The sequence below is a fragment of the Lampetra planeri genome, chromosome 36, assembly GCF_965212315.1.
Source record: "Lampetra planeri chromosome 36, kcLamPlan1.2.h2, whole genome shotgun sequence".
NCBI classification, from domain to species: domain Eukaryota; kingdom Metazoa; phylum Chordata; class Hyperoartia; order Petromyzontiformes; family Petromyzontidae; genus Lampetra; species Lampetra planeri.
In genome coordinates, this window is record NC_136142.1 from 5,187,898 (window position 1) to 5,253,036 (window position 65,139).

General features: G+C 40.1%; 1 protein-coding gene across 2 annotated transcripts; it reads left to right on the plus strand.

Annotated features, from left to right (window-relative positions):
• The first annotated feature begins 6,443 nt into the window (after positions 1–6,443).
• IFT140 (intraflagellar transport 140) lies at positions 6,444–57,296 on the plus strand. 2 transcript variants are annotated; one of them, XM_078611393.1, is made up of 30 exons: positions 6,444–6,531; positions 8,816–8,979; positions 9,914–10,132; positions 10,469–10,590; positions 11,193–11,338; positions 12,604–12,779; positions 16,074–16,165; positions 17,127–17,233; positions 18,330–18,478; positions 19,188–19,391; positions 21,205–21,277; positions 21,648–21,739; positions 22,961–23,088; positions 27,098–27,215; positions 28,154–28,290; positions 29,672–29,819; positions 30,597–30,728; positions 34,939–35,147; positions 38,498–38,675; positions 39,371–39,561; positions 41,444–41,539; positions 43,954–44,086; positions 44,889–45,032; positions 45,192–45,320; positions 47,848–48,030; positions 50,863–51,069; positions 51,770–51,982; positions 52,719–52,885; positions 55,281–55,422; positions 56,219–57,296. In XM_078611393.1, the coding sequence occupies exons 2-30, from the start codon at positions 8,839–8,841 to the stop codon at positions 56,405–56,407; spliced, it is 4,365 nt and encodes a 1,454-aa protein (XP_078467519.1). In that variant the 5' UTR covers positions 6,444–6,531; positions 8,816–8,838; the 3' UTR covers positions 56,408–57,296. The 2 variants fall into 2 exon arrangements, with proteins under 2 accessions (XP_078467519.1, XP_078467520.1); XM_078611394.1 differs by having other exon boundaries at positions 6,529–6,956.
• The last annotated feature ends 7,843 nt before the right edge of the window (positions 57,297–65,139 follow it).

Consider the following 65,139-nt stretch of genomic DNA (forward strand, 5'->3'; position numbering starts at 1 on the left):
TCTCTGTCTACCCTCTGCCACCATTCTAAGTTGCCGCAGACGTTTCACCCTCTTTGTCAAAACTATCCACAAATGAGCAAATTTGTCTTCATCAAAATAAGAGGTGAAGAACTTGCCATTTTTCACGCTGTACACGCCTTCACGTGCCGTGTTTTTGGTACCTTATTCTGTGGATTTTAAGACGCTCTGGAAAGTAAGACTCGTCCCGAAAGCTGTGGCCGGTGTTAATAAGTTAGACAAATCTGGCCACACACACACGACTGGATTGTAAGACGAACCCAACATTTTAGTTATAAAATACAGTGGGGAAAGTGTCTTATCTGGGAGAGTATGACAAAAGCCCACCAGCTATCAGCCTTCGTCAATCCACTGCTGGATGAAGTTCTCCCCATTGCGTATCAGTCATGGGAGTTGTTAGACCAAGTTTCAGCATGCTGGTCAGTGTCAACAGAGCCGGCCCTAGACCTTTGGGGGCCCTAAGCAAAATTTGGTTGGAGGCCCCTTTGATGTATGATTTTTTTCACCCACGAGCTAGCAGTGACTCAAGGGGGCCCTCTGCTGGCCACGGGGCCCTTTGCAATTGCAAGGGTCGCTTAGTGGCTGGGCCGGCTCTGAGTGTCAAAGTGCATCTTAGAATCCAGATAATAGGGTACCACGTGTTGCCATCTCGAGTAGTAACACTGCACAACCGTCGACTAAAAATACTACTACTAACTACATGTGCAATTCTCGTTATTTTTAGAAGGCGTACATTTGCATCAATGTTGCTTCACACAATAAAGTTAATTGTGGCGAATTGAAGTAACAGGAAATACAATCTTTTAGTTTAAAATCAAATGTTGTTTGCGACAAACCTAACTCTTGTTCTGTACTAATTCTAAACGTCTAAGTGAACGTCAGTCATTTGACGTACAGTATATAAAAGATACTTTATTTATATCCAACGTCACCACATTGTGATTTTTGAAACACTGTGTGAATGTTCCGACGATATGGATCACGACAACGAACATTGCTAAGCAATCTGTGTCAACTTGTACCGTAATAGTTTGAGAATCGATGACACCTTCCTAAAGGTCAAGAAATATAATAACCCTGCCCATTATTTTAAACTTCCGCACCAGGAGTTTCGCATCAAACCAGCGAACTCTTGATTGCAAGTCCACTATGCTAACCATGACACCATATCAGCTCCTTCGTTCTTGAAGGTGGATCGAGATTTTAAAAAACCCGATGAAATAAACAAAGTTGAAAAACAGTCAATTTGGAGTGCTTTTGGACAACAAAATTCCACAATGAAAAGCAATATAACATTTGGTGGCTGATGAAATGTTGCAATGAGTGCATATTGAATGGTATGTGGACAATAGCATCAGTAGCCTGGGGACTGAGAAAGAAATTGGACCCAGAAAAAAAGCTCAAACGTTCACAAAGAAGCGTAGGAAAGACGAATGTTTGGAGTTACATTCAAAATACAGAAAGATGACCTTGTAGATCAGTTTAGAAATTGGCTGGGGACAATGCATTACGAGAACAGATGATGGCCGATGGTCCAGACTGGTTATGGAGAATATGCAATACCGTGCAGGATGGTGACAGCGTGGACAGGCCTTCATCCTGCAGTTGATAGACAATGGCTAGCGATGTAGAAATGCATATGCCGCGATATACGTTGCATATATACACACACACAGCATACTCAAACGGGAAGTTGGTTGCAATTACTGAAAATGTTGGTTCGTATTTAAGGGTCATAGACAGCCACTGTATATACTACATTGGTGTTAGTAAATTGCAAGGACACTTCCAGATATTGTCAGTCAGTAATTACTTTTTAAGGCGATGTTCCTAAATTAATAAATGTTCCATTGTGTCAGATTTTGTGTAAAATACTTGCCATAGTCTACATTGCTCAGAATCGCCGAAACAATGTAGTTCTCGTGTATTTTGGATGTTACTGCGTGTTGTTCAGCACGATGTCCGACGTTTCTGTGCAAGTGCTGGGGAGCTTCTTCAGGGACACAAAAAAACAAGTATCCATGTTATCCAGCACAATTAAAACAATGTTATCGGTGATGACACTTCGTAATTCACGAACTTGCTGGTAATTCGAGCAGATTAGAAAATCTTGTTGACAATTTTTTTAAAAAGTACTGTAATGTTGTTTTCATGTTTTCTCTCTCTTGTATTTTAAACAGATTTGACCTCCGATCCCTACTTTAGTATCTACTGCTTCCTGTGCCAGTCCTCCGCATGCCAGCCATGTTTCCCTAGCCGAGGAGGTGGGGAGTCCCTGTGAAGGCTCACACGGGCCTAAAACACAACGACTGTATTCCACACGTACTACATTACTCAAAAGGCACACCCTTTTTACTTGATTGTGAATTAGATACCCAATAAAAAAAATTAACAGAGAAACGGCACCTCTTTGTTAAGCAACATCCGTTTTATGCGAGTAAAACGTTTCATGTGCAGCCATGTTTATTACTTGCTCAAAATCACTGCTGGCAGAAGGGTCTCCCAATCACTTGTAGGTGGAATTCTAGAGATGGTATTCGATCTACTCTTCAACATTGGTCAGATATCTTTAAATGAGGTAGGCGTCCCCTACAATTTTTCCCACCACACACACCTGCCCGTTTGTCAACTGCTGTGCTGGGAGAATGAACCAGCGACCCATGGATTGCAAGTCCAGTGTACCATTATTGCACCACAGCAAGTGGAATTACATTGTTCAAAAAGCGAAACCATACAGCTTTGAGGGCAATGTACTCATTACTCTTTGGTTCTTTCGGTAAAGTCACGTAGGTATGAAATAAAATGCATTTATTTACTTTACCGAAAGAACCAAAGAGTATGGATCCCTGCGGTCACGAAAACTTCAAATCTAGAATGTACTCATTGTTGCCCTTGTTGGTCTTAGTCTGTGCACATTTGTAGTGCTATATCTGCAGTCCTTCAGATGCGATCATTTGAAACTCTTAGCTGCAAAAGAAAACGTTGCAGTGACATAAGTAATCAGACCTCCCATTGCTAGAGCGTGGGAGATAAGCCACCTGTGGAAGTGTGTCTGCAATGCGTGATCGTGTTTTCTCACACCAAAAAAAACATGCAATGCTACGTTTGTTATCCACGACTCATGAGCAATATATACAGTACAACCAAATAATTATCACATTTGATTAAAAAAAACTTTTTTTCACACCTCACGAGGCCGTCCTGTCAGATTTAAGAATGCAAACTCAATATTACTAAGTACCATAATAGTTGAATATCATACAAATTATTATTACTTCATCAGGTTGTACCAAGCCAGCAGCACCTGGAGGCTGAGAACAGGAAATTATCTCTAAATTTCTGGCAAGTTACTGAGACACATAAATGTGGTAACAGAAAGTGGCTCATAGGTCAGAGTAATCGAAGCAGTTTTAGTTATACGTAATTCGCGTAAGGAGCCGTTAAACATCATCTTCTCCCAATGCACCATCCAACATGGCCGGAATAACATCACAGGGTGGGTATAAGCCAGTCGATGATATAAGTGATGTTGACAACATTCTTAACAAATGTACCTTTTTTGTTATCAGTTATGGTCAACTCCACAGTAGTCATGTCCACACGCAATATTCCCCTTATTTAGTTGCCATTTCAAGGCATTTTATCATGAACAGAAGGTACATCATTGCTACAATGGTTGGAATACATTCTGCACTCTGATTACCTGGTCTTTTTCTCAGACAGGTGTTATGCATAGTCGATCCCTTTTTACCATCTCCTTGCTCATGTTTTACTCCATTTAGCAAAGTTTGCCTATTGAATTCAACTTCAGCTCATTGTCCTCCATAGCCATGATGCTAAATGGATGACACATGCTGATGGACGGACCAAGAGCGGATTACGCATAAAATTAAACGAGGTAGAGAAACGCAGATTGGTAAGGGCTTTGCCGACCGGTCATTTAGCAAAACTCCAAAATGTCTACAATGTAAAAATGAAACTCTGCAAAGATATCAAATGTAAAATAAATTTAACGCTATCATTTGTAAACACCACATGGCTTCAATATTGATATCCCTCCATTGGCTCCAAGCTATTTACCCTCACAATTTTCGATCCTCCACGGATTCTTCCGTGCCTCCATCTCTCCTCCAATCTCACCCATGCATGTGCCCTCCAACATTAGTGGCGTGTGACATGTGAATCGATTCTGGGCACCCCTGCAGCCTCAACAATCCACACCGAACAGCACGGTGAATTTATAGTCAAACAACTTCGGTGACCGATACGATCTGGGGAGGACTTACTCAGTGGATGTTGACAAATGACTGAACTTTAATTGACAAAAACACCTGGCTCTTAGTCACTCATTTTTGCTATGGCTCAATGTGGTTGAGTCGCAATTGTATCGATTAAACTTTGAATGTATTGCTCCCTGCAATGACCACCTGAATATTATGTCTTATGGAAGCCTTTATACTGGTAGGAACCTCCTGGTTCCACCAGCCCACAGGGGATTATTGTGTCCGTCTGTCGTGCAGGGAGGGGCTGGGTGGGGAGGGAGGGGCTGGGTGGGGCTGGGTGGGGAGGGGAGGGTGGGGTGGGGCTGGGTGGGGAGGGTAGGGTGGGGCTGGGTGGAAAGGGGCTGGGTAGGGAGGGGCGGGTCACCCCGTGGTGCCCTGATAAAACTCAACGTTTAACCTACTCATGCCGGCTTGTGCCCGCCCTCACAGTCGGGCATATTTGCGAAATACACCACGCCGCTGTTGACCCTGGCCATTGACCGAGCAACCCAACGTTCCTACCAGCTCCCTCCGCAGGAATGTGTTCCAATGTCTAATTATGATGATTTACACGCTGGTGCGTTGCCTGGTGGTTTAGAACTGGCATTGCACATACTGTAATGAGTTGTGGCCCCCTCTGGCGGACAAACTCTAGAAATGACAATACATCTGTTGCCATTGACGTTACCGGTACCTTTCGAGTGATTAACACCTCACCTTGCGGCAAGTGATCCACTCAATTGAACTTGAATTGTTGCACATATGACGGTGTAAAGTAGTATAGTTTTACATTTACACGGAGGCTGATATATAAACCTCCCAGAGACAGGAGACGTCCAGATTTTGTTTTAACCGGGCCCTACAAACATTTTTCTATGTATTTTGTCCGGTAAATATAAATAAAATACCAACATTCAGGATCTAAACGGGGGGGGGGGGGTGGGGGAGATTAATCGCCCCCACCCCCTCTCCTCTTGGATCTACCACTAAATGTGAAGCAATTGAAATGTGCTATCTGTACATTTAGGGGTTGCCAGCTGTCTGAAGGGCCAGAAAGGATGAACAAATAAATGAGGAATAATAATCATGCATACGCATGGGTTCTGTAGCGCATTCAAAACATGTTTGGCCAGCAAAGTGTGTTTTTCTTTAAATACGTACATACAGCCTGCCATAGACAAATGGATCACAAACACGGACGTTATCTTTCGCCAGGTTTTGGCCAATTATTTGATAAATGTGGTGGGATTTGTACAGGGTATATCTCTGTATATAACAGCAGACACGTTAAATTTTGATTTAAAGCTTTCGTGACTGCAGGGATTCATATTCTTGGTTCTTTCGGTAAAGTCACGAAGAAGGAAAATAAAAAAATTAAAAAAAAATTATTTTATGATTTTAAATATTTTATTTTATTATTATTTCCCTTCTACGTGACTTTAGCGAAAGAACCAAGAATATAGCAAACACGTTAACAATACGCGTGCAATTATACTGGATCATCTCTCTATGACAGTCTTCGTGATGCCGATCTCTGTATATAAACCGAAAAAACTCGTTTGGAGACGTTTATAAAAATGAAAAAGGAACTGAAAAGTTCGCATTTAAAGAATGTATTCGAGATACTGCACTTGGAATTCATTGGAGATAGAGGGACACACGGAGTAGATAAAGGTAGGTCAATAACATGATTTAGTTCAAACGTATTCTTGGTTCTTTCGGTAAAGTCACGTAGAAGGGAAATAATAAAATAATAAAAATATAAAACAACACATTTTTTTACGTATTATTTCCCTTCTACGTGACTTTACCGAAAGAACCAGGAATATGAATCCCTGCAGTCACGAAAGTTTTAAATCAAAATTTAGTTCAAACGGTGAAGAAACCTCGCGAACAGAGTCCTTTCGGCAATTTCCGTAACCATCATCGAAACCTCCCTCGCCGAGGCCGTTCGGCAATTTCCGTAACCATCATCGAAACCTCCCTAGCCGAGGCCGTTCGGAAATTTCCGTAACCATCATCGAAACCTTCCTAGCCGAGGCCGTTCGGCAATTTCCGTAACCATCGAAACCTCCCTAGCCGAGGCCGTTCGGCAATTTCCGTAACCATCATCGAAACCTCCCTCGCCGAGGCCGTTCGGCAAATTCCGTAACCATCATCGAAACCTCCTGAGCCGAAGCCGTTCGGCAATTTACGTAAAACGCTCGGGTGCCGTTACCACGGCAACCGCCACCGGCGTACAACGCGCAGAGTGAGTGCGGGACGCTGCCACACAAGTTCCCTTTCTTCATTTAAACACGAATTGTTAAGATGCAAGTGTGTGAAGAAGATGGGGGAGGCTCGGTTGTGCTTATTCTCTTTTATGTATTTGACGTGGCGCGACGTAAGAGATTGAGCTGCATATGAACGCGGTTCGCTGTTTGCGGCCTGCGCTATAGGCTTCAGCGTAGCCTTGAAGCCAAATTAAATGTTACGTAGATTAGACTTAAAACAACACGCATTGTTCTATTTAATGTAGCGTCTAAATAGCAAACCGCGTCTTGAAAATTGTCCGCAACAAATGCATTTGATGGGCTTCACGGTAGTGTATTTGTTGCGTTGTGCAGGGCGCCTGTGTGTATAGAGCTGGCTACAATCACATCGCTCGGAAGCAAAGTAGACATTTAACCTGGATAGGTGAGGCGATCATCTCGCACAATGCATGTTATAGACGGCTACGGGGGGGCTACGTTGTGGGCAAGCAAAGGGCAGTCAAGCAACATTCATTGTTGTACTGTACTGTTGTTAATTGTTTTTTTTACCCTATTATCTGGCAACAAAACTGACACCTTTCTTACAAGGAGACATTTGCATTGACCAGAATACCTGCGGTCGCAATGCAAACAACAGAAGAAAATCTGTCTCGGGTGTGGACCAATCAATATTAAGACCAGTGCATACATTATCAGAGTTGTGTTTTTGCATACATTATCAGAGTTGTGTTTTTTTTGTTTGCATTCCGACCGCAGGTATTGTGGTCAATGCAAACATGACTCCTTGTAAAAAAAGGTGTCAGTTTTGTTGGGAGATAAAAGGGTAAAAAAAAACAATTATCATATTTTGCTACTGGCAAAGGAGGTTCCAATGGTGTACTGTTGTTATCCACGTATTTGCTACACACCCCCATTCACAAACTCACCCTGACCGGCGCGGTCAAAAGTATCTTTAAATAACGCGACCCGCATTGTGTACGTTTGAATGTCCTCATCCACCAGTGGATAAATCGTGGCTAATGATACCTGACGTATGCTCTAGTAGTGTAACTGAAAAATCAAAGAGTATGACTTGAATATTCTTGGTTCTTTCTGTAAAGTCACGTAGAAGGGAAATAATAAAATAATAAATATTGCTTTTTTTAGAAGAGAAATGAAAATATTAATTTATTTCCTTCTGCGTGACTTTACCGAAAGAACCAATAATATGAATCCCTGCAGTCACGAAAGCTTTAAATCAAAAGTATAAGTTTCATTTATCAAGTAAGTTTTAACATTTCAGTATGAGGGTCCAGTGTTGGTATTTAACGTGTGAAAAAATCAATGTAGCTAGAGAAAATACCACCCCGTCTACCATTTGCTGTAGTGGAGTCTCCGAATAGCTACAAATGCCAGTGGATGGAAGCCCCGTGCACAATGTTACGTAACCATGCCTGGCTATATGTATTATTCATCTCGGTGTGTTTTTTTAAGTCATTTATTTTCACTTACAAGCGAGAAACGCATTTTGTGAATAGCCCAGTAGTGTCTACCCAGGTTAAACATTGTATGCACACATTTAAGCAAACCACAAATGGACCTCTGTTCACAACGTCACATGATTGGAGCCTTTCACTGGGAAAAGTGAACTTGCCATGGGAGAGAAAAAAACTGTGGGTACTGGCAGGAGAGAAAGGTAGACTTTTTGAAATGTTTTAAGAAACTTGGTAAGATTACTCCAGTATAATGCCCTGCATGGAGTTAATAGACCAATTCCTGCAGGCAACTTCTGTTGAAAATTTGCACAGCATTGCTCTGCAATTTTAACTTGATGGCAAGGCCCTTATGATATAATTCAGTAATCCACGTTTGTTTCCAAATCCCAAATAAAACCAAAAATAATCATTCCAAGCTTGTTAATTCTTGTTTTGTGGCCTACGTTTGCTACACAATGGTTTTATTTAAATGTGCACGCATCCCTGTTAAAATTTAAGAGAGCAATATTAATCATGGTGGGCCCTCTTGCCAGACAAGTTATAATTCACGCAACAACCCTCAATGTTGTAAATCATTAAATCTGATATAGCCCCAGACCATCAAAAACCACATGCTTAATTGGAAGTAACGTAATTGCACCCTGAAATCTAAGTAAATGTACAGATTGAAGGAAGGTTGAACAAAAAGCGGAGCGAAAAATAAGACTTGCGTACGCGAGTGTGTGTGCAGGTTTTGTGGGCGACTTGTTTTGCTATGGAGTTGAGAGTTGTAATGAGCCGAAAGTAATTGTTCTCATTTTATTCGCAGCATACGAATGATAGTTTTTCTCCATGGCGGTATATTTTGATCAAAAGATCAAGCTTCATGATGAGACACAAACGCCATCTCAGATATCTTGGCACAACATCAATCCGCTGCTAGCTGTTACGTCTGTTGGCAATGGAGGAAGCGTAGCGGTTTTTACCCAAGAGGTATGTTTATTTCGCATACTATAAATGTAATGCATTGCTCTTTTGCAAATACGTTTGTTAAGTTTATAAAATATTATCAAGGGCACGTTTCTATTAAGCCAAACAGGATAAGAATGTTCTTCTTGGTTCTTTTGGTAAAGTCACGTAGAAGGGAAGTAATAAAATAATAAAAATAAAACACAAATACTTCCCTTCTACGTGAATTTACCGAAAGAACCAAGAAGATGAATCCCTGCAGTCACGAAAGCTTTAAATCGAAAGATAAGAATGTTCTTTGGTTATTTCGGTAAAGTCACGTAGATAGAAAAAATAAAAACTGACGTTACGATCACAACACAAGCGATTGATACGTAGTTTTTATTTTATTTACTTTTATTTTTTCTATCTACGTGACTTTACCGAAAGAACCAAAGAATATGAATTCCTGCAGTCATGAAAGTTTGAATTCAAAAAGGATAAGAATGCTGTCAAATGAGTACATCTGATTTTTAAATGTCTCTAATGTGCGATAACGTGAATAGAGTGGTTTTATTTGCCTACTAATAAGAGTTATGACAAAAGCATGAGGAATATAAATGTAACAGTCTGCATTCCGTGATGTACAAAATTATGGATCCGAATGCAGGTGTTAAAATAATCGCAGATACATTTACAGCTTGCATTTCTCTTCTGCATTTGCTTTTTCATTTAGTGTTGCTCACATTTAGTGTTGTTGCTCACGTCATTGACTCGAGTACCACTACAATGTCTCGTTCTTTTGTTCTAATTACATTGCTCAGACTTTAATGAAGTCAAGACAGATACAAACTATCTTATAAAGCGATATGTTGTGAGACTTTGCGAGTACCTTCCTTATAATGTTTAAAGTGCAAGCCTGTTGTTTCCACTACCACTAAACAATCGTGCTGTTTGACCGATTTCCTTTCACGTTCAGGGAGAGTGCTCAGGAGATGTTATTTCACGAGCCTTTTTGCCGACGGCTTTGGCCTGGCACCCAAGTCGACCGCTGCTTGCTGTGGGTTGGGAGACTGGAGAGGTCTTTGTGTATCACGAGCTCGACAAAGAAACGCAAAAGGCTCAAGCACTGCACAGTGCCGACATCGCCCTGCTGCAATGGAGCAGCAATGGAACTCGCCTGATTTCTGCAGACAGGGTAATGTGGCAACACCTTTTCGGGTTAAAAATGAAGTACATTCACACGGTTGTAATTACTGTATTGCTTTGACTTATAGTTGTCCTTACATTGGCTTCATTACTAGAGTTTGGTGATGTGTACTTGAAATAGATCATGAATATGGATGCATTTAACCCAAAAAAAGGTGACTACTAGATCTATATACCAAATATATAGATTTTTTATATTGGATAATACTGTTTGAAATAACATCTACACATTTGGCTTATGGCTATCAATTTACAATGAAAAAGATACCGTCTTGTAATGTGTAGTTACAGCAACAGTAACATCGTTTTACTTATTTTTTAACAGGATGGACTTGTCATTTGTTGGAGAGTCGACCAGCGAGGGAAATTTCATGGAAATATTTTTTTCAAGCTCGAGTTGGAAAAGGCTCTCTCGCATTGTGTTTTCAGGCCAGGGAAATCTGAAGAGTAAGTATTATGGTGCATGTTTCACCACATTGTTTGATTGAATTAAACGGGGTTCTTTTCACAGGGGGGGAGGATTAAAAATTTAATTTATTCAGACAAGATAGCACAATGTATATTTTGTAAAATGGAGAGTTACTTATGTCAACTGCGACAAACGTTTTCCGATTGTGAAGCTGAAAATAAACATTCGAAATTTGCAAAACATACGCAAAAGTTGTTTTAACTTTTAAAAATGTCCTGGTAAAAGTTACCACCAATCTGAAATGCACTCTGAGAAGCGGTTGTGTATTTCACATTTTAAATGTTTTCGTACAGTATTAGCAACTGAAATGAGGCAAGTTAATTATTTGGGAAACTATATCACAAGATAATCAATCACGACAGATAACAAAATGTCTGAGTATTTGACTTAATAAATTGGCTCAGTCATCTATTTGTGGTTATGTAGTGGTTATCCTGTGCTAAAACTGCCCCCAGATCCACAAAAACGAATGTGGAATTTTTTGTCCCCACATCGGGGGCGACAAGCAGAGATAATCACCGCCTCATGTCTATTCGAGAAGGATGACAGACCTGTTTGACTGATGTGCCCGTTTTGCCAGTGACTTGGCTCGGTTTGCTCGAGCAGCTGTAAACGGCGATGAAAGTGCCTTGGACATGTTCAACTGGAATAAGTCAAACAAGCCTGGATCAGCCGCGTCGATCAACTCTCAAGAAGGAATTGCGTTTTTTCTCAGTTCAGCTGATGGTAATATAAAACACTATGTAAAACCCAATCCCTCTCCGCCACCAGGGGGCAGTTCTGTCTTACATATGTTGTAGCGCAATTCACGACTCCGAGGCAGGTTGCTGTTAGGGGCTCACGCCACGTTTTTTAAGGGCTTACGCCAGGTTTGTTAAGAGCTTACGCCGAACCAAAAACCCCCCTAGCCGATAACTCCCCAGGGGACAGGGGACTGGGATCCCTACACCCCGGCTAGCTCGGCTCTCCTCCCTACCCTGGCCTGGGACCACCCCCAACCTCGGCTGGTCGGGAGGAGTAGCCTCCCCTAGCCTCGTGTGAGGATCAACTACCTGAGTCCCCACTCCTACACCCCTGACGACCCCCGGTTACATCCCGGGTCCCCCTTTAAATACCCCCCTAGGGGCATGACGTCACCATCCCCCACGGCCCGCCTGACGTCACGTTCTGCGACGCCACTCTCTCCGAGGGCGAGCGTGACGTGATGTCACCCACTACACCTCTACACACATACACGTGGAATTTGGGAATCTCCATGTTTTTCTGTTCCAGACTCCTGTTTTTCTGTTAAACATCTGCTTAATACTCCAACTTACATTACAGCAATGTACTCATGTAGTTTGTGACATAAGAGCTATTGAAGAGATTTGCAATATATTCAAGCTAAAGTTTCCCTTAAAAAAGGAGACTGCTAGATGAAAACTACACTTCTCAACAAAAATTTGAAACATTTAAAAATCTTAACAGTACAGATTAGGTAAAAAAAATTGGCAACTTTAAACTATGTCAGCATTATAAACAGGCATCAAGTATAAAGAGGTCATCATGAACATTGCTGATCTCCCCACACCAACTTCTGCCAGATCAGGCATCAGCTATTGCACCGTTTAAGGGTAATGATACTATCTCTGTAGTCTGCGAATACAAGCCACCCAACCATCTCCAAAAAGTAACTTTCAGGACCACTACTAATACAGCATTATGCAAAAAGCAGCTCACACTATATGGTTTCAAGAGCCTTAACCATACTCTCAAGGTGTACAGTTATTAACTTGTGGTTGATTGGTTGATGATTAGCACAATGTATTTCAGCAACAGATATTACATTTACTACAATTGAAATTCGTATATGGAGCAAGTGCCTTTCATGTATTCCTGGGATGTTTAAATTTAAGTGAATAATTTGGGGTGGGGGGGGTTCACACTCGTTTTTAAACACATGCTTAATTTAATTTGAGATGACTGCTATGCGTTCGTGTCACTGTGTACAGGTTTGGTGTATTACATCGATGACAGTGGAAATCACTCCCAAGTGTTATCATGCGATGGCCCGATAAGAAAAATGATGTTTGCAGAGGGAAAGGATGTACTGGTTATTATTACAGAATCACTTGTTCTTTCCCAGTACTGCGTGAACTCTGATGGTTCTGTCCAAGAAATAATGAAGGTAAGACTTTGAAAAATTGAACAGGGCATATGTACACGTGCAAGTTTATCATACCTCCGATCAGCACGGTGGGCTTCGTATGGTGCGAAAGAAGTTAAACACGTGACATTCGTATGGAACAATTTTCCTGCCAATTTATAAGTTGTCTGTAGCTTACCTTAGATTGGCTTGTTGAGTCTGAGGCTTCCACAGCAAGCAGAATATTGCGAACGTTTGGGTTTTAAAGTGCCTTAGAGTTCTCTATCACAAGTTACTGAATAAACACAGCAGTCACTTTGTTTATTGGCCTGACCAAACTTTGTATTAACTTCCAATATCTCCTTACATACACACTATGGACTTTACACAAGTATATTGGGCAGCTTGCATCAGCTTCAGCAATCTTTTTCAGCTCGTTCCACCTCCGCAAACTCAAAACAGTTTAATCAAACTACCATTGTACTTTCAATGGAGCTTCTGGGTGTCATGCAATTGATAGCTGTGGAATGGGGCTGGCATGTGCACAAACATCCAATTAAGAGCAAGCACGTCAAACGTCAATAATGTTATACATCTGGAAACCAAGTTGTTAATACGAGTTAATCCAGCGGAAGCATTGTTCACCTGCCAGTTAGGTCATCCTCGTTTGGCAATCATAGGGTATCTCATCTGTATTAAAGTTGGTGACCCCATGCCACTGTAATGGTGACGAGTTGGAAGGTTTCCCCTAACCCTCAGGGGTCTGAGGAATATCCACTGAAATGGGAATTCTATCAACTTTGAGAGTGTCATTTTTATCTTTAAACTGAATAAATAACATTTGTTTGCCTTATTCTTTCACAATGACAATTTAAATTTGAGCAATCGAAGTATGCCCCCACTTGTCTGTATGGATGTATTTTGTACCATACCTAGCCAACCATGCTAATCGGAGGTGCGGAACATGGATTAGGAGTTATGAGCCATAATTAAAATTAGCATGCGGTGAATGATGAGATAAACTGTCACGTATCCAAACTGCAAGGCTTTGCTCATTGTTCCTGAGATTTCCATGGGGTGGTTATTATTCATCGTGTTTCCACAGCTCAACTGGTACAGTCAAGATACAGGGTGGTCCAGATGTGTTGTTGCCCCCAATTAATTTGCCGCTAACATATTTATCCTGTGCATATTCATTAGTGTTTTAAATACACCTTGTAAAAATATAAAGTTTTAGAGAATTAAATGTGGGTCACAAGACATCTGGACCACCACTGTTGAGTGATGCTAAATTATCTCTTAGAAAATGCTTTAACAATCCAACTTACATTTATACTGGTAGGAACCTCCTGGTTACACCAGCCCACAGGGGATTTTTATGTCCGTCCGTCCATCGTGCAGGGAGGGGCTGGGTGGGGAGGGAGGGGCTGGGTGGGGAGGGAGGGGCTGGGTGGGGAGGGTGGGGAGGGGTTGGGTGGGGAGGGTGGGAAGGGGCTGGGTGGGGAGGGTGGGGCTGGGTGGGGCTGGGTAGGGAGGGGCTGGGTAGGGAGGGGCTGGTCACCCCGTGGTGCCCTGATAAAACTCAACGTTTAACCTACTCACGCCGGCTTGTGCCCGCCCTCACAGTCGAGCATATTTGCGGAATACACCACGCCGCCGTAGACCCTGGCCATTGACCGAGCAACCCAACGTTCCTACCAGCTCCCTCCGCAGGAATGTGTTAATGTAACAAACGTGTCGGAGCCAAACAATTATATTGGAAAAGCAGGAGGTAACAGAAGGAACAAGAAAAGAGAGAAAGGAAATAATGGAGTACGAAGAACACGAATAGCAATGTATTGAAGAGAGACTGGAAATCAGAGAGGGCACCAGATGGAGCTACCTTGGGAGGGAGATACAGAGGGGTGGGGGCGTAGTGGCTAAAAGAGCAGCGTATATCCGTGACTCTTGTGCTATTTCGCAGTACAATCCAAGGTCTTGTGGGACTGTTGTACCTTGTCTCCGGTATTAATTTGGATGGAAAATATTGCTCAGCCATCCTTCATTGCAGAGATATGAGGCTGACAGTTATATGTTTTTGGTTCTGAAGGAAACACTAGCGCACTGAGGTTTGTGACCTGAAACTCATGTAAGTCAACAGCAATTGTGTGTGGCATTCAGAAGTTACCACAATAAAGACAATTAGAGACGTCAAATTAGAGACGACATTGTAGAGTTCTAATTACTTTTTATACTGACCCGAATGTTGAAAATAAACACGTTTTGTCTTGGATATTCCACTAAACCCTAATAATCCTAGCTATAATGTTGTGCAAGTGCTTGTTACCATCGGAATATAATTATCATTTAATGAATAATGTGTGCATTAATATATATTTTGTATACAAGTGAAGCAGAAATTGTAATAAATACACCTCGGGAATACTGTTTATACAAAGAACTGTGTTTGGACATTCCATTAATTATTTTATTTACACGTGGTTTAAATCATTTTAATTAGCTTGTGGCAGGCATCTCCCATTCACTGGCCCAGCTCGCATATATCACCATTTCATGTTGCCATCTGATTTGATTTAGGCATGATGTGCAGGTTGTGTGCTCTTCAATAATTAACGAGGAGGCAAATCTATGAATTGTTCATGATAGGGCCACTTGGAATTGTTTTTGGGTCACTTGACGTACAATTTGGAAGGTCTGGTAAAAGGGAATACCTTTAATTTACAGTGAAACTACAAATATAATCGAAGACAACGATACACCTGTGGGAGACTAATAATACCCCGATTCACGTCCCTCCCTTTTACGTCGTTTGGCAAATACATCGTCACTTTATTAACACCACTACCTGATTTGCGCCACCACAGCCCTCACTTAAGTCACTGAGAGCATCATCCGTCCTTTCTTGTATCCGTCGCCTCAACCTTCGCCTCCGCCTACCGTGAAAATTGTTTTTCTTCACGTCGTTTTGATACTTGTCATCGTACCTTTCAGGAACGCATCCCCCAACGTAAGCTGGGCTATTACAGTATTATTGAAGATAAAAAATGGAGCAAGTGTCTTGAGGTGTTGTGATTGTTTATGCGTTTTAGGGTGATAAGCTTCATTTGGCTCCGTTTGCTCATAAAAAATAGAACAAGTCTCTATTGTATCTCTACAACAATCACTTTCACATGCCAGAAAGTTAAACCACTAGCATAATGGAAAGTTTATTTTCTCTCAAATAGCCTATTAATATTTTACAGCTGTCTCTGTCTAAATATTTAAAGAAAATGTATTTTGTGTGAATAAATGATGCGAATGCTTTTATTCATTAAAACATTTATTTGTTTTTTGTAGGTGAAGTTAAGTGGGAAAGCTGGGCATTCAGCTGACATAGTTTGGGCAGACCATGGATTGCTCGTTACAGCAACTGGAGAAATTGTCATAAGGTATACTCAATATACTACACATGTTGGATTTTTCACATGAATATTGCATCATACATGTACACATGCATTACATATATAATATTAAACACATGCAGGTAATACATATTCATGCAACTTAAAATACAAACATAAGGGAGCATCCGTGTAACAAAGAAACTCAAATAAATACACAAACGTCTGGTAATTGGCAGCCAAAGTAACATTGACCTTGTAAACTGGTGTGCTATCCTGGAGAAACAACATACCATGTCTCAGCTTTTCTCATCTTTAATGTAATTTCATTGTACGAGTTTGCAAAAAGGTCGGTATGGTTCCATATGCATCGCAGATGTCTGAAGCTATCCCTTTGTGAGCAGTCATTGTAAAAGCGTAAATTAAAGCCTAATGAAAGGTTCCATAAGTGCTTTCATTATTGCTCAAGTTCTTATTTTTTTGTATTTAGGGCACTGCATTGTATATGATCTGTGTCCTCATCGTTTAGCAGATTTGGTTGTAGAAACACAATAGATATATTTAATTGGAAATAATTGTAGATTGAAATTGATCATGTTATAGTATTTGCATCATCATAATTACATGATGTGTACTCTTTGGTTATTTCGGTAAAGTCACGTAGGTATAAAATAAAATAAATCACGACGTTTCGGGCGCAAAACACAAGCTTTCCCACCTGATGACGGACGCTTGTATTGCGCCCGAAACGCCGTGATTTATTTGGTTTTATTTCTACCTACGTGACTACCGAAAGAACCAAAGAGTATGGATTCCTGCAGTCATAAAAGCTTCAAATCTTTTTGATGTGTATTTAACCATATCGTGTTTTAACAGTGCCTTATATATATCTCATGATGATTGTTTATCGAGGTATTCCTTTATATTTTCATATTGATGGAGATAGCAATAATATGGTAGCTAATTGTTACTTAAAATCAAGTACTGTTTTGTCATTTAAATTTGGCAGGTTGTGGGACCTCGAGAGAGATGAGAACTACGTGTTGGCACTTGATGAGGCAGTGGGATTTGAGCCAGGGGAAACAATCAACTGTGTATCTTACTGTCCTTCGAAAGGTAATGCTGCATATATGTGCATATCTGGAAATGTATATTTGTGGTTAAATGTGCATATATGAATCACGTATACACAGGATATAGTGCCTAATAAAAGCCTCGTTAAAGAATATAAGAAATAGCCAATGATAAAAATGCTTGGGAAGTGGCCAGGTGGCTCGAAGGTTAGACCACAGAGATGGGACAGATAAACAAAAAAAATGTATTTTAACAGGTAAGGCACGCTGAGCTATATACGTCTCTGTCAGAAGCAACCTGTTCACAAATGATATCTCAACGAAGTGTTATATCACGTGGAAATTTATAGTAGCCAAATACTCCAAACGCATGTTTCTAATTGTGGAGGGAAAACACCGGAGTGCCTGGATAAAAATCCACGCGACCACAGGGAGAACATGCAAACTCGATACAGGTCGTCGAGGTTGGGATTGAACCCATGACCTTCTCGCCACCGTGGCATACTAAGCTATTTGTGATTATTCCAAGTTCTCAAATGTAGTAAGTTTGTGGTAGTAACAGAAAAAGCCATGAGCTACGTTTTTCACATTTTTACTTAATTACGGCTCTTAAGAATGAACAAATATCTGTTTTGTAATGCAGTAAAGTATGTTTGGCTGTAACAGCGTAGGGAGTCCTCTATCAAATTGCACCCTCGAACGTGTTGAGAAAAATGTCACTTCAATGGATGTCAAGTAGTTCTGTGAAAATCCCATTCCATGCAGCATTCTCTAACACACTGGGTTGCACTGTTCTGCACGCCCTCCAAATGGATACTTCATCTCATGAAATTACGTCGATAATGATATTGGAATAAAATTGGAAAAAAATACAAAAACAATTTTAATAACCCGAGGTCGGGACTAAATCTGGAGTGGGTTCTCAGGCATGAGGATGGGGGATGTTTACAAAAAATCCATATGAATAGGCTCAGTTGGTACCATATTTTGTGAAGGTGTATTTACTTTCTAATTTAATGCCTTTGTACTTGTAGAAGAAGCTTTTGAGTATCTAAAGCTGTGTATTATATAGCATGCATATTGTGAGTTTCTCATTTTGTTGTAAAGCTTCTTTTTAACTGCGCTCAATTTAACGTCAGGCATGCTTGCTGGTGGAACAAACAAAGGCCGAATATCTATGTGGAAGAAAATACAACCGGGATCCCGTTTTTCAGAAAATGTTGAGAGTTCAGACAAATGGAAACTGCAAACCCCTACAGAACTGACAGGAAACCTCATCCAGATTAAGGTAATATAGGGTCCGGGCATATTAAGTAAATCAACTTTATAATATTATGTGAGATGAAACATAGAACCAAGTAAGTTTGCCTTCATAATTAAATTCAAGTTACTTTTGGCTTTGAAAAAAATGCTCAAATATTTTATGTGAATCTAAAATTAGGCTTGTTTTTTAAATCCGCAGAAACGTGTATGATAATTTTTATTTGGTGCATTTTATCAGGGTGCCTCTTATCAAGTATGTGGAAGGAGGAGCAGGACATATATAAATCAAGGAAAGCTCATCAGACCATACATATTTTATATGTGTTTACCTTAATTCTGGCTTGCATGGTTGAGACATACTTTGTGGTAATTCGTTTTAGTGATGCCCCTAATTCTTAATGTTCACCTCTGTCCACATAGCAGTATAAATGAGTACATCAGAGACAATCAGTAGGTTGTGTATGGTGGGATAAAGTGTGGGTATCCCACCTCTCCCAAGATATCTGGTCAGCATGGAAAAATAGGCCAAATACCCTCTAGATGGGCTTTTGAGAGCTTCCTCTAGTGGAGGCCAGCAGTGGCATGAACAAGTCATTTCAGGGCTGCACCTTTACCTTATTTACCAATGTATGTACGTACGTATGTATGTTGAACTTCTTTCGCACTGTACGTAGCCAACTGTGCTAATCGGTGGTGCATCCATCGTATGCGTGTCACCCTTTGTGCCTTCACAGTGGGGCTCAAGAAAAAACCTGTTGGCTGTGAATGCTGTGCAGTATGTGGCTATCCTCAGTGAACAAGTTATGTCCTCACACTTCAACCAACAAGTAGCAGCTGTGCAGGTGGCCCCGACCCACCTCTCCATCTACTTCTACTTGTCGTCAACCCCGCATAGCCTGAAGACCGACTTTCACATCCGGGGCATTTACGTCACACAGGTGACTTCATATCCAAAGCCGAGTCCAGTCAGACGCATGATCAAACTGTTCTCGAAATCACACAACTTAACCGCCTGCAACTGCTTTGTCCACATCTGAGCAAGCGGTTGTGCAACAAATACATATCTGGCGTGGATAAAGTGTGTCTTGTCACTCCCTTTACAGCATAGCCCCCTCCATTTTCCTTTTTAGCTCCACCCCCCCAATGCAAGTCAGGATTGATTCGGGGGGTAACACAGTTGAATAAAGTAATGGAGACAACGTTGAGTGAAGGAGATACAAAATGGAGAGAAAAAAAGCAAGAGAGATGGGGCTATAGAGAGATAGGGCCTACACGAAGCAACACGCAGCTACAAAATGTGGCCTCCTCATGTCCACGTGCATGCACTGCTAGACACGTGCTTTAGGTGGCGCTATAATGTTTAGCAAAATCATTCATATTTTAGACTTTGACAATGTTAAGCAATGACTTAAATCTTCGTGACTGCAGGAATTCATAATCTGCAAGATTTCATATTCTTGGACCCAAGAATATAATGTTAAGCAATTAACACCCCTACTTTTTGGGTCTTTCGGTAAAGTCACGTAGATAGGAAAATAAATAAAAATCACGACGTTTGGATCGCAACACGAGCAATCGTCTTCAGGTGAAAAAATACAGCAGGCGGACTGCTGAGGCAGGAAGAAATATAGCCAGAGAGCTACTGCAGCCAAAGGTTATGAAGGTTTGAGATGGGTACAACCCAAGGGTAAGTGGGTGGGGCTAGAGATGGAATTTGCAAGTAAATGTAAGATCGCATAGCTAGGTATACCTCGGCCATTGTATTGCTAGAGATTAGCAATCTGTGGGGTTACCTTACAGATTGACATGCTAATCTCTAGCAATACAATAGTCGAGGTATATTTTATTATCGTGACTGCAGGAATATGAATTCCTGCAGTCACGAAAGCTTTAAGTCAAGAATGAACACCCCTGTTTGAAGCTTACGTGGTTTACATGAGCAAGGTCGAAATTCTGAAAATATTTTAACCTATGAGGAGTTTTAAGCCACTCGACAATTTCCAATGACCCAATATGTAACGGGAGTGCCAGAATCTCGTTTAAAAATTCTACAACGGAAAATCATATGGCTTCTGCTGTTGGGGAGAGGTGCATACCGGGATGGAGTGAGCCATTGCATTTCAATGAGCTACCCACGATATCGTATAGACAGGGGTGAGGGTCAGGTGAATGGTGAATGCCTGAAGAGGTCAGGTGAATATCATGTAAAGTTTCGATTTAAAGCTTTCGTGACTGCAGGGATTCATCTTGGTTCTTTCGGTAAAGTCACGTAGAAGGGAAATAATAAAATAATAAAAATAAATCAATAAAATAATTCTCACGACGTTTCGGCCACAACGCAAGCAGCCGTCCTCAAGTGAAGAACAGGTCTGTCGGGAAGACAGCATCTGAATGAAACACCACCATGCTTGGAGTGTATATTTAAGCTGGGGGACGGCTGCTTGCGTTGTGGCCGGAACGTCGTGAGAATTATTTTATTATGTTTAATTTTTATTATTTTATTATTTCCCTTCTACGTGACTTTACCGAAAGAACCAAGAAGATCATGTAAAGTGTCAACTCATCCCAAGGACGGGCTGCCTTCTAGTGTTTTATAAAACCTGAAAAATATTAAAATAGAATCATTCATAGTCAAAGGTAATTGTCATGTTTGACCAGCACCGTTGGGTTCTCACAATGTCGTACTCGTTGACCCCAAAGGGTTGAGTAAGTCCCGACCAGGATTTTAACTTGTCTACTTTATGTTCCCAGGATCTGATAACTGTTTGGAATGGAAGTCAGATAACTATTTATCAACTTTCTGGAGCAATCCTTCAGAATACTGGTAAGTAAAGTTACCGTAGAGAACTGCATACATCACATACCACTTGGTGTTCAGTACGTAAAATAATTTACTGATGGGGACTACATACAGCTTAATGTTTAAAAAAAAGTAATGATGAACGGTGTAATGTCATCAATGTTCTTAATCCTAGAAACTACAAAAGAGAACTTTTCCAATAAACCATAACGTGTTAAATTAGACTGCGCGTACAAGTCTAAATTAATATTAATAACGGATGATACCTCATGAATGCCCTGTACGTTTATCATCGTATTTACATCGTAATGTTGTGTTATACTTTTAAAGCTCTTTAAATTTGAACATTTTAATTGATTTCAATGGTTTTTAAAGATGTGTTGTCTCACCACAGGATCATTCTTCTCCGAGTCGTCAGTAGTTGCTGTGGTTGAACAAAACGTTTATACGCTGGAACCAAACAGGGTACAGGTTCGAACATTACAGGTAAGCAAGCTAAATTCTGCTGGGTGATGGTCATCATCACCATTCATGATCTGCTGGATGAAGGCCTCCTTAATATCTCCTTCTCTCAAAGTTTTGTGGTGCAAAAATCCATGTAGCTCCTGCACATGAGCTGATTTTATGGCTGAATCGCCACAATTATTCCATCTGGTTCAGGGGCTTTCCCTCTTTTCCTACTCTAAAGTACAGTGTTTACTTCATTAAGTGTGACATCTAGAATTTCCTACTCTTCATCTGAAAATCGTTTTTATTCTTAAGATATATGCACAATGAAATCACGAGGATAGTAATAGACAGTTTTCTGAAAGTAGGGGAAAAAATATCTAAATTCACGATGAAAATGTCAAACCGAACTTATATTAGTATAACTGTTATTTTATTAATAAAATAATGAGAAAATAAATCAGAAGACAACAACTCATAAATATTATGTTTTATATTTGTAAAGCACATTCATCAAGGATCTCAAATCGCTATTGCGGATAAATATGTAACCATAAAACATAACAGAATTTTTACAAATTTCATACAGATCTCTATAAAGTATAATATATCCCAGCTGAATGAAAGGCTGTGTATATTGTGGAATAATTGTTTATATCCTTCCCACTAATTCCTATTGTCCCTGAAGAATATAAAGATGAAAGCTCGACTAGTATCATGGGTGTGGTTTAGGATGCCACTCAGAATTAAAGCTTGTTATTTTCTTGGATATGCCTCCCTGTTTTATGCGTTAGCTTAAAGACAATTACTCAAAATTGACTGGTTACACAAAGGGCTTGTATCATGAATTCTAGTCAATACATATAATCTAGGCATGAATGCAGAGAGGAGGGGATCTTGAGCAACCTGTAAATATTAACAGATGAAAATACATTTTCTGAATTTGACTTTTACACCAAAAGTAATACATTGAGAGGGTGCATTTTCAGTGGCACCCTAGTGTAGATGCATGAACTAGTCCTAATTTTTGCCAGTTATTGTACACATTGTTCTCATTATATTCTTACCTCCAATTAATGAAAAATATATAAATTCTAGAAGTTGTGAGGATGTCAGATGCGCTTAACATAAATGATTATCATTATGATGAAAATATTGTTACCACAGTAGGCTTTCCAAAATATCCATCAATATGAATGTTTCAGATGCCAAAATTTAATATGTTCACATTGGTTGACTTTATGATTTTTGTTCTTCCAGGGTACGGTCAAGCAACTGCTGCAGTTTAGCGAAGTGGAGGGAAACCCTGTATTTTTAGACATATGTGGCAGCTTCCTGGCAGTTGGAACAGACACTGCACACATTAAAGTGTACGACCTTTCTCGAAGGTACTGTGCTCACCACACATTTTAAAGGTTTCTTAACTGACCTCTCTATTTTATTTTGAACATTAGGGTCAGTATAAAAAGTAATGCAGGCTGCTGTATTACAAATGATTTGTCTAACAAACCTACAATTTAAGAACTCCACACGATGTTGTCTACATTTACAGCAATCGCTGATTGCCTGTGCTGTGGTAACTTATGAATGGCACACACAATTGCCCTTGACTGACGTGAGTTTTAGGTCACAAACCCGAGTGTGCCAGTGTTTCTTCAGAACAAAAAACATTAGATAATTGTCAGACTTATATCTGCAATGCAGGATTTCTGAGCAAGAAAATACGATCCAAATTCATACAGTAAACTAGGTACAACATTCCCACAAGAACTTGGATTGTACTGCAAAATAACACAAAAGTCACGGATATACGCTACTCTTTTAGCCAATACGCCCCCATCCTCTGGAACTCCCTCCAAAGACAACTCCATCTGGTACCCTCTCTGACTCCCAGTCTCCCTCCAAAACATTGCTATTCAACCGTGTTCTTCATACTCCATAATTGTTTCCTTTATCTCCTTCCCTTGCTCTGTCTCTCCCGTTACCTCCTGCTCCTCCAGTGTTATTATGTGCTCCTATACGTTTGTTACATTATGGGCACATTACGAATGTAAGTTGGCTGGTTAAAGCATTTTCTGAAAGATCGTTTTGCAGCACTCTATATTGACTGATCCAGTTGAGCTGCGGAAACACAATGAATCATGAACACCCCCATGGAAATCTCAGCAACAATAAGCATAGCCTTGCACTGGGTCTAATCTGAACAACCAATTTAGATATAGATGACAGTTTATTTCATCATTCACTTCATGGTAATTTTAATTCTGACTAATGAGTTACGTAAGTCAAAAAATAAAATTTTTCACACAGAAGGATTTAAGCAGTGCAATCTCCTGCATTATTTGTCTTCACTTGAGCTGTGCATTTTTTTGGGAAAATTTCTGAATGCGTGACTAACATATGACTAATTACCACCTCTTTAGTAATATCACATATACTATGAAGGTCCCCATTCAGTAACGTTTACACTTAGTACATGATTGTATCAGTCGCAACACAAGATAATCACATAGATGAGGAACAAAATGGATAAGAGCAGACAATACGCTTCCTTCTTATACCAGTCTTTCCACCAAGAAAATATAAGTACAGTAAAACCTTGGATTGCGAGTAACTTGGTCTGCGAGTGTTTTGCAAGACGAGCAAATTTTTTAAATAAATATTAATTTGATAAACGAGCGAGGTCTTGCAATACGAGTAGTACGTGTATACGCTTTGTCTGCCGAGCGTCACGTGATCACAACTGATATACGAGTGCTTTGGATTACAAACACGTTTCCGGAACGAATTCTGCTCACAATCCAAGGTATTACTGTAATGTTATATAAAACATCAGTTTCACAGATTTCTGGGAGTATATCGTTTCAGCAGCATTGATTCAAAATAAGCAACCAATATTTTGCTTCGAACTAGGACTGTCACATCTTAAAGAAAGTGACCTTGCCTATAACATCTGGCAGTTCACCAGCGTTGATTCAAGCAAACCTGACTCTTGATGAGACACTGTGTGTCAGACAGGTCCCAAGTTCGCTTGTATTAAATCTATGCTGCTGAAATGATGCACACCCAGAAAGGCCGTGTTGCTGATGGTTGCGTAAAAAAATACTTTTATTTGACGTGGAGAGAAAGATGTATAAAGGAAGACGTATCGTCGGATTATCTATTTTGTCAGTATTTCCTCCACAAGGATGCTAATGATTATGTTGTGCTATGTGTATGGGGCTTGTGCTTAATGACCCCCTGTGGAGTTGTCACTAACACCTCTCCCACGTGTTTCATTCACAATGATGAATGCAACTTACAGTTTTTTCCACCAATGATCAATTTTGACAAATGATCATTGGCGTGTGCAGTGTGCGTCAGACATGGTGCACCTAAAATATGCATTCCTTAATAAAAGAGAATAGCCGTGTTTACAAGACATGTGGTGTAGCTTACGTTAATTATGTATAACCTTTTCAACTCCTCCTTTCATGATTGTATAACATCAATAGCCAGAATTCAAGTGAGCATTGCTTTTTAACTGACTCTCATCCTTCTATAAACCTATCTTTAAATACCTGTGTGTGTGTATTATGAATTCAAAATTCTGTTAAGTAGATTTTTACATACTATACCAATGGCTGAGCCGAAGCTTTTATTCACATATGTTGCACCCATAAGGCATTTTGTTATTGATACAAGCAGAGGCTACCAATACAATTATTTTACGTTACAGAGATTGTCGACTAGCTATTGGTGCAATGAAATAGCGACTAATGATTTCCATAGCACACAATTATTTTAGCAATACACTTGAATTACATTTTCATTTTGCAGACAAAAGCCCAAATGTAGTATTTTTGTAATTTACCTTTACACGACAATTACTGTGTAAAGCATCTTGAGGTTGGATCATATTTAGACGATTTAGTGGGTGACATTTTCTTCGTCTCTAACTTCCACATTACAGCTGAGGGTGCACCTCAATAATTCCCTGTAGAAACGACAAGGCAGATGCCCTCTAGCGAACTGGCTCACAGATGTCCAGCAGCTTTGAGTATGAAAACATTATTTATACATGACTATTCCATGGCAATAAGTTCAGGAGCTAAACGCCAATGTCGACGTCTGATAGCTTGAGAGGGCTTTGGGAGAGAATTTGTGTGGGTTTACTATTCCTCCAAATGAAGACAACTTTCTGGTCCATAGTTTTGGTTCCGTCGCCATAATCGCACTGCGGCTTATTCATGACTGCGGTTTATGTTTAGCCGCCAAGAATATTGAATGACATTGTGATGTGTGAGGCAAATAATGTGAGAGTACACATTTAATATAAAATTGTTGTGGCCCTTTGGTTTATTTCTTATAATTTATTTCCAAAACATTGAAGTAAAATAGGCTTAATTCTCACACTCATCAGCTTTCATCCGTGTGAGGGTTATTACTCTAGGACAGTCAAAGAAAGTAAATGCAGAAAATATGGATGGCCTCTAATTATGGTGACTGCCAGAAAATAATGAAAAAGACATCAAGGAGTGCCTTCTCATCACTTTAACCCAGGAGTTGGTTAAATGCCAAATATAACCTGCTCGACTTGGGAATTCACTCCCATTGTCTCTTTTCTGATGTCCCTATAACCATACTCAATTTAAGAGACAAGATAGTTCATAGCAGCTCTCCAATCATTCATACTATTATTTGCTGGCCACGTTGCACGATCGACCTTCAATCCCATGCTCAGCAGTAACTGCTTAATTGTCCCCTGGTGAATAGTGACCTTTACCACTCAAAAACCTTATAACCACTTGATAATGAAAGCACCTACTTGTGGAGGTCATTAAAGTTGAATTTTATCAGCCACGAATAAAAACCTGGTTGATCTTTATAATGCAAAGGGAGAAATTAAATATTCATAAAAACTGTCAGAAATTTAATCCAGTGCTAATGAAAGGAAAAACGACGTAAGAAATTCTTCTCTTTCAACTTGTATGCAAATTGGTAAAACCAAAAAAAATCTGTATTTCATAAATAACGTTTTATATTATTGAAAAGCTCAACATATTTGGCAATAACACTGGCCTAAAAGGAAAATCTGTAAATATGATATATTTCATGCAGTGGTCCTTCTAAACACCAGAAAAATGTTATGATGTATTTTTTTCCTTTCAGAGCAGTGTTATTAACGAATACTATGTTATGTTGTTTGGGCTTATACACCATTTGCAATGCAGTATCACTAAACAAAGATACGTTATTGAAAATGTACATACATCGCTTCAATTCACGAATATTGTTATGACAGTAGGAACTCCTGTTGCGATGGCGACAATTACAATGCTCGCCTTTGTAATTTCATTGAGTCTGTTTAATGCTTTTGCAATTAAACTATTTCATTTCTGTGTGGTTCTTTTAAAGGGAGGCTAAGCAGCAGTGTGGAGCTAAAAACCTGGCAGATGTGATTCCTGGTCTCACAACCGTCACATCAGTGAAGGTTAATTACACAGGGAGTCATGTCAGCATCATGGTCAACAAGGTAAGCCCAGTTCATTGCACAGAAAAATTACATATGAGAGCATTTAACCACTCCGTACTTATATCAGTAGTCCTGCAAAAAAAATATAATGATTGTCGTACAATTTCTAATATGGCCAGTTGACTGGCAGAGGACACAACTCGCAATCGGTAAGCTGATGGCTCCTTGAGTTAATCCAAAGTGGGATTTGAGACAACCCATCTTTCCTTTGTCACCATGCTGCCTCATGGTGACTAATGCGGAAGAGTACAGCCCAGTACTTTTGTGTGCATTGAGACATTTTCAGTGCTATTAATAGGGTACGCTGATTCATTCCAGAAGAATGTGAAACGTCCACCTCGAGTTCAGGATTGTTAACAGAGATGTGTGCCATGTTTTCAATTAATCGTGGTAGCACTGACTGTGGAGTATAACGGTATTAAATCATGTCATACATGCTGTACACATACAATTCTGTATTATATAAGCGTTTAAAATGACTGAATTTAATCACAAAACAATGCAGGCTTAACATTGTATTTATTTTAAACTCCAGTGTATTATTTTTTCTTTTTAAATGCCAGTTTGAAAGCTCTATTCGTGCAACTGCCTTTGAACTTGATAGGAATATACTAATTCTAGATTTGAAGTTTTCGTGACTGCAAGGATCCATACTCTTTGGTTCTTTTGGTAAAGTCACGTAGGTGAAGATAAAAATAACTAAATTAAATCACGACGTTTCGGAGGCAACACAAGCTTCCCACTACAGTAATTCTGGTATTTGTTGCTGTGGTTGTCCCACCTGATGACGAAAGCTTGTGTTGCCTCCGAAACGTCGTGATTTAATTTAGTTATTTTTTTTTATTTTCACCTACATGACTTTACCGAAAGAACCAAAGAATAAGGAATATACTACATTTATAGATTATAATTGCTGACATTTAAAATGCCTCCACCAGGCTGATGGCTCGTTGGATCCACGGATTTACTTTTACGACGTGGAGATGGACACTTTGCACCACTATGACTTGAGTAATGGTCGGTCTGACACGGAGAATGATGAAATACTTCAGGATGAAGAAGGGAGCCTTAACAGGTAACCTATGGCACCTTTGTGATTAAATATCATATAGATACATTACAATACAGTACTCTATTATTTACTATTACATTTGTACTGCACAACAATATGGCATCAAGGATCTAATCTTACCACGTCACAAAGACTATTTGTTAAAAAAAAGATTGACAATTACAAACTAAGTTTTCACATGCTGCCCATTATATCATGACAACTCTTTAGGTGAGCATTGGTTCTTCATCATAACTATCTTCATATTTTATGGGTTTTTTTGCTTTGGTGCTCCGTCTAGCAAGTGCAGACCGGCCGAGACATTTACCAGACTCAACTTTCATAACTTTCATCTTCTCATGAAAGTATGTTTCATGGTAATGTTGCAGAAGACACGTGTCGTTGCCTAGTCGCCCAAAGTCCAGATGTCTTCACAGCCAATGAAGTCACCACACCATGCCATTAGCTTCTTTCTCTTCGATGCTGCAGTTGTGTTCTCAACATCCTACCTCTAAGGGTCATCTAGTTATCGGTCTTAACCTTACTATCATCTAGTTATGGCTTCTGACCTCTCGACCACTCCAAAGCACATGTTCGCCACGCTTTTAAATCTCCTGTCCTAATTACATCTTCAATGCTTTATTGCTTTGTCTTAAGATAAGATAAGAAAGTGCTTGCTCTAACCCTTTGTGCAATTCCTAGCATTAAAATGCCCCAATACTCAAAACGCCATGAGATTATTTTTTTAAGTTTGTTAAAATACAGCTTTCTGACCCTGCATCAGTGAGTTACCTGTCTTAACAATAAAGGTGAGCTCTTTTCTCTATGAAAGTTGTTTATTTTTTCCATCAGATACCACTCTGTTAACAGGATATGTTCAATGACCTCTTAACCTCTTGTACTATTCACATTACCGCTTAAAAGTACTCCCTCCACATTATTTCAAGCTGATACCTGCAATAAAGGTATAGAAGGCCCATTCTCAAATTCAGATTTGTTTTGGAAAATTCGCTTTAAAACCTCAGTATGTAACCTCAGTATGTACAATGCTAGGATTACCCCGTTAAACACTAGCTATTAATATTCAGACTAATTACTTCACCCATAAGTCATTCATTTCTACCAACAGGAATGTGTTACATTTTTCAAATTAGTTTAACACGTAGGCTTTCGCGACCAATATTATTCATAATCAACGTTTTTGGGTTTAGATCGCGTTATTTATAAATGTGTCGTAACCCTCCACCACCCGACACGGCCAATCAGTAAAAAAGTGTCACGTTGACAAAAGACAAATAGTTCACTGCTTTAGCCCACCGGTGTGTTGAAGCGTGAAACCACAAATTAGTTTGGTCAAATTTCTGCACACATTGCCGAGTAAGTACTTCTGTGTGTCCCGGTGCAGAAAGCGTTGTGAAGAGAAGTACATACTTGGGCGCTACCCAGTCAACCAGTACTGGGATCAGATGGAACCAAGGTTATTTGTGTGTGAGGCTGCATTGCCTGCTGCAGCTTCTGGCCCAAATAATAAAGATGCCAATCTGGAACCATTGGTGAGTAGTAAAGCTTTTTAGTGCTGTATACGAATTGAAACAATGGTCACGATTATTACTATTTTCTCTTTCAGATGTGTTATAGAATGTAGATGTATGGCTAGTTCTGCAGATACATCTGGAGATGGTTTTTGAACCCATAATTTTAAGTAATATCCATTCTCCAAAGAAAGTATAATGTTGATTGCTTACCATTATATTCAACTAGCATTAGTGGTGACTTTGGCACTGTTTTAGCCACTGCAGTCATATACACAGGAAGGCTTTTGTGTAAATAGGGAGCTCATGTCATATTTTTGGTTTTCGAGTTTGAAAATGGAATTACAAGCAAACGTGTTTCAATACACAAGAGGTTGTACGGTAATGAAAACAAAAGCTTTAAGTAAATCAGTAGTGGTGTGATGAATATTTGTAATGAAACCATCAGTCAAGAGGAGTTTCTAGCGAGAGTTCACAACCAACCACCATTAGAAAACGTTGTCCACTCCCAAGGTCAGATCACACCACCTCAAATAAAGCTTACAGTTTTCAATGATTTATGGTGTTTAGCATATATCCCTGTACCTTTTTCGTTGAGTTTTTAGCAGAATGACAAACACCTTGCGAATGAATCAATAGTAGTATGATTTAGTAGTACCTTCATTATGACTGGTTGTAATATATTAAAATTATTTTGGATGTTTGTATCATTAATGGTTTTGAAATTACCAAGTTCACCAGCCCTTCTCGCTGGTCATGTGTGTGTGTGTTTTCATTTGTGCTTGTGAATGTGAGCAGCCAGAGGTAGTGGTAGTGACTCTGTTTTGTAGTCAGGAGCACGGCATTCTCCTGCAAGACAGCTTTGCACGTGCTGAAGCTCACGAAGCTCTACTAGGTATGCAGGTGCCTTACTACTACTTCACTCGTAAGGTGAGATTCGTATTCACAAACATTTTTGGAATGTATAAACGCTAAATCATACTTTATATAAGTGAATATTTTGCTTAAAGGCATTGTTAATCGGGAATGTGGTGAGATATTTTATTTGTGCAAGAGCAAAGGTACACAAACCTCTGCTAATGCAGTCCTTTTATTGTTTCAATGTTAGGTTTACATTATTTCATTTTGTAAAGGTCAACATGAGCAGGTTTCTATATTGCTCAAAATATTCATTAGCTTAATTGTGGCTAATGTCTCCTTAATATTATATGATTTTCTACGTAGAAAAAATAAGCATATTTTAAGCAAGCCTGATTCAGCATACAAAACCTTCAATGTCGAACACGTCCAGATAGTACTGAATTAATGCTGCTGAAAATATTAACTACCAGAAGGCTGTGGGATTGAAGGGGAAACTACTTTTTTATGTGGATGAACAGCTATATGGAGGACACATTGTCCACTTATTTATTTGGTTTCTATAATTGTTTTACAAAAACAATAAGGTTTAACAGGTTAAGACACACACAAATAATAAGCAAAATTACCGATATGATACTCCATTACAAAAACCTACATTTTATGATCCAAAGTACAATCAATGTCTATCTGTCATCCATAAATCCAGAAAACTGTAGGAGTCAAGAGATCTGTGGAGATTCACAGATTAAATTTCGATTTAAATCTTTCGTGACTGCAGGGATTCATCTTCTTGGTTCTTTCGGTAAAGTCACGTAGAAGGGAAGTAATAAAATAATAAAAATAAAACATAATAAAATAATTCAGACTCTGTCTACTTGACAGACCTGTTCTCCACCTGAAGACGGCTGCTTGCGTTGTGGCCGAAACGTCGTGAGAATTATTTTATTATGTTTTATTTGTATTATTTTATTACTTCCCTTCTACGTGACTTTACCGAAAGAACCAAGAAGATTCACAGATTAGCATTGATGCATTGTAAAGTTTGTTATGACTGAAATCACAACCACAGTAATGCTGTGAGTCAAGATCTTGTCCTGCCTAGTTATGTCTGAAGTGTCGCAGTTAATATACCTATAGGCACGTGGGTGTTCGGACTCTATATAATGCGATACAATTTGGATTTATGAACTGTTTGGTTGCATAACATAGTAGAGGTCTGATTCGGACCCGGCAGGAGCTCTCAGTCAATATCTGATGAATTTACAAACCGATTTTCTTCCATTGTCTCTTCAGTCTGCGATATACATTTTTTTTGTTTACAGTGAGCAATTTATATTCCAGGGAACCGATGAGGTTTGAGAATAATGATAAATCCTCGGAGAGGCAAGGTGATTCAGCATGTGAGACAGGGTGGTATTCTAATGCTCAAGAAAGGTTTTTTTTGTCCTGTGAAACAAGGATTTAATAGACAATGTGCAGAAACAGAGATATGAAATATGTTATGTGGCTGGTTAGCGAGAAGGAGAATTTGTACATGGAGAGAGGTTGGTTGGACATTAAAGGAACTGCATGAAGTTGGAGGGAGAAGGCAGATTAAGCTATTTGACCAATTCCATGATTTAGTGTACTGCTTGTGGGCGGTTACCTGGAAAAGCCCTCTCACATGCGAGAGGATAACACTCCACGCAATTGATTTCAAGAAATCATATGTTGTACAGCCAAATCTAGCCGACCTTGTAGCCCTGTGGCTTTTGAGAGTAGCGCAAATATCAGTAATCACAAACCATTGCCTCCAAAGTTCTAAATTGCAGGCGTCCACTACTTCACCCATTGACCTCTAAAATGACCCCCTCACTCTGTCCGGTTCTTTGTGATCAAGGATGAAATGTAAACTCCATTATAAAATGTTAAACCAATTACTGTAAAATATCAAATAAAAAAAGTTTATAGCAATCTTGAGCTTATGTACCCTCTCACGGTTAATGAATATCAAGTAATTAATAATTCATTATTCTAGCAGTCATTTCTGAAAAAAATGTTAGTGGGCAACATGATCGCACAAAACCTTTCGAATAGAATTGCTTTAAAATTTCAGTGTGACCTTTTCGGTAGTCTTGTGAATCAGGTTTTTTTGTAATTTTTGTTTTATTTCAAACAGAAACGGGGAAAAGTTACAAGGTTTTTTTAGACTCAGTAACTTTTAAAAAATCCAAGTACATACTTGCATGGCTATAGTGTATTGCGAACAGTGTCATAATTAATGTGAGTTACTTACTCAGTTGTTAATTGCACTATGCTGTGAGCCCAGCAATCTAAGTTTGACTCCTGGCCAGAATCAGAATATTTATTTAGACTGCTCATCAGGAATCTGATGAGCTATGAAGCTCTTTTTCACAGATGTCCAGTTGGACATGGCCATGGCTAACGTGAGTGGTGAGTGATAACTGAGCCAGTCCTTCTTCCCTTCATCATCCTGCTCTGACCAGTATGGTGAATACTCTTCAAATCTAGATTCAGTATGGTGAAGTTTGGTTATTCTATCCCCATGCCTTACAACACAGTATGGGGGAGGCCTATATCCAGCAGTGGATTGACAAAGAGCTGTACATTATTATACTTACAATCAGCTTTAATATAGATTGGCTTTGTGGACACATTGAAAGATGTGAATTCTATACGAGTGTTTTGATTAATTATGGAGGCGTTCATAAACTAACATTAACTCTTTGCCTCACTCTCTCTTTGCCTCTGCAAAGGTAAGTTTGCATATGCAGATTTATAACTCAGAAAAGAAGGGGACATGCCAACATCTGTAGCGTTAGCTGTATGCTTTTACCTTTTATATATGTAATATTTTGCTCTCGCTCTTTCTTACAATATCTTTATAACACTTTGACCCTGCAGGATTAAATTTATTATGAAAATGTACCAACGCTACATTTATATTTATTAATTTTTTGACACAGTGCCATGTAAAATGAATGTAACATTAAGTTTTGATGTGGTGGTTCAAGGGTCTTGCGGCCAGGCCTTGTGACACAAGTGCAAATGTCACTGACCGATGGCCCACATGCATCATTAGTCACATAGCAATTCTTCCTCCCTCTTCTTACCCCTTCCATGAACGTGACTTAATAACATCAAACGACCACCTTAGCTTACATGACAAGAGCTCTCTGGGGAAATAAACAATTGAGCGCCATCAGCACTGAGCAATAACATGCTGTAGTATATTTTCTCATAACATATTTCGCAAATAGGTGATTTGATTGCATTTTAACTGTTGAGACCACACTGGCATTTACTCACTGTGCCTGTATATTCGTATCAAGGAGCATAAACCATCACGCAAACTCTGGTCATCCTCGCAGCGACGTTTGGCTAACCATCAAAGACGGTCACTGTATCGCGTGCTTTCAGATGTGCTTCTGTGGCCATCTAGAATGCTCTTCCTTCCGATATTAGGATGCCACTGGAGCTATGCACTTTAAAATCTAGATTGAAAACTAATTTCTTTAGAACTGCTATATTTTTGTTGGGTTTGTTGTGTTTCCCCCGCACCTCCAATTAGCACGAGTGGTTACGTACGGTGCGAAAGAAGTTCAACATCGCTATCCACTGTTTAATTTCTCCTCTTACCCTTTCAGTCAATAATCATTTTCCCTTACTTATTTCCTTTAACCATTTCCATGCCTCTAGAGTGTCATTATTTTATTTAACCTTTTCTGTCCTTTTTCATTTGTATGTTCAGTTACTCTTTCGGAGAGGTTTTCTCTTCAAGCCTCTTGTAAGTACTGGTAGTGTTTTGTTTCTGATTTGTTTAAACTTGTTTTTTTATGATATTGTGCACACCTGTGTCACGCACAGACTCATTGTCATGCAAAGTGTTGCCTTAGAGGAGCTATGGCCGACATAGTCTGTATTATAGCATGAGTATCCGGCAGGGAATTTGTACAGGACATTTGGAACATGATGTTTAGTAATAGTGAGTAATTCTCCAAACCCAACATGGTGCGAGTGGCTATTTTGTTGTATTATTAACGTCCACACAGATGAACAAACATACAAGTGAGATCATAAAAACAATGTTTAAAAAAAAATCATTGAATAAAATCAGAGCCCCGAATCATTACAATGTATCGAATCAGTCAGGGTTGTTGCGTTGTTCCATGCCTGCAAACGTAAAAATAGCAAATGAGAAATTGAGAAAATTGGTGCAATATCCCTGTTGCATTGGTTATTGCCGTGAATGGTTACAAAATGTTTGCTTTACTTCTAGGCTGGTAAATCTGAAGATGATGTTGAGGAGGCAGAAGGCAGCCAAGCACCTTCTAATCTGCCCAGAATGGTTGCCTGCAGGCCGATGCGTGACTTTGTGGGGCTGGAAGAATGCGATAAACAAACGCGTGAAGCCATGCTCAACTTCAGCTACTACCTCACCACAGGGAACATGGACGAGGCCTTCAAATCCATCAAACTTATCAAAAGGTATCACGCAATATATAATGAATTAACTATGTCAGCACTCTACACTTGCGGGCATTTACGCAAGGCTGTGTTCATGACCCTTACGCAATAGAGATTATGTTACTGCTCTCTGAAAAGGGTACATTAGGAGAGTGGATGTTTTTTTTCCAATAAGATTGCAACATGAGACTTCCTACCATTTGTAAGTTTTCAAGGCATTCTCCAATTCACTTTTTATTCTCTTTTGCAGAACTCATCCAACGTAATTTCATACACCATTTCCACATGATGTGCTTTAACTCATCAGTTTCATATGCTTCAATGAAACATAGAATAACAATGTTGCAGAGTATTTTAGTGAAAGTCTCGTTTCTGCTATGAAAAGAGGGAAGGCAAAGTGAGAACATTTGATCATCTTGTTAATTAAAAAAATCCCTCATCTACAATACGGTATTGTATGACAACATACAACTAGTAAAACGGTTACTCTATTCATTATAGAAAAACGAATAACAGATTCAAATTGTATTTTTGTTACACTGTAAATCGATCGTGCTTAAGCCAGATGGTGGTCTATATGAGCACACCTTGGGGGTTGGGTGTTAACTGTAAATCAGTTGTGGGATCTGGCAGATGGAAAGAAGTGGTGGTGTGATGTGGTAGCATTGGCCAAGATGAGTTCTTGATCTAGACACCTTATACTGGTAGGAACCTCCTGGTTACACCAGCCCACAGAGGAGTATTGTGTCCGTCGTGCAGGGAGGGGCTGGGTGGGGAGGGAGGGGCTGGGTGGGGAGGGGCTGGGTGGGGAGGGTGCGGCTGGGTGGGGAGGGGCTGGGTGGGGAGGGTGTGGAGGGGCTGGGTGGGGGGTGGGGCTGGGTGAGGAGGGGCTGGTCACCCCGTGGTGCCCTTATAAAACTCAAAGTTTAACCTACTCACGCCGGCTTGTGCCCGCCCTCACAGTCGGGCATATTTGCGGAATACACCACGCCGCCGTTGACCCTGGCCATTGACCGAGCAACCCAACGTTCCTACCAGCTCCCTCCGCAGGAATGTGTTCTGTGATTGGCTTCGATGCAAATTATCGCATATTGTGTGCACTGCGCGTGACTCGTGATGCACTGCACACAATATTTCACTGCACACAATATTATGGGAAAGTGCTTATGCAAAATACTTTTTTAGAAATCTTGGCTTTAACAATAATTTCAAGGGTTGCTTTATAGCTCTTAATGCAGTTAATCTGCAGGTTTTACATTTTATGTTGGAATATAAAACCCTAACATAAGTAATCTTTAAAAAGTGATCGTTTATGGGATATATTTAATGACCAATTCACCATCATAAAAAAATTTGAAAAAATTGCTCTTTTAATTAATTATTGGGAAGTTTTTTTTATATATAGTTCATATTTCATCTCGCCAATGGATTGCCACAGATAAGATGAACCAGATCACTGTAGATGAGAAAATGTCTGGGGCAATTTATCTTGTCTGAGATCCTTGGGCTGCTTTGTCTTGTCAATGACATTATAGACGCAATAAATGTGCCAGTTGTGAATATGATGTCTGAAGGTTAAGTCCGTCGTTTTCCAATTTTCAGATAACAGCAGCTGCCAGTGAAGGATCTTATGATATTTGTGGATAATATATCCACATAGTTTCAGAAATAAATGTTTTACTGTTTTTATTAAATTTAAAAAATAGCAGTTTTTGGAGAGTTTTAGTAAGCTAGTAATAAAGGCTTGTAAATACCAACATTGTGCATTGACTCTTTTAATATATCTTTTTTAATCACACAACCTTTTGATAATAACTGTACCTTGTTTTTCCAATCGTTCATTTCTCATAGAAAGTATATATTTTTGATGAAGTGTGATATGTCAACATTTTCATTTCTCAATGTTAAAATATTAGCGTTTTCATTTTATTAAAAGCTGTCACCTAAAAAACTAACATCTCTTATCTATAGACATGTACAAAGGCTATGCATGCGTCCCTTGCTTTCTGATACAAATTTGAAGTTTAATTAATGAGGAAAAGGACTTCAAAGTTAAGGTTAAGCAACGTTAATGGTGTCAGTGTGACATTGCCCCCGTACATTTTAACACATTGTCAAATCAGTGCCATCACTAGTGTGTGCTTTATTGGCGTAATTAATCACTTTCAGGTCTTTCTCATGAACAAAGTATAACATTTGTGTCGGACATCAGACGATTCCACACCATAGCCACGTATCCACAGGAATAGAGTTTTGCTTTTCGAGTTGTATCTTTGGTTCATAATTTTGTTTCGTCGGGGTATTTTTATAGTTCTACATGTTTAAACTTAATTTTACTTATGACATGTTATTGGTGTCTAGTACAGTACCAAGTGAAGCACATTTAGTTATTGGAAATCTCATGAACAGTATTTCCCAGGAATAGCGTTGTTCAAACATAGTACATAACTTTGGGTGGCTCAGTTAATTCACCTTATGCCACTTGTTTTGCTCATTATTTGCCAGAATATAGTAATAGGTTTTTACCCTTTCAACTGGTACAACAACTGATATCTTTATACAAGGGATCATGTTTGCAATAACCACAACACAAGCAGTCAAAATGCAAACAAAAATCATTTTTGACTGCTTGTGTTGTGGTTATTGCAAACATAATCCCTTGTATAAAGGTATCATATTTTGTACCAGTTGAAAGGGTAAAAACCTATTACTATATTTTGCCACTGGTAAAGGAGATGTCTCATAGTATTTGCCAGAAGTTTACCTTTTTGCTGCATGTAAAAATGAACAATTGTTTATATACCTATTTTTTATTTGCCATAAGTCAAAATAACGCGGTGAACATTTAGATAGTTTTCGCCTGAAGAGTACAATTAAAATGTTACACTTATTCCATTCATTGATTGAATTCAGGATCTCAGAGGAGCTCTTAGTGCCCAACACAATGTTTTTGTTTTTTTATTCACTGGTCACCTCTTTTTTTTCCCCACTTGCTTAATGTCAGTAGGACAGAATGTGCTCTAGACATTGTTTTGAAAATATATATTTTTAAGTAATATCTGGAATATGAAACAAGCACAGCATGAATTATTCGATCACACTTTTAGGACACGATCCAATTCACATGCCGTATTTTAAGCAGCTAGTTTTTATCTGCACTGTACCGTGGTTAGTGGTGAACTACTTTCCATTCATGCATTTTTTAATGCCCTTGTCCTCTTGGCACTGTCTTCTGAAAATGAGGGCACGTAGAAAAATATAATTAAAAGGCAAAATATATGGCAATGCAAAATGACTGAAAAATTTCACTGTGCGATGATAATGTCCATGCTGTGACAAGGTTCCGCTGATGCATTTCTGTATTTTCTTAGTGAGGTGGTCTGGGAAAACATGGCACGTATGTGCGTCAAGACACAAAGGCTTGACGTTGCCCGCGTGTGTTTGGGCAATATGGGGCATGCCAGGGGCGCAAAAGCCTTGCGCGAAGCGCAAAAAGAGCCTGAACTGGAGGCACAAGTAGCTATGCTGGCCCTCCAACTTGGCCTAAAGGTAAATCATCATAATTTTTATTTAAAGCTTTCGTGACTGCAGGGATTCATATTCTTGGTTCTTTCGGTAAAGTCACGTAGGAGGGAAATAATAAAATAATAAAAATATCAAACGATTAAATTCTCACGACGTTTCGACTGCAACACAAGCAATCATCATCAGGTGTGACATCCAGGACTGCAGAGGATTTTATTGTTTTTTTTTCCTTCTACGTGACTTTACCGAAAGAACCAAGAACATCATTATCATGACAACAGCCGTGCTATCTGCTGGATGAAGGCCTTCCACATTGTTTCTATCCCTCATGATCCTACCACAGTCCATCTGGCGCTTGCGTATGAGCTGATCTCTAGGCTATATCTCCACAGTGGTCATCCTCTCGGGCATGGTTCACCTTCGGCTGACATTCGATCAGTAGTCTCCTCTATCCACCATCATTCCTTTTGTGCAAAATGTCCTTCCCAAGCCACTTGCAGTCCTGAACAATACATCTGATGTCTCTAATTTGCACTTGCACTCTGATTCATGTGTTCCTCTTCCTACATTTCAGTGCAATTATTTGCATACACCTCTCCAGAGCCTCAAGAATGATAACCAAAAAAGTACTTTAAAAGTCAATATTTGGCGCAAAAAGCCATGAAAGTAGCAAAAAGCTAACTGATCATTGTTTTAAAATATAAATGTTGCCATTGCAGGATGAAGCTGAACAACTGTATAAAAGCTGCAAGCGATATGACCTCCTCAACCAGTTCTACCAGGCAACAGGGCAATGGCAGAAAGCGGTGGAGACAGCAGAGACAAATGACCGAGTCCACCTTCGTACCACCTACTTCAACAAGGCAAAATATCTCGAGGAAACAGGGGACTTTGATGCGGCCATCACATAGTAAGTAGTCACTGTTGTGTTATACTGGTAGGAGCCACCTGGTTCCACCAGCCCACAGGGGATTATTGTGTCCAATCTTAATTTTAGAACTTTCGTGACTGCAGGAATTATTATTTGGTTCTTTCGGTTAAGTCACGTCTAAAGATAAAATAATAAAATAAATTAAATAATAGAATACGACGTTTCGATTGCAACACAAGCAATCATCATCAGGTATAATGAAATAGCGACATAAAATCTAACCAGAAAACTATAGACAGACATATTAGCAGACAGATATCACCAAGATACATAGCGGGAGCAACACAGGTAACAGAGAGGGGTGATCGTCTCTGTGGGGTGGCCTTAAATAGACAGGGGGGGGGCGGAGGCAGAGAGAAGGAAGGGGGGTTAGAGAAAAATTTTTGCATATCAATGAGTGGTCAACAGACGTGGTGCTGCACGGCAAGTAAGCCTGAAAATCAGGAGGACACACTAAAATTAAATAACCTAGTAAAATATCGAAATGTAATGTAAGACCCTCTGTGTTGTATTACATTACATTTCGATATTTTACTAGGTTATTTAATTTTAGTGTGTCCTCCTGATTTTCAGGCTTACTTGCCGTGCAGCACCACGTCTGTTGACCACTCATTGATATGCAAAAAATTTTCTCTAAACCCCCTTCCTTCTCTCTGCCTCCGCCCCCCCTCCCCTGTCTATTTAAGGCCACCCCACAGAGACGATCACCCCTCTCTGTTACCTGTGTTGCTCCCGCTATGTATCTTGGTGATATCTGTCTGCTAATATGTCTGTCTATAGTTTTCTGGTTAGATTTTATGTCGCTATTTCATTATACCTGATGATGATTGCTTGTGTTGCAATCGAAACGTCGTATTCTATTATTTAATTTAATTTATTATTTTATCTTTAGACGTGACTTAACCGAAAGAACCAAATAATGATTATTGTGTCCGTCTATCGTGCATCCAAAAATGGGAGGGGTGGAGAGGGGAGGGTGGGGAGGGGCTGGGTGGGGAGGGGTTGGGTGGGGAGGGGATGGTGGGGAGGGGCTGGGTAGGGAGGGTAGGGCTGAGTGGGGGGTGGGAGGGGTGGGGCTGGTCACCCCGTGGTGCCCTTATAAAACTCAACGTTTAACCTACTCACGCCGGCTTGTGCCCGCCCTCACTGTCGGCCATATTTGCGGAATACACCACGCCGCCGTTGACCCTGTCCATTGACCGAGCAACCCAACGTTCCTACCAGCTCCCTCCGCAGGAATGTGTTTTCTTTTTAAGTTTCTGAAGTACATTCAATGCCGTAAATCACTGCCCTCAGCATTTTATAGTCAAATAAAGTAGGTCTTGATTTTTTATATATCCCAGTTTCATTTGTTCAGTTTTCAGTGAGTAATTGTTTATTTGTTTTATTCGCACAACTGATATGTTCAACTATATGACATTGTAATGCGTATCAAGGTCCTACTCTAAGATTTTATTTTATATGCTTCTCATATGTTGCTTATGCATACCATTTTAATTATCTCACAAATGGCAAATACATACTGGTGTTTAAAAGGATTCCTTAAGTGGAGCCTTATGTTTGTGGAATACTTTCATGATACAAATTGATGTCTGAATAATAATTAAATTTGACATGGTACTTCTTAATTAATAATGTATTGCATTTAAAAATGTTTTAACACCAACATAATTCTGTTTTGACAAATAATATTATATATGATTGAATGTATATTTTGTACTGGTTTAGGAAATGTTGTTTTGACCCAAATTGTTACAAGCAAATATCACGCATAAGAACATATACAAAGTCTTTTTTAAAGATGACGTGATGTGTTGCTCTATATGCTATATTTTCAATTATTTTAATGTTTATTCTTCAGCTATGAGAAGTCTGAAACACATAAGTTTGAAGTTCCCAGGATGTTATTTGAAGATCAACATGCCTTGGAAAACTATATCAATAAAAATAAAGATGCGTAAGTTGCTTCATGTCAACCTTTATCAAGCAGTACTCACTACATTAAATGAGGAGGGACCAATATATCATCAGAAATCAAATATTGGGCTGTTTGTAAAAGTGTTTAATCCTTCGGCTCTCTATTCTTTTCCATTTTTCAGTCTCACATATAGCCAACAACCATATCAAAGTAGGATGTTTTTCCCTGCATCACATTTTAGTTATTTTATAATGAGACTCCTCTTAACTGTGGCCATCCATAACACATTTTTTATTAGGTCAGTACAGTTTGTGATTATTGCCATTATCTGCAAAGAAGCCACTGGTAGAAACAGAAACTTTAGTTATATTTTTGGCATGTGTGGATAAGGCAATTTGTCTAGAGGAGTCACATGGTATTTTCATTATTTTATACGTGATTATCAGATTATAATAGAGGATGGATAAGCAGAGGGTTTTCCCCACGGATAACAGAATTAATACATTTCTTATCTGAAACTGGGTTCCCTCACTTAACCACGATCTAGTGACATCATTGGTGTGCTCCCTTAAGGCACTTTAAGATATGTTTTCTTCAATCGAGATTTGAAGTTTTCGGACTGCAGGGATCCATACTCTTTGGTTCTTTCACTAAAGTCACGTAAGTATAAAATAAATTAAATCACGACGTTTCGATTGCAACACAAGCAATCATCATCAGGTGGGAAAACCACAGCAAGAAAAAAAATTCTCTCCCACTTAAGCAAAAAATATAATTATTGCTGTGGTTTTCCAACCTGATGGTGATTGCTTGTGTTGCAATCGAAACGTCGTGAGAATTTAATTTATTTTACACCTATGTGACTTTACCGAAAGAACCAAAGAGTATATGTTTTCTTATGGACAAAGGCTTGGAGGTCACATCAAACATCTTGATGACACCAATTATTTTTGGGGTTTCGTATCCTATAATTAGTTAGTGATATGCAATTGACCTTGTGTAAGGGAAACCTCATTTCCAATATACAAACATATGCTGCTTTTAGATTATTGTACAATGAAGCAATGACAATAATACAAATTATACTTGTTATTGCTGCCAACTGCTCTAAATTGATGGTGCATTCCCAATTGTTTGGGTGAATGGTCCTGCATCCCAATTTTTAAACCATGCCCTGCATGGCATTATTAAGCCAAGGCATATGTGGCTATGAATCCAGGTAACTAGAATTTGATTTACGGAGACAAGACAGTGTGTGCTGTCGGGTGAGTCTACTGAGGCATGATGTGTTCTAAAATCCCCCTCCCTCACAACGCACCGCATAAAATTATCCCACCAACACGAGCAATGAGGCATCTCCTCCCCTCTCCACGTTCACATTTGTGTAGGCGATGTGAACAACAAGAAAATGCATGTGCTATGCTGGAAAGCGTGAACATTTCCATCACTGGATAAGAGGCACATTGCTCGAATAGAAGTATACGTAGCGACCTAGTGCAGAATGACTTGGGCAGCACCCTCCTGATAAAGAGTCATGGGACTCGATGATGGTTTCATGAGTAAACAGCCATCATGATAATAATTAATGGTGATCCGTTTTTGTAGATACTGCACTGATTTTTTTTATATTACAGGTGATTGAATGTTGCGAAAATTGCAATATATGTCATACAGGGGAGATTGTTGAAGGATGTCATAAGGGTATTGAGATTGATGGGTGACATGTAGCAGCTTTCATATTAAATATTAATGTCTCCCTTTTATTTGAGTGGCGTATTTATAATGGGATCACCATGTGTAACAATGTTTGATTCATCACTTGAGCTCAGAAACAAATGCACTTGCATGGTTTTTTGTTCTGGATTTATTCTTGAGTTTCTTTTAGATCTAGACGAGGGTACCAAAGTATTTTGAGGATTTAGTATTAGTTACTATACTACCGTTATTTTGTGTCTGTCATGAACACAGTTCCTTGTTTGTACTGATAATCAGATGCCATTTAGAAAAATAACTGTTATTCCAAAAACACCATGTTTTTTTGACAAAAATTAAACATTGGTAGTTTATATTCTTGGTTCTTTCAAATTTTCTTGCTGTGGTTTTCACACCTGATGATTATTGCTTGTGTTGCAGTCAAAACGTCGTGAGAATTTAATTGTTATTATTTTATTGTTTCCCTTCTACGTGACTTTACCCAAAGAACCAAGAATATGAATCCCTGCAGTCACGAAAGCTTTAAATCAAAACATTGGTAGTTTGTTTGGCTTTTCAAAGTTTTCAATTCTTGTCCTTGTCAAAAAAGGCCTGTTACATTTATGAATGTTATCAATCCATGAAATAAGTTCAGTTTAGCTGAATTACTAAAAGCAATTTATGGTTGACTTATTGCCAATTGATTTGTTATTTTAATTTGTGAAAAATCATGGCTTAATCTGGTTCATTGTGCTGTGCAGGAGCCTACTGAAATGGTGGGCTCAATATCTGGAAAGTACTGGAGCAATGGACGCAGCGCTTAAGGCTTACGAGTCTGCCCATGACTATCTGTCTTTAGTCCGGGTCTACTGCTTCCTAGGAAACACTCAGAAGGTATGAAGCAAACAATAAGTTACATTTACCCGTTTTGACATTTCAATTGCATGGTATGTTTTGACTACCTAATGTTGATGTGAATATTGACACTAAAATAAAAATTTTGTTAAAATTTTTGTTCCCATGATATCCATTACAATGGATATAATGTCCATGTTGTAATGGGGTTAGTTCACTTGAATTATAATGCAGAGGTTACTGGTTCGATCTCCTGGCATAGCAGTTGAAACAATGGGGACAAGTTTCGTAAATCCCCCCCACATCTGTCCACCCAGCAGTATAAATGGGTTCACCACAGTCACTTGATCGGCAGGTCGCATGTGGTGGGGTAAATTGTGGAGGCCCTTTCGCCAGCAGTGGCGTGGGCAAGTAATTGCAAGGCTTCACTTTTACCCACAGTGTTCATATATGTAACATATGTAATTGAGTCAAATTTTTCATGCATATGTTTGTGTTTCTATGCGCAATGGTTAATAATTATTACGATAAAACTATTCTTTGCATTATTCTGTGGACTTTCGCTGATGTCAGGAGCTGAAGTGTTTACTGTCACTACACCTGGTCAACGTGCTTACCTCCGTACCTTTGATTGCGTTCGTTTTGTTTCTGTGCGGTGTTCTCCCAGCAGTTTTTGATGGTTGGTGGTCTGTGATGTTCGGCGTTTTGGGATGCAGTTTGCATCAATGACACTACATAAAATGAATAATTTTTAATTATCCTTACGATTGTAATTGTCCTATTCGGCAATTTCTAAATGTGAAGTGTTGATGTAAAGTGCAACTATTGTGTGTATTTTCAGGCAAGCGAAATTGCAAGTGAGACCGGAAACAAAGCTGCGTCTTACCATTTGGCGCGCCAGTACGAGGCGCAGGATGACTTTAAACAAGCCATTAATTTTTATACAAGAGCCCAAGCTTTCAACAACGCAATTCGTCTTTGTAAGGTACTATATGTGTCATTGACGTAAGAGATTTACACTATCGTACCTTTCCAATGCAAAACCCTCTATGAAGAAATACAGATATGGTAAGGCTGATAATTGCGTGATGTGTTATGCAGATTTCGTTAAGACAAGGACCATTTTCATTATTTGTCTTTGCAGGAACACAAACTGGATGACCAGTTGATGAATCTGGCATTGCTCAGCACTCCTGAGGACATGATGGATACTGCACAGTATTACGAGGAAAATGGCAATCAAATGGACCGTGCTGTGATGCTTTACCATAAGGTGGTCATTAAAATCGACTCACCTTTACATGTGCTCATTTATAAAACAAACATGCTATATCTTTGTTGTTTCAGCAATATAAAAATCAGTTTTATGCTTTCACATGTAGCTGCCATTGTACAGATGCGACCTGAGACATATCTGTATCATACCTTTACAATGTTTGACAATAATGTAACACTATTTTTGCACATCTTTGACAGTTTTATTCTTGCTATGTTTCCCCCATATATATGTTGCAGGCTGAACATTCATTCTGCTGTGACAGCATTCTCAAGCATATGCCATTGTGTGTTACACTCACAACCCAAAACCTAATTTAAAATGAATGATATTTTGGCCATGTGCTTCTAAAGTTACCAGGAGGCTGTGGAAATTCAATAATCCAATCCTTGCACCCAGACTTAATGGCAAATATGCCGAATAAAGCTTTAGCTTTCTGTGAAACAATTAAAAAGTCACATGTACGAAGCCATACTCGGAGACTATCAACCATGTTTAGTCATTCGTACATTCTTTGGTTCTTTTCGGTTAAGTCACGTCTAAAAATAAAATAATAAATTATTTTAATTTATTATTTTAATTTATTATTTTATTTTTAGACGTGACTTAACCGAAAAGAACCAAAGAATAATTCCTGCAGTCACGAAAGCTCCTAAATTAAGATCATTCGTACATGTGATCATGTTAATCAACCAAGATCATCCACTGCTAGATGAAGGCCTTCTCAATGAGTCATCGTCCCACACTATCCTGTGCTGGATGCCACACACCATCTTGCTACTGCACATGAGTTGATATAATTGCTCCATCTCTGCCATGGCCATCATTTCATGTTTTCTGCATTGGCTCTGATCAGACTTAACACTTTTAATGCAGTTTCTATTCATGCTTATGTGATTGTTCATAAGTGTACAGAATCCTACCAAAGTCTCTAATACTCGCATAATCTCCTTTGCCTGCACCACAACAATTCCTTTCGGCACCCCTCCCCTAGCCTCTCCTGGTTAATTAATGTCAATTTTAACTGTTGAGTTTAGATGTATTTGGGCTGGCTTAGAGAAGCCATGCATGTCAGGCATGTAATGAAGTTGTAATTAAAATTGATTCTTATGCTCATGATGTGTGCGTCAAATCATGTGCATGAGAATCTGTTGTTTATTGTTTATTCAAATAATGTGACTGTTAGGCTAATTAATCGAATTACTGACGGTTACATTTCTGGGGTGGGGGATTCATCGGATGCTTCGTGCATGTTCAAATTGTGGCATCAAGGTAAACTCACTATGCACACTTTACTGGGCAGATGAACACAAACAAGGGTTAAACTGCTACACAACTATGAGCATCACCTCGCCACCATACAAATACATATAGCCATGATTCTGGCTGTAAATGGTATTTGGCCTTTAATTCTGTTTTATTACAACTGTGCACAAATGGCTTTTAAATCCCTTGATCCCCGCTAGGCTTGTTGTTTTGTGTGTCATGTAACATTAACTTTTGTTTGCATCGCTTTCATCCATCATGCATTTGCCATTATTTTCTAATATTGGTCCTGATTATTATTTTTTTGTGTCTGCAAAATGTGTTATCCTTGCAATGATTTTTTCTAGACAGATGCGGGTGATATGAGAGTCGGCTGTACTGTATATTGAGCAATAACAAACAGACCCAATGCCGAGCGCGGCTCGTAAACGTTAAACCCTGAGGGTGACATTAAAGTTCCTATAAAGCCCATGGTATTGCTGATGCTCAGAAACATAGGTGGTGATGTCAGCAAGCTAAGAATGTATGAACATAACTTAACACCCTAGCAGATTAATAACCTTTTAAATTAAACTGAGTTATAATTCTGTATCTTAACATTCTTACCATAACTGATCATCTGTAGTCATTAGTTGTATAACAAATTGGCTGCTTAAATTTTGTTCACAAAACATGAAAATGTACCATAAAATTTAATTTTATAATGGAAGATATGATAGAAAAATACTGCCATATTTTTTGGCCAACATGAAGGGAGTCATTGTCATGGGAAATGGATATTATTCCATGCTGCGTCTCCCAGCCTGCATTTTGCCCATTATACCTTTGTTTTAAGCCTGTCATGCTAAATCATTTAGAAGATTCAATGAAAACCTTTAAGGGAGTGGTGCAGCAGTGTTATGATCCTGGTTACCTGGCCAAAATTCTGGCCATGGCTAACAACAGTGGCAAGCAATATCTGATCTGGTCTTGGGCCTCCCCTCCCCTTACACCAACCCCTACTGACCAGAGTGGTGAAGTATGGTCAAACCAACTTCCCATGATGAACACAGTGTGGGGAGGCCTTCATCCAGAAGTTGATTGACAAATGGCTGTATATTTTAATTTTCAAACCTATAATTTTTTGTTGAATGTTTATGAACTTCACTGAAGCAATTTTTAAGATAGTAAGTTAAAATTATTACCCCAGTGACTGGGACAAAGCTATATGTTGTGTTTATTTTATGGAATGGTGAAAGTAAATCCCACTTTTATGCAGGCTGGTCACTTCTCAAAGGCACTGGAGCTGGCATTTGCCACGCAACAGTTTGGTGCTTTGCAGCTGATTGCAGAGGAGTTGGATGAAAAGTCTGATCCAGCTCTGCTGGCCCGATGCTCCGACTTCTTTATCCAACACCAGCATTACAGCAAGGCTGTTGAACTTTTAGTGGCAGCCAAGAAGGTACTGCATTTTCTTTTAATACATGCCACCTGAGATGTGTTCTTAACGTAGTGTTTATGAATTTTGCTGCTTTGCTGTTTTAATTCTGCTATCCTCAGCATGACCATGGAGCAGATAATTAATAATCCAGGGTTATTAAAACTATGAGCCACAAGGCAAAAGCCTGCATGTAGGTTTCATCATTTGTACATTATATATTTCATACCTTTACATTCGCAATTTTCATTATTGGGTTACAGTGGCTTCAATGTCATTTGGGCAATATGAGTTTCATAGATGATTTATGGGTTTTTTATGGATTTTTGTTCAAATGTGAACAAAAGATCATTCTCCTTTCCCCTTATTGTAAACCTCCTTGTTTCTGTATCTTTATAAAAATAATAACGATTATGTAATTGACACAACTTACATAATCGGTTATAATTAGCAATTGTATTATAAAGGCAAGTTAAAAACACACTCTTTAATTATCTGGAAAGGTAGGGTACTGTCTAGTGGTGAAAATGTGTCCCTGTCCAGATATTTAACAACCTGACTAGATTTTTTTAAAAAACATCAGCTTTGCAGGTATTGGAAAACAGTCTTGTTATGATGAAGAGTGGAGGTTGCTTTGGATTATTACCCCATATCCCAGCGAGGTGATGGCGATAAAGCCCAACCGGATTACATCCCACGGTGGTGCACTCCGCATTTACAAATCAGAATCGTTATTCTGAACTTATTCAAATGTGTGCACACTTGAGGGTGATTGAGCACACCACCCAGACATTCCCCCCGCAAAAGCGGCAACGGCCGAACATCTCACAATGTCCACCACCGGCGTGTGTCGGTGGACGTGTCTGTGCTGATCAATTACTGAACTCGGCTGCGCCTCCAGAACAGCCACCAGGATCACTGTCAACTCTGCACACACACACACACAGGAAGTTGAACGATTACTGTGGGTTTTGATACCTGCTGTGAGTGACATCTGTGTGTGACACCCGCTGCTTGTGTGTGTGCGTATGTGCTGGGGTACAGAATAAATGTGTGTAATTAAACAATGTATTTAAAATGTTTGTTGTGAAAGGATTGGAGCGATTTTATTGGAAAATGTATGAATTTTTCCATATGTTTCAATGTGTTTGTTGATGCTGTGTGCTATTACATATGTTTCATAATGTTTTACTGTAGATAATCATTTTAGTAACTGTGGCTGTCTGAGCCAAACAAATGTTATTGACTTTGTTTTAGAATTTTAAAAAAATGGAGAACAAATTGAGATTTTTTTTATCTTCACCTCCACCAATTCCTTGGGTGCCCTTCATATGGACATGGGGGAAGAAGAGGGTGGTATCATGGATTACCCAGTGAAATATTTACCGCACGAAGCATGACATCTAATTAGATGTGTACCGATCTTTTAAACACCACCGTCACACCACATTCTCTGCCAGTATACAAATTCCCCTTCTTTAGCTGTCCATTTCTACCATTTTAACCCCAATAGGTATAGAAAATCCCATAGTACAGGGTGTTTCAAAAAGATGGACACAATTTCAAAGCAGTATATTTCACAATGGCAACATGTTACAATTACACAAAAAGTTACAAACGTTTTAATGAGTTATCAAGTTTTACTAACCATTTTATAAATGCTCTAAGTGCCCTCCACCTGCTGTACGGACAACATCGAGACGATAGTTGAATTCGTCCCAAACGCCTCTCAAAAGTGTCTTCTTCCACTGAAGTCACCGCTGCTGTGATTCTTTTGTTGAGGTCATCCAGATTAGTCGCTAATGGTGGCACAAAAACACGGTCTTTGACGTATCCCCACAATAAAAAGTCGCAGGGTGTGATGTCTGGGAATCTTTGGGGCCAAGATTGTAGCGCCAAGTCTTGGGGTCCCATGCGACCTATCCAACGTTGAGGTAGTGTGTCTTACGAATGACTGAGGCTAGGGGCTGTTTGTGTGCTGGGAGAGGCATCTAGCGGTAATGATTTGCAACTCTATACCCCGCCCTTTCAAGTGGTAAGCGTTTCATTCATGGGCGGTTCGTGGTTGCAGAGATAAAGCGATTTCAAATCGGGTCCATCTTTTGAAACACCCTGTATTGTGATGTATGTTGATTTACTGTGAAACTTGCCATTTGACGACATTCATCGGAATTATTTAAAAGCTTTGGAAAATGTTTTAACTACAATTTTTAAAGTAGGATTCTTTTGTTGTCACCTTACATTTTAGGCTTCGATAAGGCATACAGTACTTTGTCATTTTTGCCAAATACTATAAATGTAGGCAGCGATATGAAGGTTTGTCTCAAAATATGCCCCCGATCCTGTCAGACATCAGAAGATTCGCAGGATTAAGCCTCGATAGCACTTTGATAGGTGACGACATTAATTTAAACGGGTGTTGTAAGCAGTAGAGGGCAGTGCAGCAAAATATGTATTTGTTCAGTACTGCCCTACCTTTGACCTGCAGTGAATGGAAGTGGATTAACAAATAGGCTGGTCATCTGCAAGCATAATCACACTATATTATATACATTTCTAAAAAAAGTTTTGCTGGCTGGTTGGCTGGCACGTGGGCGGGCGGGCGGGCAAGTGCGCGTGGTGGTAACGGCATCACACACATCCGTGTGATGAAATTTCCCACATCCCGCAGCGTTGAGCCGTGTTCGTCCGTTGCGCTAACATCACACCTCCCCCTCCACCCACCTCTCCAACCCAGCCATGTACCCCGCATTAATGGACAGGAAGTGCTAGTTATATTGAAAAAAATGTGACCTTATTTCTAAGCTGTGAGTTATTAAATATTAGCCTCATATTGAGGGTGTCTTTTATTCTCAGTTCCACGAGGCACTGAAGTTGTGTCTACAACACGACTTGATGATTACTGAGGAACTTGCAGAGAAGATGACTCTTCCCAAAGACTCCAAACAATACCAGGATGATTTCCGGCGTGAAATTCTGGAAAGCATTGCTGACTGCTGCATGCGGCAGGGCAATTACCATCTGGCAACTAAGAAATACACACAAGCCGGAAACAAGATCAAGGCAAGTCCGACTACGAACTACTCGACGATAGACAGAGTGCTTACATTGTGGTTGTGCTGAGCTCTCCACACTATTAAGCAATTTACTTTTTTTTATTGACTGAAAAGCTTTCAGAGCAAGCTTCAAATATTACCAAATGTTTACCAATTTCACTGTCAAGAAACGGTAGTCATCACAGAAATCCCTTGCTCATATCAAACTACTTTGTTTGACCATGTCTACGTTGCAAGTGCATTGTGACCTTATTAAAAGTATATAGATATAAGAGGTGAAAGTTCAACTCTGCAATTTCATTCTCATGCCAACACTGGCAGAAGTACTTGCACTCGATGGAGTTCTAGAGATTCCCTCTGAGAGGGTTATTGGCCTACTCTTCTCACGCTGGTCAGATCTCTTGTTAGAGATGGGTGTACAGCGCACTTTACCCCACCACGCACTTTACCCCACCATACACAACATACCGATCGACTGGTGTGCCCACTTATACTGCTGGGTGGACATCGATGATGGAATAAAATTTGTAAAAAGGTGTCCATTGTTTCAAACACTGTATAGAAAGAGCCGATTGAACTGGCAATCTCTGGATTGCAAGTCCAGTTGTGTTAACCGTTTACCTCTGACTATAATGGAATGTTTATACTAGTATTGTGTCTAGTAGGGATGTTGTGTAAATTTGTTTTACATTCTGCTGTTTCTGCAGGCGATGAGGGCCTTGCTGAAATCTGGGGACACGGAAAAAATCATCTTCTTCGCCGGTGTTTCTAAGCAGAAGGAAATATACATAATGGCAGCAAACTACTTACAGTCCCTAGACTGGCAGAAGGATCCTGAGATTATGAAAAATATTATCAGTTTTTACACAAAAGGAAGAGCCTTGGACCTACTGGCTGGATTTTATGATGCTTGTGCACAGGTACAATGTGTTTTTTTTTTTATATATTTATACCATGACAAGGGGTAGACATGCACTCGTACACTTATGTATGCACACCCACATATGCACATTAAAAAGTTGAAGTTTAGAACATCTGACTCACTGGGAACAAATCCGGTGTTATTGAATTTCCTTGACGACATGAAGAGAATGCTTTTGGGGTTTAGCCGCGTGGAAATTATACGTCTGTTGTCAAATTGGTTTTAAATTACCTTTTGTGTCAGTGCTCATCCATGTTAAGCCCAATGCATGCGATGGGCATTTGGTTTGATATTACCCCTTATTTATTTAAATTCATATTTAGCGAGCCCTTATTAAAATGTATTTCGTATGCGTGTCGCAATTACAGCCCTTTTTCAATCAACAGCTGGATGAACGCCTCCCCATGCTGTGTGGGTCGTGGGGTTTATTTGACCGTGCTTTTTCACACCGGTCATTGCGGGCCAATGGAGGTGTAAATCAAGAGACGTGGGAACATAAGAGCACAGTATAACAATATATGTTGCCTCGCCACCCATTGCTGCCCACCACATAGCCCCTGTTGTACGTGGTGATCACGCATCCAGACACTATCCTCAACCATCGTTAGCTTCAAAGGTCTGACAAGGTTGGGTGCATTCCAGATGACTTGGTCATAATGTATTTCAGCATGCATAAAATATCCTTTACTGGGCACGAACAAACCCTTTTTGTTTATACATCTGTGTATGTACAGGTGGAAATTGATGAGTATCAGAATTATGAAAAGGCCCTAGGAGCTCTGACTGAAGGATACAAGTGCATGAGTAAAGCCAAGGTACGCAGCAGTGAAGAGCAACAAGAGAAGCTGTCCCTCATTCAGAACAAAATTAACTTCGTGAAAAAGTTTGTTCACGTTCGACGGTATGTACAATTCTGCTTGCTCTGACACCGCTTTTTCAAAAATGTCCCCACCTGATGACGGACGCTTGTGTTGCGCCCGAAACGTCACGATTTATTTTAGTTATTTTTTATTTTCACCTACGTGACTTTACCCGAAGAGCCAAAGAGTATATAGAAAGAGTTTAAGATAACCATATCAGCACTTTGGTAGTTACTCAAGGTTACTGGATTTAAAACCGTTATAGATAAGTGGAATGGGGTGGAGGAGGAGGGAGAGCTTGTGGAAGAGCACAAAAGAGCGGGGAGAGTAAGGAAAGTGGGAGTAGGTGGAACCAGAGTGAAAGGGATGAACCAGAGTGAATGAGATGAGCGAGAGTGAGAGGGATGAATCAGAGTGAATAGATTTGTGTGCCCTACAGTTTGCTATTTTAACAAATAAGTTGCCGATGGCTTTTTGGAACATTACCAAGGGCAATGAATGTGTATGCTTACAAAAATGTACTTATCAAGCTACTTGGGTCCTCCAGGCATTAAATCCTCTGAATGGTATCTATACTTGTGCATAAATAAGCATGTATCTTGAAAGGTCTGATCATCATGCACCAGGCATGCTGTGCACAGCTGCTTTTTGCCATCGTACGAATGTGAAGATGATGAAATGAAGTGGGAGTACAGAATGTGCGTTGGTGACATTCTGCAGTAAAAAAAAAACTAATTTAAACCGTTTCTAAAAGTCTGAAAAAATTATTCACGTCGAGTAAAGCATTGCCTTTCCAGTTTTCCTTTGACAACAAATGTATACGCAAACATGTTGAAAATAATCAAAGGTCCCTTCAATACGTATAATTTATCATTAAAAAAAGGACAGACTAATTTCCTTACCAACATAACCCCGGCACATGGACCCACTCGCCTAATCTCTTATATCTTTGTAAAGATACACGATGAATCCTGGGTGCTTCCGGTGGTACTGTTCCTGTCGTGTAACACATCATACGTGAGACGTGACACAATATGGACATCGCATCTTTATCGCAGTGATTCCTGCTAAAAAAAAGACGTTCATGATTTAAGGCACCCCATTTATCTGCAACTGATGTCGCCGGGGCACGGGAGGCTGTCTCACAGAATTTCCCGTGTGTGTGTCTGACTGTGTGAGAGAATTGAAATGAGCCTGAATATCTCCTTTTTGATATGTGGTATCAGATTGTGGGGAGACCCATACTTTCTGGTATGGCACACTCGATGTTCGACAGAATGTCACACTATGTCACACTTCAGTTTATCAATTTATGTTCCAGAGATTCATCAGAGATTAATTTGCAATCCAAACGGCATGTGAGCAGTGCTCACATATCCTTTGGATTGCACTCTTATGCTCAAATGTCCCTACAGTCCATCTCTTACTGCTCACATGTCCTTGAGATTGCCCTTCTCATGCTCCCATATCCTTTGGATTGCACTCTCATGCTCACATATCCTTTAGATTGCACTCTCATGCTCACATGCCCTACATGCCATCTCTCACAATCGCTGGCCCCACCCTCTTGTCCCATGCGGCAACCCCCCCCTCCCTCCCCCCCCAGTCTGATTCTCTCACCTGAAGACGGTCGCTTGTTGTTGCGATCGAAACGTCGTGATCGATTATTTTTTCTACCTACGTGACTTTACCGAAAGAACCAAAGAGTATAAACAATTTCTTTTAAAGGAGCTTTTTTGATGAGTAACTTTAAAGGGAAGATACAATGAAGGATGATCTGGAGAGCATTTGAGGCAAGAGGTTTAAGTGGGATATGTAGGGATCAAAATGATTTTTTTTTTCTTAAATGTACTCCCCCAATAATTCCAGTGGATGGACTAAGTGTTGAGACTATAATATATTAAAAGTGTATTTTTTTCAGAATATTGACAAAATGTGTGTCATCAATTACTAAGGAAAGCAAGTCAATAGTTATTAATTTAAGCAAGGGTTTAAAATTATTACTTTGACTTCTTTATCCTGAAAGCCTCATTGAGTCTGATGACTCTTTTTCAGCAGGATCCTGCCAAGTTTTCGCTGCTTTGTGTAATACCAGTTGAGTAATTGTGTAGGTAATATTTCAGCTTTGGGATGCTTCAACACCAGTTACATTGTGAGGAAATCCATGCAGAAGAGAACATGCAAACTCCACGCTGAAAGGCACCTGAGTCAGCAATAGATCGCAGGCCCTTATCGCTGTGAGGCACAAGTGTTACCAATGTTCCAACCTACTGCCCCAAATACCTCCACTTCCATTTTTACAAACCATCGTAACCTCCAATTCGAGATGCGTCGTTGCACGTATACATTTTAAGTGTAGTATTGCACCACATTGTGTTGAGTTCACGTGGAGGCGTCGTGGCCGTATGCTTAAGTGAATGTGTTACTTTTTTGCAGTGTGTATCAGGAAGACGCACTGGAAGCCATGAAATTGTGCGAGGTGCTGGTTGAGGAGCCCGACTTGGATCAGGCCGTGCGCTTGGGTGATGTGTACGGCATGATGATAGAGCACTACGCACGCCAAGAGAATTACCAAACGGTAAACGGAACGCCTCGCACGCGCACAGTTACAGAGCGTGTGATATTGAGATGACAATGGGACATGTCAGTCTTTCATAGTAAAAAAAAAAGGAAAAAAGCTAGATAGAAGTTCAGGACGTTCTCATTAAAATTGTGCAAATGTTATCCTTGGATTATTGTATGCTGCTTCACAATGGGAAGTGAATAATGCGATTTTTATATATATAAGAGCATTCACCTCTGAGTCATTCTATGTTGAAGCTATTGTAGGCACGTATGTAAATTTTGTCATTAGATTGCCTATTTCATCCTGTCTGGTGCAATTAGATTTTTTTCTACTGCCTAAATTATTAGATAGTTAGGATTCGTTTTGTGCTCATTTTAATGTTGTATTGGAGTTACAAAAATCATTAAGTATATAACAGATGCATTGCTATGCAAAAAGAGGCAATACTATTTAATGCATAACAATGGGTTTATATCATCTCCGGGTTAAATAAACGGTACGACAACCAAATCGCTTTGCCTTGTGTCCACGTTCATATATCATGAATATGAAACTAATTAATTGCGTCACGAAATTTACTTAATGTGCAGTGAACGTACAACGATCGCTTAGCTTCATAAAAATGTCACGCATTTTACAGTTGTTCAATTCGTGCATTAAGCATACCTATCATCGCCTACGATTATGAAACGCATTTACGTACACGTAACGGACTAACAAAATCAAAAAGCCTTGCCTCAACCATTTTTTTCGACCTCGATGTGCCCGTATGTAATCTTGTGTGTGTGTTTTCTTGTTAACAACGCAGGCGTACCGTCTGATGGAAGCGCTGTCGAAGAAATGCACGGGCGTGAGCCTGCAGTACTTTGTGAATGCGCAGACGATCGAACGAGTACACCGTGCCCTCGGCCGTCCCATCAGACGCTTGGCCGACGCTCCAAAGCCCGACGAGGGCGAGGCAGATGCCGTGGACGAGGATGTGGAAGATGAAAGTTGAACGCGGTAAAGTTTAATGGCTGGCTACCACATTTCTATTATTACACTTATGTATGTAGATAGACTTCCCTTTGCTCCCCCAGAAACATGTGTACGATAGTACAGTATTGTCAGCAAAATATGGGGTTGTGTGTATGAAAACTAATCAGTGAATAAATTACTATCTACGTCATTTTAATTATTTACAGCATAAACGTATTATTCAAAGTTGCAGCCTCTTTGTTTTTGTGAAATTATCTTACGTAAGAAAATGTGTAATTTTAAAATTATTTTTGTATGATTTGTACAATGGATATACAGAACGAAATTACATAATGTTTAAAAATTCACGTGTACAAACTTAGATACTGTACATGTGTATGTTTAAACATTAGTTGGAAGGTATTGTACTCTGAAATGCAATGTATTGACAATCCTGTAACAGGTAATCTTGGACCTGACACACAATTCAATCAATCATCCACCTACTACTGTGCAAATAAAAAATATAAATCTTCATTTGTAGTTGCTGAAATGTAAATAAAAAAGCCTCTACAATTTTCTGTTGCGTTTTTCAATACAAACTTAAAACAATCGCAATTGAATAACATAAATTGTGCATGCATAACAGGACAACATGGGTAACAGAACCCTTGTGTTGTCTTATAACAACTCCCATAAATGATTTTTGTTTATCCTTCGCTATGTTGCTGTTAACACATTGACATGTAGACATCTGTCTCATTGCAAACATTCGCTATTTATTATTTGTGTTTAATGATTGACTAAACACAGCACAAGATGTGCCATTAAATGCAGAAATTATGTTTCTCTGGAATGGATGTAAACTGATGTTATTGATTGGCATTTCTGTATATTAAAAGTTAAAATAAATATGTCAATGTATTTTATACTGGTCTATGTCCGTAAGTCATGTATTCACCCAAGATGGTAAGGAAAATGGTGAAGTTCAAGGTATGGGTAGTTGGGTGGGAGGTATGTATATGTATACAATGCTATACTGTGCATGTTTGCACACTTGTAGTTTTAAATCCCATTACAGACTGCAAGGCTGCAACCACAGCTGTTCTGACCATCCTTTGATTGAACATTTTTTACTGACCCAATATAAAGCATACTTTTTACAAGGTGTTCAGGAGAATGGGCAGTACAAGCTAAGGTTTGAGGTTGGTTTGGAGGTTTGTGTAGTCCTAAAATGCTCTACATGACTCGGCATTAAAAGTCCCACTTCGGTGTGGCAAGGCTGTAGTCGTTCTCACCGTCCTGTCATCGAACAAAACACATCTGGATCACAGAACTTGTGCAATGACGCACGTTCTGAGTTCGTGGCTCCTTTTTGTAGAGGCATCATCAGCCGCTGCCCAGAAAGGCTGAGTGCTCACCCTCTTCTATTATTCACAAGCTCGCCTTGTTTAGTGCACATTGACCACAACAGCAATCGCTAATATGTATTTCCCCGTAAACGCATTTCTCTGATGCACTCTGGACTGGCCGCTATTCTGTTGACAGTCCGGATGTCCCCGTACTAGTATATTCATTCAGCTGCATGGAATCTTCTAAATCGGCGTGGGTACATCCGAGTCTCCTTGGGTTCACATTTTATTTCCAATTGCACTCTCAGAGGTCTCTGTGTGGTTCTTGAATCGAGTGAGGGATATGCGACATGAAGACACCGGCGATGTGGATTTCATTGACACGCAATTGCTCATCCCATTTGGTGGCAGTGCGCGGTCTCCTTGCTCCGGCGAATCGTACGGGGCTGCATTACGCCACCGATACGTGAGTCTGTACAGTTTGCACGTTATCTCATTCTGCATAGAATTCACTTAAGTGTTATGCAAAGCCAAGTTAACTAGGGGGGGGCTTCAGGGGATGCAGCTCAGAGATTCGGATTTTTAGGAACCGTCAAAGAATAGATATAACTTAATGGTTGAAAATAATATAACTTCATAAATCCATAACATCACTCGCGTGTATTTCTGGCAGTTACATATCTGTAATTAAATTAGTTGTATTCGTTTTAAATTTGATTAGAATTGACACTTTGTAACACATTTACAAGCTAGGACTGATGTAACCACGGTGAATAACAGTAGAGTGGTTTGGCATCTTGCATGGATAGTGGTAAAACAGTCGAGGAAAGTAAGTGGCCCTGCTACCGTGTGGAGAGCAACAGCTGAACGAACATACGTAATTTCAGGCACTACCATTTCAACAAATCTACATTGTGTTTGATAGAATGTTGTATTTTACCATATCAAAGTGGGAATTGGCAGTGTTATATACCGACTTGTGAACAATTACGCATAATTGACGTAGAATCTGAGTTGGCTGCGTATAGAAAATAATTTTCAGGTAGAATATTATTTCATTTGAATGAATGTGTACCTTTAATATGTGAGAGCGTATTAGGACAGTATCCTTTGCATGAATGCAGGTAATAATACAAAACAAAATCACGTGTAAAAAGTAACATGGCAAAATGTCCACGAGCCAGGGAATCTATGGAGTGTTTAATATTGAAAAGTAAAATGCCAAAATGGCTCATTTAACATTAGGAAATGTACGTCACAATTAAATGTGAAATGCGAATTAAAAATAGAAAATACTGATATGATAACAGTTATGATCAGGTCAGAACCTATCAATACCAAATGTATCACATTGAAGGGAGATCTTAAGAAATATCTAAATGTGCAAAATTATTCAAGAAATGTCATAAGAAAACCGAGATTACACGTTTAAATTTTTTTCTTTAAATCGTGCGATAGAACGCACAACCCACATGTGTGATGATTAGTTACGAGTGCTAATAGAGTACAATGGTTTACATGTTTTTGTACATTTCTGCAATTGCAAATATTTTATACGTATACACCATCAACTTCAAAGTATGTTTTTGTTTCCCCAAATAGTATGTTTGGATCTCTCGACTTTTGGGCCTCTGAGATCACTCTTTCCCACTAGCAATTTATTCAACGTCAGAAAAAACTGTTTCAAGTTGAGTCTCTTGGGCAAAACATGATCACTGGACAGCCTCGTGTTGTCATATGGCTAAGAGCTACGTTGGAGCCATATGAATCAGTAAAACAATATTCAAGAGTGTATGACAGCTGCGTCGATGTAAAATCTAGCACCGTAAAGGGGCTGTAATGAGATGTTTAATCACGGGGAACATGACCACTCGTGCCATGTGTTTTAATCTCAGACGTTGAAACAATTGCGTCCTCTCAGCAGTCTTGAAGCCAGCCAGTGACAGTTTGTCAGAGTTACCGCAGACTATTTCTGGACGGCAGACGCAAGATCCCACCCACCTTTGAAACCGTGGGCCTTTCTTTAAGCTCACAACTGCTGCTTCAGCGAATAAAATAGCGGCACCAAGAGAAAAAACAAAAACGCAATCTGCTGATGTGTTGTTTTTTTTACATATATGTATAGAATAAAAAAAATTTGCATTACCTTTCATTTGTTTCACTGACGTTCCTACACAGATATACGTATCTGGCATCTACACGTTACGTGGCATTATTCTATATTTAGGCAATATTTCGCCGACTTGTGTTTAAGTGATCGTGATGGTTTAGATGGTATTCTACAATATTGGCTTAATCTGTATGCAATGTTTCGTGTTACTGTACGGTAATGCTTTTAATTATGTATGATCCACGTACATCACAGCTGTAATAACATTGATCTGTGAAGTGTTGTGTAATGAAAACAATGCAGGCATGGCGCATTGACATGCCAAATATCTATGCATACCCAAGTAAGATTTGTGTTTAAAAATTAATTCCTAGGAATGCATTCAGTGAGGCGTACGACGTTTCCAGGATGGTGCTGTATTGATATGTTTAGCCAGTTCCATTACGGAGTATTTTGCAATGTTTTTCAATAATAGTAATAATAACACCTAATAAGCATCCCCATTTATTGGGATGATTAGCCAATTCCATTTGATTGTTTGAAATCTGGGAATAATCCGGAGAGAATATTGATGACATCCTAGAGGACAATCGTCATCCTGCAGTACAATTGATCAATATCTTGTTCCAGTATCACGAGGCAATTGAATATGTGGCGATTAACATGAACAAAAAATAATGAACCTTAATTCAGGAAATCCTCACCGACTCTTAAGCCTCTCTTCATGAGGTTTTTGCATTGTGATGCGTGACCAATCCCATTATTTAATCCGTGTTTGGTGTGTGAGCCGAAACCAGGGTACTTACCCGCAGAAACTCCACCAGCAATTTTTTTCTCGCTGTGGTTGTCACACCTGATGAAGGTTGCTTGTGTTGCAATCGAAACGTCGTGATTTTTTTTATTTTTTTTCTAACTACGTGACTTTACCGAAAGAGCCAAAGAGTATAGATTCCTGCAGTCACGAAAGCTTCAAATCAAGAAAGATCCTCAGATTGGGTCAATGATCCCGTCTCCTGCAAGCTATCTCACTGCTCCATTAACAGCAGAATCAGAATATTTATTTATACTGGAGGAATCCGATGAACTACAAAGCTCGTTTCCACATGCGTCCAGTAGGGGCGGATCAGAACGTTACAATACAAAAACAGCACGGTTGGCTACGTACGTTGCGAAAGAAGTTCAACATACATACTGTACATATGTAGGAGTGCAAACCATAAGAAAAGTAAGAAAATCACACAAAAAATCTAACAAAACTAAACTGTTTTTATTCAACCAGGTGAAGACCACTGAGCTATTAACTTCTTTCATAGCAAGTCTGCTCGCCTCCAAACTCGAACGTGCCGCCCGCACGCATTTGCAACGAGAAACAACTTCGTGGAAGCCCATACCTCCGTATGATACTTGACCATATTTCAGGGGCCCTCGTATCAATCCACCCCTGGAGAATGGGCCTCCCCACGTCATTGTCGGTCATGGGGTTCGCTTTGTGAGGGTTGGTGAAGGGAGGAGAGGCGGTCGTATATTACTGACATTTAAAATATATTTCTATAAAACCAGCCCTCTGTAAATTCACCACGAGTTCATGGCCGTGTTGGTCACGGGTGTCATGGGATTTGTTTGAACATACTTCACCACGCTGGCGAAGTGCGGGTTTGAACACTCCATATATCACTCGCCACTGATGGTAGCCAAGGCCCGGCATCGAGCTAAGGTAGACGGGGGATGTAATGCGATGGCTCTAACAACCACGCCGCCACCACCTCCCAAAGATGTTGTAAAACATCTCCGTCAGTGCATTGCGACGGCCTGCAAAGCGATCATTTTACCAAGTGGGCGTTGTGTAACTGTCAATTAGGTGTATAATACAAGTCGGTAACACGCACACAAAGGCAACAATCGAAAACATATTAACAAATTGTCATCAGGGTTGTAATTAGGACGGATAGTGCCAGCTTGATTGTGTGAGAGATCATTTGCTCTCCTGTCGCTCTGGGTTTTTTTCCCCACATGAAGCCAAACACCCATGAAATGAAATTGAGCAAACATTCCAGTATATGTGTGTGTGTATATATATAGCGGGGTCCTCCTGAAAATGACTTGGGAGTCGTTGAGGCTTTCCTGGGTAAATCTATGCCGTTATTAGTCATCATTAAAATTATGTATCATACTGTAATGGTCCGTGTAGTGGTTAGCACACCGCGCTAAGAACCCGGCTTCAATTACTGGACACGGATAACATCAGTGGCGAGTGATATCCGAAACCTCGAACTTGTCCTGGGACCAGCGTGGTGAAGTATGGTCTAACAACCCCAATGACCAACACGACGTGAAGAGACCATCCAGTAGTCTACTGACACACGGCTGTATGCATATACTACGTATCATTAATTATTATTAAAGATTAATGTCTCACGATATTTTCCGACACTGAGAGGCTTGCTTGGAGTATTGATTATTGGCTTAAGGCACGAGCACGAGAGTACCAGTATGCATGCATTACGCCTATTCATAATAATCCTATATTACTGTATCATATATTCCTGTGATCCTATGAGCATGTTAACCGAATATAATGTACAAAAAAGAAGAACACAAAAAATACAAAACAAGCCAACATAATTCCCACGCGAGAGCGTTCCAGACTGCTTCCGGCTGAAATGAATCCCGCATTGCCATTGCCAGAAGTAACCCGTGAATTCCACAATCGCCCACGTATGTGCCGGGACACGAGCTGCTCGTTTCTCCCAGCCTAGTAAGACAGCTTGCCTGCGTTCCGCAGTGCGTCCTGCCAGATGATAACCTGCAGCAGCAGCAGTAAGCAGCCGTGAGTAACGCACGCTCTCGGTGGGCTTTTTGCGCATCGGGGTGGATGGAGTGGGTGGGTGGGTTGGTTAAAGGGATGGGGGTTGATCGGGTGCAGGAGGAGGAGAGAGATGGGGATTGGGGTGGGTTATGTGTGTGCGAGTAGGTGGGCTCACTTGGAGATTCCGGCCGTAGTTACGCAAGCGAGCAGCAGCAGCAGCGACACGCGCACGCGCGCACATGCAACGATGTGCGCGCGTGTGTGAGCGTGCGTGCGTGTGTGTGAGAGCGTGCGTGCGTGTGTGTGTGAGCGTGCGTGCGTGTGTGTGTGAGCGTGCGTGCGTGTGTGTGAGAGCGTGCGTGCGCGTTGGGGGTTGTGCATGCGCGTCTGAATGAATATGCATCACCGACGGCGGTAACGGCGGCGGCCGAGATGCCTCAGCGCTGCTACAACATTCCTCCGCTGCTATTAAGGCCACCCTGCGCTCTGTAGTCGGTAAGCCGGGACGGTGGAGGGCTTGCGATTGTGTTATGTGTGTGTTGGGAGGGGGGGGTTTCAACTAAGGGAGCGTTTACACGAAATCGAGACTGGCAGATTCTTAGCCCGCTCCCTCTCTCTCCTCTCCGCGATGATGCTTCGAGTGTTTTTTTTTTGCGCAGAGCCGCGCTCGTTAACTGCTGATCGGAGAAGGCAGCCTCCCTCCTCCGTCCATTCATCCCGCGAGCGCCGTTTTGGTTCGCTTTTGGCCGACAGTCTGAACGCCCCGGCTAGCTAACTAGCTGGGCAGACACGGAGACACACACACAGGGAGAGAGAGAGAGATACAACACGCAAATATGCGCTACCGGGCGGCGAATGCCTGCCGAAAAGTAAGTGCGTCCTCTGTTTAATTTCGCTGTAACGTTAGCGGAGGGCTCGAGTTCTCCTAGCCCGATGCTTGCTGCTTACCGCTGCCGGGCTTTTAATTGCGAGCGGTGGGACAGCGGTTAGCGTAGCGTGGTTGAGCGCTGCGCTGCGAACCCGGTCGATTGCCGCTCACGGCCACCACCACCGGGTGACGATTATCTGAACCGGTCCCTGGCCTCCCCTAGGTCGACTCGGCCTCAATTGGGTACCTGGTGCATGGCGTGTAGACGTCTCTACTCGGGAGACAAAGGCGGCCGGGCGTGGTGCTGGCCACCCACCGCCTCGTTTGCCGTGCCGACCTTCATAGACGCTACTCGCTAACAGCACTTGCCCCTGCAGTCTGTCAAGGCTATACGGGAGAATCTTTGCCTTTGTGGATGCGTGATACTGTGATAGCCTGCATAGACTGTTGGGGCAAGTGCTGTTCATAGCAGGATTATGCGGGGGTAGCTTTGTGGATGTGTGTGTCTGGTCTTTGTCTTTGTTTGAGGCTGTGTGTGTGTGTATATATGATTTGTCTTTGCGTGGATATGTTAGAGGAAGTGTGTGCAGATGTTTGTGTGAAAATGTACGGCTCTGTGTGTGTGTCTGGATATGTGTGGGTATGTTTGGATGTGTATAATAATGTGTGTGTGTGGATATGTGTGATAATGTGTGGATACGTGAGAAAGTGAATATGTTTGGATTTGTTTTGGATTCGTGTAAGAATGTGTGTGTGGATATATTTGAGGATGTAAATGTCTATGTGTTTGTTAATGTGGACGTGTGTGTGTGTGTGGATACGTTTGAGGATATGCGTGTGGATGTGTGTGAGATTGTGTGGACGTGTGTGTGTGTATACGCGAATATTTGTGTGGATGTGTGTGAGATTGTGTGGACGTGTGTATGTGTGGATACGTTTGAGGATATGTGTGCGTGGATGTGTGTGAGATTGTGTGGACATGTGTGTGTATGTGTGTATACGTTCGAGAATGTGTGCGTGGTTGTGTGCGAGATTGTGTGGACGTTACTTTGTGTGTATGTGTGTCAGAATGTGTGGACGCGTGTGCTGACGAAGCACGGTTATCTACGTACGGCGCGAAAGAAGTTCAACATATAAACAGAATGCGTGGACATGTGTATTTGTGTCTCTCGTTCTCTCGCGTCTTCTCAGCACATCTCGGTAAATTCCACAGAACGACGAAACGATACAGCTGTCGGGCTGTGACGGTTCCACCTGAAGACGGAAGCTTGTGTTGCCTCCGAAACGTCGTGATTTTTATTTTATTTTACTTTTATTAATTAAAAAAAAAAATTACCTACGTGACTCTACCGAAAGAACCTAAGAATAAGCGCGATGTTGTTTACAGCCGGTGACCAAACCGCGGGTGTTTGCCCGATCCCATTTAATATCGGCGGCTAAGCAGGGATTTTTTTAAGCCTGCTGGATAGAGCTTGCTGGGGTAAGAACCATGCGTAATTGGCAGAGGTGTAGTATACATTCGTGAGCAGTAGATGGCAATGCAACAATCCCCCCCCCCCCCTCTATGCCACCTTGCCCCCTCCACAAAACCGCACTGACCAACTTGGTGAAGTATGGTCAAACATACCTCCACCAA

Bases quoted from the DNA above. Each gene is read 5' to 3' on its own strand.
- IFT140 (XM_078611393.1), top strand. From the start codon at position 8,839: ATGGCGGTATATTTTGATCAAAAGATCAAGCTTCATGATGAGACACAA. The intron at 10,133-10,468 runs GTAATGTGGCAA...ATTTTTTAACAG, and splicing joins GCCTGATTTCTGCAGACAGG to GATGGACTTGTCATTTGTTG. The intron at 45,033-45,191 runs GTACTATATGTG...TTGTCTTTGCAG, and splicing joins ACGCAATTCGTCTTTGTAAG to GAACACAAACTGGATGACCA.